Source organism: Gopherus evgoodei, chromosome 8 (genome assembly GCF_007399415.2).
Source record: "Gopherus evgoodei ecotype Sinaloan lineage chromosome 8, rGopEvg1_v1.p, whole genome shotgun sequence".
NCBI lineage: Eukaryota > Metazoa > Chordata > Testudines > Testudinidae > Gopherus > Gopherus evgoodei.
Genome location: NC_044329.1, coordinates 97250566 through 97322654, shown reverse-complemented (window position 1 = coordinate 97322654; position 72089 = coordinate 97250566). Strand labels below are relative to the sequence as shown.

General features: G+C 41.8%; 1 protein-coding gene and 1 long non-coding RNA gene across 6 annotated transcripts; both read right to left on the bottom strand.

Moving 5' to 3' along the window:
• Positions 1 to 1896: 1896 nt before the first annotated feature.
• On the bottom strand, positions 1897 to 30477 carry C8H1orf87 (chromosome 8 C1orf87 homolog). 3 transcript variants are annotated; one of them, XM_030572617.1, is made up of 11 exons: positions 30402 to 30477; positions 29145 to 29302; positions 26701 to 26920; positions 22583 to 22711; positions 21713 to 21976; positions 20088 to 20209; positions 17952 to 18090; positions 16287 to 16384; positions 14585 to 14655; positions 5723 to 5815; positions 1897 to 4258 (listed from the first exon to the last, which is right to left on the bottom strand). In XM_030572617.1, exons 2-11 carry the CDS (start codon positions 29258 to 29260, stop codon positions 4098 to 4100), a joined length of 1413 nt encoding a protein of 470 aa, XP_030428477.1. In that variant the 5' UTR covers positions 29261 to 29302; positions 30402 to 30477; the 3' UTR covers positions 1897 to 4097. The 3 variants fall into 3 exon arrangements, with proteins under 3 accessions (XP_030428477.1, XP_030428478.1, XP_030428479.1); XM_030572618.1 differs by having other exon boundaries at positions 21713 to 21973; XM_030572619.1 differs by lacking the exon at positions 1897 to 4258 and having other exon boundaries at positions 5760 to 5917.
• A 20429-nt stretch (positions 30478 to 50906) lies between these two features.
• LOC115656690 lies at positions 50907 to 71535 on the bottom strand. Of its 3 annotated transcripts, XR_004001730.1 has the most exons (4): positions 71471 to 71535; positions 63893 to 64072; positions 58165 to 58237; positions 50908 to 50981 (listed from the first exon to the last, which is right to left on the bottom strand). It is a non-coding gene; the product is annotated as an uncharacterized LOC115656690 (long non-coding RNA). The 3 variants fall into 3 exon arrangements; XR_004001729.1 differs by lacking the exon at positions 58165 to 58237 and having other exon boundaries at positions 50907 to 50981; XR_004001731.1 differs by lacking the exons at positions 50908 to 50981; positions 58165 to 58237 and adding an exon at positions 60590 to 60698.
• Positions 71536 to 72089: the final 554 nt, after the last annotated feature.

Below are 72089 nucleotides of genomic sequence, written 5' to 3'. Positions count from 1 at the left end.
CCAGGGCTTTTAAGGACTGTGTCCCATATCTGGGTTTTAGCAGATTGGCCTGCATCTTTAGCACATATGTTCCACATCAAAGGGGAGGGATGCCAAAGACTCATCTGCTAATGACAGAGAAAGAGAAAGAATTTGCTTTAGAGCCACATTTTTACATTTGGGCATCATACTTCAGCTGCCGAGGTCAGGGCCAGACCCGACACTGACTGCCTCAATAGTGCAAGATTTTTAGCACAGAGGTTTTTGTTCAAATCCCCAAATTAGGCTCGTAAATGAAAAAACTGAAACCTCCCCTTATGCACCCACATTTGAAATATGGGCTCAGACTGCCAGTGAAATCTTGCCATAGCTTTCCAAATAGTCCTGCGCAACATGCAGATTTCTGCCCATTGAACTTCTCCCTGCAGTTTCAGCTGGATACGGGATTCTTCATTCCCCATATAGAAAAAAAAAATTCCAGAATGAATCAGACCAGCAGTCCATCTCCTGCCTCTGACAGTGGCCAAGACCAGCTGCTTCAGAAGAAGGCACAAAAAATTGGAGAAGGAAGTGATGGAATGACCTGCCCGCAAGGGAAGTCTCGTCCTAACTGTAAACGCTTGGCTTATGTCCTGAACCACAGGAGTATATGCTTATAAGATGTTCTGATGGGCTGCTAATCAGCTACTATCTTTCACCCCAGCAATGGCTGCATTTCAGTGGTGGCATAAAGTAACTTGTGTGAAGTGCTTTGGAGGGTAAGGACTGCCCTAAAAATACTGGAGATGGCAGGGAAAGAGAGTGTGCAGCAAAATGAAAGGAATAGAAAATATTAAAAAGGCCATTTGGTCTGTCAAGATGTTTGTGGTGTCTGCAGTCAAATCCTTCCTGAATAATGTTTGTGATTTTAATTTGTAAACCCAATTTAAAAACATTTATTTCCTAAAATGTGATCTAAATACCATCTATGGAGCAAGACACCAGTGTAAAGAGAGGCCTCGTGCAAAGTTACATGTGCTGCAGCTGATGACTTCAATGGGAGCTGGATCGGGCTCAGTGATGACGGGTGAAAAGGAAAGAAATTTAGCAAAGAAATTCTTGTTTTCATGGCCACATGATTCACACAAAAGTCAAGAGTCGTGGGGCCAAATGCCTGTGCAACTCTTCAAGGAACAGGAGTAAATGTGCAAACTGAAGCAGGAACCGGCTGCATGCAGCATGGATCATATACTTCAACAGGGCCTGATCCTGCACACCAGGTAGAGAGGAAGAAGGGGAAATGGGGGAAAGGAAGTGCACCTGGGAAAAGGAATGAGGACAAGTGAGGAGGAGGCACTGCTGGAGCCAGGAGGTGGAGAGATGAACAGGGCCACCCAGAGGATTCAGGGGGCCTGGGGTCTTCGACGACAGGGGGCCCCTGCCACAAAATTGCTGCCGAAGACCCAGCACTTCGGCACTTTCCAGGGTGGAAGGACCCCCTGCCACAGGTTTTTGGGGCACTTCGGCGGCGGGTCCCAGAGTGAAAGGACCCCCCGCAACCGAATTACCGCCGAAGACCTGGAGTGGAAGAAGCTCCGGGGCCTAGGCCCCGCAAGAGTTTTCTGGGCCCCCCAGAGCAAGTGAAGGACCCCGCTGCAGGGGCCCTGAAAAATTCTCATTGGGGCCCCTGTGGGGCTCAGGGCCTGGGGCAAATTGCCCCTCTTGCCCCTCCCTCTGGGTGGCCCTGCCTTTCCCCCCGACTTGGAGAGGACCGGCTTGGGCTCTGACACTCTCTCAACCAGGGGTCATGCAGTAACTTTATTGTCAGAAGGGGGGTCGCAGAGCAATGAAGTTTGAGATCCCCTGAGCCACAGCAATAATTTTCCAGCACTTGAGACCCATCATCTGATCCATTTAAAACAAAACTGAGACAAAGAATAGAGAACAAGGTGTATGGGACAAATGAGGCTGACATGACAATGGACTTTACAGGGTGGTTCCAATCTCACATCTGGCTTACACAGTGTAATTTTGTTACCTTCTGTGGAGCTACTCCTGCTTTACACCAGTGCAATAAAGACCAGAATTAGGCTCTGGGGCCCAGATTTGTAAAGGTATTTAGGCATTGCTCCACTCAGCATTACAAGGCCCAGGTAACTCAAATGGCTACATGCCTAAGTCACTTCTGAAAATGGGAATCTGCCATTTAAGTCACATAGACCTTGCAACACAGAACAGAACAATGCCTAAATGCCTTTGAAAGAATCTGGGCCTAGGTCTCTTCCACCTCTAATTTTGTACCCCTTCCTTACAGGAGAGCAGTATCCACATGAGTCATCACAGAGGCTAAGATTGAGCAACAGGCTCACAGACTAGCCTGATTCCAAGCTTTTCCAAGGCTACACTGAGTGTCTAGCACCTGGATTGGCACTCTATAAAGCAAAACTATGAACCCTGTTTTTCAAAGGACACAGCACAGAAACACAGATAGACAATTGCTCAAGCGTAAGGTTTAAAAAAACCAATTTCTTAGATAAGAACATCACATGGCTTCACAACAGAACATGCACGTTTTCATACAAACTCCCCGTGGGACAAGAACATCTGCGTTTTAAAAGAAAAGCAGCAGGGAGGGTATAATTACAATTGTAAATTCAGGGTTTAACATGGCTTTAAAACACTGGATCTCAGACTCTACAATATATTGTGCATCCCAAGTAAGTTCAGTATTAGTAACTTCATTTCGTTCAGTTCTAACACACAAGCTTTTAGACTAAGATGTTCAAAATCCTACTGGAATTGAATGAGAGTTGGGCACCTAACTCCCTTGTTTTTGAAAATCCCACTCTTTAATCTTAAATGTAAATCTCACACTCTACTAATGACACACATTAAACTTTATGCAGATAAATAATGTTACTGTTAGATCCTGCCCTAGGAAACTTTACACACTTCACCACCATGTTATGAATTAAGCAGAACAGCAGCTATGCAACGTATTATTACTACTATCTATATAGCACCATAGATGTGTAAGATGCTTTGCAGATTCCCCACCCCGAAGAGTTTACAGTCTATGGACATGATGCACTACCAAGAATGATGCATACTCCCAAAAGTACAGTATCCCACTCACTTCACTGACTACTTGTGGAAGATGCGCTGACTTGACCCTGTAAAACATTCCTCTTTGGGATGGGCACTTACATGCTTAACTTTCAGCATGTGTGTAAGTCCCATTGAAGTGAATGGGACTTAAGCATGAGCTTAAAGTTTACACCATGTACTTAAAGGTTTTCCTGACTGGAGGCCCATGCTAAGTAAGGGTTTCAGAATTTGTTCCTAGAATAAAGACAACAACAAGACCAGGAGACATCATTAGGGAGAGGGGTTGGAATTGCAGAAGAGGAAGCTATGGACAATTAAACCATGGAGGCACTTGGGTGAGTCTTCAGGGTTACAATTTTGGGCTATTTTCCGCAATGTTAGTATATGAAGTCTATCGTTTATAGCCCTGCTTGAATGACCTACAGTGGATGTGCTTAAAAAGTCTCACTGGTTTGAGTCCACCGGTTCTAGAGAGCAGCCCTGTTATTAAGATGGGGAATTCCTTCAGAATCAGTAGAATCTTTCAAACAGGTGAATGTTCTTAAGAGTGACCACTTTCCCATTTTCTTGATTTAAAATCTCACTGAAATCATCTATCAATTTTACCACCATAATCAACAGAGATGGGGCCCAAATTTGAACATCTACTGAACACCTGGACAGTGTTCAAAATCCAGATGTAGCCCTTCATCCAAATATTGCTATCTTTACAATGAGTGCAGCCAGAATTCCAATCCAGATATTCTCAGGCTTTGGGTTTAGAAATCCAGAACTACATCAGTCTGAGTTCTGAAGCTTGAGCTCATCTCTAAGCATCAGAGCCAAAGCCCTGACTCTACTTGGCCATTTAGCTTTATTAACATTTCACTCAGGTATAAGATGCAGCTGTTTCTGGTTTTGCTTCCTCTTTTTTAGCGCCTGGAGAGTTATTAACATGCTGTAGTAATTAGGACATCACCAACATTCAGTCTGTGAGAAATCTGACATTGGGTGAAAAACGGAACTCGTGAGAATGGTATAGTAAGTATTTGTTACAACTCCTTTAAATACTGCAGCACCGGCTGCAATGGCATGTTTTCTCCAGAACGGAAGTTTCGGAAAGCTTGATCAATTTTCAGAGGACTCAGGGACAGATCATAGATGAGGTTGTAGTTGTGGATTAGACGCTTTGCTTTTTCCTTTTCCAGCATGCCTACATTTAAAAAAAAAAAAAAAGGCCAAAAAAAAACCTGGTTCATTTTTCTACAGATTATCAACTCATTTTCTTCGGCAAAATCAAACCCTTTGATGACTCTTGCTCCTTATTAGAATATGGTTCCCAAATACCATAAAGGTTATATATATTCCGCATTTATAAGAGGGTCAAAGAGGCATGAAAGAAGCCATCATAGTAAATTGTTATTTAGCATGTTCTCAAAGCATGTACCTCATTTTGCCAAAAAGGCAAAGTCCAGCAAACCAAACAGGACGTTGGTGAGGGGAGCCAGGTGAGTATCCTATACAGGGAAGGAGCCTAAACGTTAGCACATTTGATTCAAGCTCATCTTTGAGCACTGTGGAGTGTGATTCATATGAAGGGCGGAAAGTTACAGAAAGGTCTCATAGTGGACCAAGATTATATGTTTAGCAAAAGATTAGGTGAAACAGAGAGATCTATGAAGAGTCACAATACACTCCCTGGATAGGAAATTATTGAACATTCAGAGCCAGGGAATAACCAACAAACCAAACATTGCAGACTGGTCACCAAAAGGGAACAGCTGAGTCCTCTCCTTTCCCTGCCCTGCCTAACTGTGCCAGTGAAATTCTTTCTTGGCTGGGTGTGCGTTTGTGTGACAAAAGGCAAAAGAGAGGTATGTTGTTTTGCACAGTTGTTGCCTGGCAAATATCTGTGCATTAATCCTGAGGACCCTGGCTAAGCATCAGGTATTTACCAGCTTGGAGACTGGCCAGTCCTTAAACATTAAGGCTCAGCCAGGAGCAGAGGTTGTGTGAGGAGGAAGCAGGCCATCTAGGTGATAGGCAGTCTGGATGGGATGGGATCTTTTAGTGGTGCAAAACCCCTCTTGTCTGCTGGCAACAACCTTTGTCCTCAGCCTGCCCAATTCATCCTGTTAGTTCTTCAGCCCTCCCTCAGGCTGGGAATGAGCCAAGGAGCTCAGGGGATCTATCAGGATGTCTGGCTGGTGGAAGGAAGGAACCACAATGGATATGACAGCAGGTAGCTTGTAAAGCCAAAGGAGCTTATTTCCTTTCACATGTGCACCCAAGAGCAGAATATGACCCACCCGACTTTCAGACCCTTCCTTCTGGCTTCAATAGTAATTAATATTTTTTCTTTTGAGATGGATTTCTTCATAGGCATTCCTATGGCACTCCTTGGCAGAATATTCAAGAGCACCCCACACCCCTCTGACATTGGGCAGTATTATTAGCTCTATTGTACGTATAAGGAAAATAAGTCACAGAGATTTTAAGTGACTTGTCCAGTGTCATCCAAGTAGTTCATAGTGGAGCTGGGACTAGAACCCAAACTGACATCCATCTGACCTTGAGTGTTTTAGAAAGCAAATTACTTTCAGATAATAGCTCTGATCCCTTACTCGGGTGGGTGGTCCATTGAGTAAAGCCTACAGGCTGTCTTTTAAAACATTACCTGTGTTTTTTATATCGCACAAATAAAGAGCTTTCTCTAGTTTTCTGAACCGGTCTATCCAGGCCTCCTGCTCTTCAGAGTCACTGGAGTCAGCTGAAATGAAGAAAGATTGGATCACTGGTCTTTCTTTTCTTTCAGTGGATAGTTTCGAACCCAAGTCTTGGAAGCAAGAATTTCATGCTCTTTGGTGTTTTCCTGCAAAGGGAAGGACTGAATGGTGTGAATCAAAGACTAACCACTAACAGTTTTCTACAGAGGGAAGACAGGGTTGATCCTAGGAAGAGGCGAATGGAGGTACAACAAATCTCCCTAGGCTGGTGTGATTCCACCACAAGGCATTGCCCAGCACAGCACACCCCTCCTTCTCAGTCTGACCATCCTTACTTGGAAGGAAAAACGTAACAAGGCCCACGTTGCCCAGAACTCACTTAATGGGTTTTCTGATAACCAGCTTCCTCACTTCACTGGTACAGTTGGCAGGCTAGGTTTACAGTGTATTGCATTTCAGTGACTGGCTAAAGCACAAAGTTGGCACAACAGGTTATTTTCAGGCCTACTCACCATAGTTTAGAGCTGTGATCTGAAGACAGCCAGTATACATTTGCTAACTCTGATCCCTTCCCTTATTTCCTGCCTCTTCCCTGGCTACTGAACAAATTAGTCACATTCAGTTTTTTTCTTTGACCACACCCTCTCCATTTTAACAGTTCATACAATGGCTATTTTAAAAGTTATCTGTGAAGTTCCTCTCTTTTCCTTCAGCAAGTATTCCTCTGAATGGCGGAGTCTCATGATGAAGGGCTAATTAGCATCCTGTTTCCACTAGGGGTGCCATAAAAGCAATTTGTTCTGCCAGGGAGGTCCCCACTCACAATAATCTATGGTATGGTGTCATGCGAAAGAATGAGGCCTACTGAGAAACTGGTAGCACTGTATGGGGTCTAAAGCAGTGGTTTCCTCCACATGACAATTCTTTTCAGTCAATGGTGAGTGCAAAGAAAATTCAGTCCCTGCTGTTCAATCACAAGTTGCTACCAAGAAATTTAAATGGAAATGTAAGATTAAAACTGTTAACCACAGTGTAATGCTGGGTAAATGGCAACCACAGAATATTTTTGTGTTTAAGGCAGCTATGAACACCACAGTCGTGGGCTTGGTCTAGAGTGTTGTCCACTTCCGGAAATAGCCCAAACTCAGCCATTGCTGAAGCTGCACTTGTGCTGACCCCCCACATATAGACTAGGGCAAGCTTTGGATTCACTAACTGAGGTCGATTTCTGCCCAGTCAGTACCCACTGTCTATGCTTCCAGGGTATGCACTGGTGCACTGAACTGACTGCTGACCACCAAAGGCCAAGTCAGGGCAATTTCCAAGTCTGGATAGCCTTAAGACAACCTCGCTAGCTGGTGGAGGCTTCAGCAGAAACACAGCCCAGCAAGTGTTTACCCTCAAGGAATAATGGGCCAAAACTTTCAAACCTGGGAGTGTAAAGTTAGGCTTCTAAATCCACAGTGAAGTTCTTAAATATGGATTATGGAGCCCAGATCCTTAAAGTTATTAAGGTGCCTAAATGCCATTGAAATCACATTGATGACCAAATATTAAATCACAAGGAAATTAAAAACAAATCAACAAAAAAATCCCCCAGCCTGGGATGAAACCCAGTGATCCTGGAGCTCTCCCTTCCCACAGACATTCTCCTTTCTGTCAATTGATAGTCACGATGGGATGGGTTGAGGAAGCTGAGCTGCGGTTACCTCATTGCTTACCAAGGAGCAGGTATTTTTTCATAGATTCATCAATTCCAAGGCCAGTAGGGACCATTGTGATAATCTAGTCTGATCTGCTGTATAACACAGGCCATGGAACTTCCCCAAAATAATTCCTAGAGCAGATCTTTTAGTAAAACATCCAATCTTGATTTAACAATTGTCAGTGATGAAGAATCCACCATGACCCTTGGTAAATTGTTCCAATGGTTAACTACCCGCACTGTTAACAATGTATGCTTTCTTTCCACTCTGAATTTGTCTAGTTTTGGCTACCAGCCGTTATACCATGTAGCGTCACTGCACTTTTCCACAACCTCATTTGCAATAGTAGTCAGAAGACAGCTCTCAAGCCAAGACTGAGGGGATTTTGTCATTATTTCCTTTCACATGGGCTGCCAATATTGATAGTATTTTCTGAAGTGTTTTACAGCAGGAAGCAAGTGTAGCGAGAGGCTGGGTCACTTTTAATAATAATAATAATAAATACAGACACTCCCCGACTTATGCAAGTGTTCCAAACACAAAGGAAAGACTGGGCATGTCCTTTCTCATTAAGTCATAGGACCCCAGTTCACTAACTTGTGCAACTTTAAGCATGAAGGTCATTCCACTGAAGCCAATGGGAGTACTCATATGCTAAAGTTACGCATGCACTTTGGTGCTTTGCTGGGCTGAGTTTTGGGGCATTGAGGCCAGGAAAAACCACTAGTGACTTCAGCAGGCTCAGGGTCTGGCCCATGCTGTTGACTGGATATTAATATTTGGTTTATTAATTAAGAAAAAACAAGTTACAGACTTGCCTTCTCCATTGTAGAGACAGTTCTAAAAAAGATCATCTGTAACATACCAACCAAAGATACTTATCAGCTATTTGTCTATATCCATTCTATTGAGCATACCAGATGGGCAGCCACATCATCGCTGATTTCCTCTTTGATTCCCCTAAAATGGAAATGTTCATAAGAATTTCTTGCATCTAGATGCTCCATAAAAATAGTCGCAACAATGGGTTTTGGAAACAACGAGCCCGATGCAATGCTCATTGAAGCCAATGGAAATAACTTCACTCGAGCACTGGATCGGGCCCTGAATAAACATGAAGGACTATGTCACCAATGCTTAGTGCAACACACATTTTCAAATACATTTTTAAAATATGAGCAAATGCTTGGGTTCAAATGCCCAACTGGCCTGGCTGTTATTGATGATCTCGATACTCAAATTGCCCACCACTGTGCAGGGAACAAAGGTGCTACTTTTAGTTTTTCAATCACTCTAGTAAAGTTTAAATTCTCTTATAAGCAAAAGCTGCCCCCACCATTGAGAACCAGTTCTTTTCTGCTGTGCAAGTGAGGTGATTGTGTACCACCTTCGTAAATTCAATGAGTATCTCTGGAGGGGGTCCCTGTGTGGGCAAGGACTTTGAAGGATTCTCCAGCAAGGGGAATGGAGCAGTCTCCAGAGAGCAGCTCTGCTACTGCTCTGCACCCTCAGTGTATGGTGAGAAATCCCTCCTTCTGTTCAAGTAGGTCACACAGGAATCCAGCCCAGCTGCAGCCAATCACAGCAGAAATGCAACTTGTCAATTGTATGGTATCTTTCATGCAAAGCAACCACAAAATGCTTTGCAGGCAGTTACATTCCAATCAATGGAATGTAGGTAGGTTACAGCTCAAGCCAAGTGAATTTCAGCAAGGAAAGAGTCAGAATTGTGTTGATGTTTTGGAATAAGTGCAGCTGGTCAAAATTGTTCATGCAAAAATATTCCTATCTGGAAACCTGGCTGCATCAACATTTTGGGTGAGAACACAGCAATGTGGACAACATTTTTTTGCCATTTTCCAATCATGAGAATTAAAACAAAATATGTTGCCATGTTTAAAGGCCCACCAGTTTTCATTTCAAGATTTCTGATATGGAATATTTTGCCACATTTCACCTAGTGAAGTTTTCCAGTATTTCCACTTTCTGGGCCTATTCAGAATGGAACCTAACTTTGGAATGTCAAAGTTTCCTGTTGGAAAAACATTCCATTTCTTAGCCAGCCCTAACAGAATGATGGTTAGCAGATCCATTTGAAGAAAATTATGACAGAACTAGGAGTTTATGCAAGGTTGCTCTGGGCAGAAATGGAGAGGAGAGCACAAAGATATGGGCCAAAACAGATCTGGATTGCCTGGATTCTGTAGAAACAGTGTGTTAATAAAGCACTCACAGAAGTTGCCATTAATGAAATAGCAGCATTTGCCAAAAATTATTACCCAGTGATATCTAAGAGACAGCCACCATTTCCTGTTCTAAATACAGGGAATTAACTGAGGCATGTCAGTTACCATTTTGTCATCGCTGTTGGCTAAAAATGACCTTTTAATGGAAACACCTGTACACAATTTTCTACAGTTCTGCATCTGTTTCCATGGAAATTGAACCAGGCACAGCAGCTGAGTCTGAAGATTTTGATTATGCAGATTTCAGCTGTGGCTACCAGCTGGGCTCTGCGAGTACCATTTTCCAAACAGCACCTGCCACACTTTAGGGTCCCATATGCTCCTAAAGTCTCCAGAGCCAGATTCTGCTACCAGTTACACATATATAAATTCATACTGACTCAACCTAACACCATGGAATCACTCTGGATTTACACTGGTGTAACTGAGTGCTAGATCAGATGTTCAGGTGTTGAGGGGTGTGTGTGTGGAGAAGGATAGAGTTTTAATGTTAATTTTTTTAAAAATCATAATCATAAAAAAATCTTTCCCCTACTTTTACCAAATAAGTGCCCTTCTCTGTGGGGTGAACTGGCTCAAATCCTCATCTCGTTACACAGTTTTCCCAGGTGCACCGCATACAAGGGCAGTCGACTGTCTCATAACCCTCATCTATCTCAGTACTTTGCATTGGTGAATTCTGTGCCTCGATTCATTGCCTTTGCTATAGTTTTATGGGAACTTTTTTAAAATTCAAGATTTTAGACAGACATACACTGCAGCCAAGAGTGGTGTCAAAACTCCTCTTTCTCTCCCTCTCTTTAAGGGAAAATCTGGCCTTTGTAGGTAGCCTTTCCGCTCCCACTGGGTCAAAGTCTGTGATGACCCCATGCATTTCAGTGATAGACACACACCTCAGGGCAGAATTTGGCTCAGCTTCTCGAATCCCACACATTACCATGGCATCTGGGTACTTACCACTAGATTGTTACCAGTGATGTTTATTCCCAGTTTCTAATCTCTGTTACTATCTTTTATTTTACTGCTGTATGTGTCCTATCTAGGGTGACCAGACGTCCCAATTTTATAGGGACAGTCTCGATATTTGAGGCTTTTTCTTATATAGAAGCCTATTACTCCCCACCCTCTGTCTCCATTTTTTCCACTTGCTGCCTGGTCACCCTAGTCCTATCCAGCATGTGTAAAATGTGCAAGGTTTTGAGAGGCCAGTTTTTCCCCCAGTTTTAGTTCACGTGTGTTCACTTTCCAGAACTGGCCAGCTACAAAGGATTACACATACTGCACCCCATCAAGGGGTTATATGGCAGGCATGGTCTCTCCTCTCTGTCCCCCACACCTACCCACTTCAAGAGGCTTTCCTCCATGCAAGAAGATCAATGCCTAGCTGGCCCAACCCGTCCCTGTGTTTTCACAGTTACTCTGTTGCAGCTTAAAATTCAAGCCCTTGTATACGATTCTCTAGTTAAGTACTGTAAATCAATTCTCTTCCAATACCTGCTTAATATCCATCTATTTGGAGATTACACTGATTTATGCACAGCAAGATGGATTGCAGCATAAAATTTCAATGGGAGGAAAGATGAATTATCACCATGAATGAAGGGTGTTTATAGTTCAACAGACAGCTGGTTTGTCTCCAACCAGATGGTTATAGGTTCATGTCCAAACTTAAAATCCTGAATATGCTCCTATGCTATGATTATGATAGACTGAACACAGGGTTTGGCCATCATATGAATATTAAAAACTCCATAACACTTTCTAAGGATTATTAGATTAGTGTAGCGTCCCTGTCAATAGCTCACAATCCAGCCTTCATTTCAGCTTTGAAAAACCAGAAGCAGGAAGAAGTAGCCCTCAAAACCCAGCTGCCTCTCTATAAGCAAACACATTAACTATTAAAGCTGGGCCCGAATCCAAATGATGGATCCTACCTCACACATCAGGGTCCTTGAGGACATTCAAAATGTGGAGCTGGATCCAAATTTTGCAAATAGCCATTAGCTGAACCAAACTTCTCCTTACAAACATCCCAGACATTTTGGGGTTTTAAAATCTGGATTGAGATATAAATGTTGTGGTTTGAGAGAATCTTCACTAATTATTCAACTAGACTTTATATTATTTGTTTATATTATATTATTAATAATTATAAATTATATAATATTCAAGTCTTTTAAAATGAATAATTTTTGTTTCACACTACAGTTTGGAAATAGTTTTTCCAAAAAGAATAAACTATAAAGAGGTATTAACATATCCTGGAAAATTTTGAAAACTAGGCATTCCACCTTTTTTTCTTTTTTTTCTTTTTTTTTTTTAATTTCTGTCTTCATCCCAGTTTTTCTCTTTGAAAGCATCTGAAATTTCAAAGCAAAACTTAACTGAAACAATCACGTTTTTCACACAAAATCATTGTCCTGAAATAGAGCTCAGGTTCATCTGATACATTGGTTCTTCAAAAAGATTTGTGACTACAGCCAGTCAAAAATTCAGTAGAACCAAAATAAATCAATGAGTTTAGAGAAAATCTACCTATTTTTTTTTGTTTTGGTTTGTCTTTTTTTCCAATCAAGTTAGACAGGGAAGTAGGAGACCATATTAGGACAAATGAAAGAGAAAAAGCAAACTAGAGTAATTATCAGGGCCAAGTGAATTTTTATAAACTATTGTGACTATCTATGCACATAAATGCTCTGGTGATTATGTGTGCATAAAACATGTGCCTCTCAGGAATGCACAGTCCAGCCACTGACAGTCAAGAATGTGCTAATTAACTCTCTGAAATAAGCTCTGGACAGGAAGATCAAAATTCAGAAGTGAGTCAGTGCATGTAGAAGAATCTAAAGGAGTTTAAGCTGCTGTGATTTACAGTTGCTTCAAGCCCCTTCAGTGTGCAAGTTACTCTGACTTGCACTCGCAGATTCCCTCCGAATAAGGCCATTACCCAGGTGTAACTTACACCTATTTACATAACTCCTTAGAATTTGTCCCTGGAATCTTAGCGAGTCTAAACTAGTTTGACTCACCTACCAAGAGCCTAGAAGGGAGGATTGGTAGGAGCAAAAGCAACTAACAGGAAAGTGTAAGTAGCTACAAATGGAAAAGGTTGGGCTATTGTAATTTATGCCATTTGCACTGCTCTCTGCTATCTCTTAGCGTGTAGATTATGCCTAATTAGACTCCCATGCACTCATCTCCTAATCTGGCTCACTTAGGCCAAATTCTGGATTTACATGCCTGTGAGTCACTACTATGAATTTCACTGAGAGCCCCATCAATGAATCCAAGTCTAGAATTTGGCCTATAGCAGGGGTAGGCAACCTAAGACACGCATGTGGCACACGAGCTGATTTTCAGTGGCACTCACCCTGTCCGGGTCCTCACCATCAGTCCGAGGGGGGTCTGCATTTTAATTTAATTTTAAATGAAGCTTCTTAAACATTTTAAAAACCTGATTTGCTTTACAATAGTTTAGTTATATATTATAGACTTATAGAAAGAGACCTTCCAAAAACATTAAAATGTATTACTGGCCCGTGAAACCTTAAATTAGAGTGAATAAATGAAGACTCGGCACACCACTTCTGAAAGGTTGCCGACCCCTGGCCTACGACATATAGGTGGAGCTTGGAAGGGAAATCTGCAATATGGCTGCGCTTTGCTAGCATTTTGTAGGCTATTAAGTGAGCAATAGACACAGGCAGAATACACATGTTCTGAGTGAGGCTGATTGCACTGCGGGATCAAGGAGAGTGTTAAAAAAGTACCACTCATCAGTAAACACAGGAAAAGATTATTGAAAATGGATCCCTGACGGTACCCAGACAGTGTAGGTAACTGGAACAAGAGAAACACATTGAAGATTTCCAAACATGGGCTAGAATATACGGTCAGCAGACTCCTTGTACAGATGCGCCAGCCAAATGGAATCTACCTGAACAACAGATCCTTAATTAGTGGCTAGATTTCCCCTGAAACACTGCATTTATTTTGCCATTGTAAACAGGGTCTTGTTTTCAGAGGGGCCAAGCACCAAAAGCTCCCAGTGACGTTGATGTGCTTGCTCACCACTTCTGCATGGAAAGGGCCTGATTCTGCATTGACCTGCACTATGTGTTCTTGTTTGCACCAATGCAAAGTGAATATAAAATATTCTCATGATTTGGTAGCAGGTGACACCCACTTGGCACTGGTGAAAATGCCTACATAAGGTGTCAGGCAGTGGAGCAACAGGCCCAATGTCTTCTTTGAAGCCAGGATAATTACTTTCTGAGCATAATGTAGCCAAATCCTCAGCTGGTTTAAATTAGGAAAGCTCCCTTACGGATACTCGAGTGACATCGATTTATCCCAGCTTCAGATCTGGCCTATACACTGCACTATTTCTTCATTTTCTCTAAGTTGAAAATTCTGCAACAGCAACTGGAAAACCTGCAAAAAAGAGAGGTTACATGCAACCAAACAGGTGCATGCTACCTGCTAGAGAGAGAGAGAGAAGAATAGCTTTTGAATATCAAACTAGTGAAATTCCTGTATTGACAGCATGGATCCAGGAGTGCACAATTATTATGCACAGTTTTCCTTTGGAGAATACACACTGTACTGCTCTTTAAAGTGAAGAGAAACATTTACTGAACTTGCTTTGGTGGTGGTGAGTTGTGGAATTTTTGTTGTTGTTGTTCCACTCAGCATGGCACTTTGACAGGTGGCATTATCAACAGTAGGGCACTTGTTGGAAAAAAGCTCACTATGTAGGATGAAGATGTTTCAGGGATCTTTGGTCTTGGAAAAGGTAGTGTTTTCAGGGTGCCTGTTATATCTCCTGGGTGTGATTTAAAGTGACAGCCACTTCACTTACCCACAGGAACAGGCAAATTAGGAATCGCATCAGAATGAGCTTTCTTGAGCAACTCCATAAATGTCTTCCACCTGCGTGCGCAAACATTTTAAAATGAAATATAATATTTGAAAACAAACCCCAAACAGTCTGACTCCCGAGAGCTAGGTAAATGGAGGTCAGAGACATCATTAAAAATAAACAATACATTTACAAAAAGGTTTTTTGAAATAAAGAAAGAAATGACATTATAAATATGCAGCAGAGCATACCACAATCACCAGCACAAAGCTTAGCTTGTGCACATAAATGCAATACATCACATGATGCACTGTCTATACATTTGGGACAACATTTTCCAAAGGGCAGACTCTCTATTTGCCAGTGTACTTTGCAGCTCTGGGATTTTTTAAAATACTATCTATCTACAACTGAAGCAAAGGATGGATACAAACTTGACTTTATGAGCCACATCCTCAGTGTGGAGAGTTGAAGTGAACAGAGCTATGCCAATTTCCACCAGCTGAGTTAATCTGTGGCGGTTTTTTGGTGGTGCTACAAAAGCTTTATCTCCCTAATCCTGTAACTTCCAGAAACTGAACTGATCCCCTCAATTCTCCAGGAGAAATAAATTAAAGAAGAGAGGTAGAAAAATCTGCATAGAAATATCAGGCATTTCTCTTCCTAGCCCTCATTTTTCTTGTTGACAAGTTACAGAGAGGACATAACTTGTTTCGCTTTGTTTGACAAGGCTAATCTCACGTGACTGTAATCACTCATCATGTTTTATTGATTTTAAGCACATTTAATCAGAAAGTGGCTCAGAGCTAGATTCCTGCTAATTACTTGAGAAACAGCCTCCCGAATGGCTTCACAATTGGACTGCAGATTAGAATGGACAGTATATACTAAAACAATGATTCATGCATTCAGCTTCCTAGATTTATTTTGTTTATATTGGATTTTTTAATCTCTAAAGGGACGTAATTCAGTCTATGGGCAAGTGGCCCTTAACAAAATGGCTTTAATTTAACAAGCAAGGCCTTGGCCAAAGATGGCATGTGCGTGGAAGAGTTTATCCTTTACAAATGTAATTCCTCACTGCAGGTCATAGGAGTGAAGCTGCCCTTCATCACACCATGCAGCGACATGTACAGCACTGGCAGGTGAGCCTTGAGAAGTCTGTGGTTTGCTGAGAGCCAAGAGAGTCCTGCTAAATCAAGACATGAGAATCCACACAAAGACTCCACTACAGTTCGGTGAAGGTCTGTGCTGCAGGCTAAGGGCAAATTAGCCTCGTACGGGCTAAGGTACTTTGATTTCGTTGTAAGGTTCTCCTAAGTTCTGCTTATGTGAAAATGGCTTTGGGTTGGTTTCTTCCTTCCAGTCATGCTATGAGGAACTCTACCCTGTATCCGTGACCAAAGTCAGCCCGATTTTAATCTTATAACTGGCAGGGTCCCAACTAAAAGTGGGATCTCAAGCTCCCAGGAAGGGGATATGGAAAATCAGTGAGTGATCTCCCATTTCAGTGTCACTGGCAGAGCGAAGATTGGGCCAGCCTGTGAATTGAAAGTCTCCATGATACACCTAAAAACAGTGGGATGGGAGAAGCCCATGCACAGAGCAACTGGCTTTGTCGCTTGTGTGTGAGGCTGACCCTGTACAATCAAATGCCTATTTTAGAAGGAATTATCAAGTCTGAATGGTATTAAAAACTTACTGTATTTTGCCTTGTTTGCACAAGTCATGGTTGTTGAGCAAAGCTTCCAGCAATAAAGGAGTTAGAGTTAGTCTATGCTTCTGGCAAATGGTCTCAATCTGGAAACAAGATAAGATTTCCCACTGAAATTTGGGGTATCATTATCTACGGCAAAGCACATCACAGCCATCAGCTGCAATATAAAAGATACGTGGCAAAGTGTTTTCAAACAGTCTAGTAAAACAGCATATGCACATATGCAGTTGTGACCAGGACTGAGCCATTTCTTCTTGTGAGCCTGATTCTGCAGTCATTTAACACGCTAAACTCCATGTGCAAATTCTGCAAACGGAATCAAGTGTCTGTGCAGAAAAATTACCAGCAGATCTTATTAAGAATAAGGTCTGGCTGAAAAATTTCCTTCAAAACCATTTCTAGGATAGAAAATAGGTTTTCAACTAAATTAAAGTTTTCACAGAAAGCATCCAATTTCCTTGAACATTTTTGTTTTGTCATTGGAAAGCTGAAAACCCCAAAGTTTGGGCAGATCTGGCAGTTTTCTGCCATACATGTTCAGTTTTTTTTTTGTTTTTTGACAAAATGAAATTTTCTACAGAATTTTTCCCCTCATTTTCCAATCAGCTTTACAATAATTCTTAAGCATAACTCATAAATCTTTCTTTTAAAAAAAAACAATAGATGAGCTCAGAATTCTGTGCTGAATACCCCCAAACTGAACAACATTCAACACAGTTCATCTAATTCGTCCCTTCCTCCTTTTTTCAGATCTCTGACACCATGGCCCTCTGCTCGTTCCTGCCTCCTGAATGGTATGAAGCCTCAAGCATTCACTCTGCTTAGAAATTCTTCTCAGATTCAACACTGAATTTCCAAGGAGCCAACCTGTAGGCATGAGGCACATCATTTATCATTGAAGATGATGTACTGTTTTCTAAAGCCTTTCTATTATTTTAAATCCCATGGGAGTCATATAGGAACTTGACAAAAGCCACAACTTGACAAAAGCCACAAAGTATAACAAATCCAGGATTTAGCTTTTAGCCTCTTCACTCATCCCTCTCTTCAGCTCTTCCCACTCCACAGACTTTCAATTTTTTACCTTAACAAAGACATGGGATCACTGCTGTTGGGATACTGCAGAGCAGTAACCAAAAGCAATATAAGCCCAGCACATTCTGCGAAGTATCAAGTGTTCTCAACTCCCATTGACTTCATTGGTTTTTGAGGGTCTCCTCACTTCTTAAAGTCTGTGTCTCTAGATATGTCTGCTTTGCACTAAGAGATCTGGCTCTGAGATCCCACAAGGGGCGAGGGTCCCAAAGCTTGGGATCCAGACCAAGCCTGGATGTCTACACTGCTGCTGTTGTATAGCCCTCCAGCCCATGCCCTGTGACACATGTCAGCTGACACGGGCCAGCCACCAGTGTTTAATTGCAGTGTAGACATATATATTTTAGAGCAGTTCTGCAGGATTCACATTCTTTTCTTATTTTTAAGCATAAAAATAAAGCTTTGAAATGCATTCTGCAATAGTAACAGGATCTATGCGTATAACTGACACAAATGGTCCATCTGTGGCTGTAAGTGTGTTACACTGCTATTAAATGAGAGTGGTCTGCCTGTGATTACATGACTAGACCGAAACCTGTGTTGGGGCCTATTTACCTCATTTAGAGAGAGAAGGCCGGAGAAAGACTTATCTTCTTTTTGAAAACTCAGGCTCAGTTTCTCCATGTCTAGTTCCCCCTTATATTCCTTCAACATTTGCTTCAAGATCTGTAATGGGTCTTCGGGAGCCAGTGAGCTGGAAGATCAAAATATACAGATTACCATAAAAATAATACATAATATTTTCCAGTTCACCTTGCCCCAAAGGGGATCCCAAAGTGTTCTACAAGTATACTGCCCTCCCAGGCCATAGAGAACCCCTGAGGTGTTCTGGGGCAGCTGTTTAACAGATCGCAGCGACACAACAAAACAGGGTTGGGTAGAAAGCAAAGAAAAACAGCAAATCCAGCTAAAATGCCATGGTAAGGAAAACATAATTACATTTTGGCTATATTATCAGGCTTAACACTGTGATTCATCTGAAAAATGCCTTAAGATTTTTTTAATGGTATATACACCTTGGATTTTTGGTTTCACCTAAAAGATGGTACTTCTAAATGCCTCCTATCTCCATGCTGGGGCCTGGTTCAATACTGACTCAGAAAGAAGGAAAGCCATCTACTGAACCACCAGTAATGTCTCCTGGGGTTTCTTTGGAGGTTTCCCATTCAGTAATCAACCGGGCCAACTGTTTTTAGGATCTGATCCAAGAATAGGTGAGCTGATATGACTGCTGGCTGTACATCATAAATACCTGCCTGATCTTTGCTTCAGGATTTTTCTGGTACAGCATAGCTCAATACATGTGTAAATATAATGACATACTTGTGTATGGCTCCTAACTTTATTACATTGTTGGTACTGCGTAATGCTGCTGTGCCACACAGTGACTGGAATGTACAGGACAAGGGGTGGCTCCGTGGACTGATAATGGAGCAAAAGATAATCAATAACTGAGTTTTTTGATTGTCTGTCAGTTGCAACAAAAAAAAAGGTAAAAAAAAAAATTATTTCAGGTCCACCCACAATGAAAAGTTTCTGAAATTTTCAGCAAAGTGAAAAGTAAAAAAAAAAAAAATTGGGTTGAATGAAACATTTTGTTTGTCCCATAAGGTAATGTTTTGTTTTGATTTTGAGCTTTTTAAAAACATTTTAAAATATTAAATAAAATTGAAGGAAATTCAAACCAAAAAGTCATTTTGAATCAAAAATCAAAACAATTCATTAAAAAATGAACAATCAAGTCCTTTTCATTTTGTTTATTCGATTAAAATAAATTGGTGAGTTTGACGCAATCTGGATCTGCATTTTTTCCTGAAAAAGAGTTTTGATAAAAACTTCTCCCAGCTCTACAAAAGATGTCACCACTGGGCCTCAGGTTCTAAACTCCAGCCTTGGCTAGCGGTAACAGAAGTCTGTTGCCCTCTGTTGGCTGCTCAGTGGACTACAAGAAATGAGATAGTGGTTTCAAATCCAATTTCTAGTGTACTGATATTCACATCACATAAGGTCACAGTCACTGTCAACACCCTTGTTGTCAGTTTCAGCAGTGTGATCATTGCTCTAACAGTGGGAGCCTTTCTCATCCAGTTGAGTTACGTTGATGGGGGAGTATGTACTGTACTTATTCTGTACATAAAATACTTCAGTCTCCAGTGATTTCAAAACAGCATTTCTCATATATATATATACACACACACACAATTACACACACAAAGATAAAAAGGTAATTATTAAAATTGTCTCTAATTGAAACTAGCAAAGAATCCTGTGGCACCTTATAGACTAACAGACGTTTTGGAGCATGAGCTTTCGTGGGTGAATACCCACTTCTTCAGATGCATCTTGACTCTAATTGAAACTGTTTCCCTTGCCAAGGTTAAGTAAAGGGGAGTCTGCATAATCTCAGATGATTCTTCTAGCAGTATGTAGCGTAGGTGATCAGTGACCCAAAACACGTAGTGGTTTGAATGGATGCAAGAGAAAATCTGTGCGCTTCTACGCTATGTAAAATGCATTTTAATTTCATAATTGAAGAATCAGTTTTGCTTTCAGAATCCTCAGTGAAAAGAGTAGGCTTGAAAATATTCTGAAAATACAACACTCAAATGAAAACCAGGACAAGGAGGATTTCTTAGACACTTTTCTCATTTGTTTAGAGTAATAAATACATTTTAAAAATAGAACTAGAACCTTTTGCTTTGATCCTTTAAAGTTACACTCTTCGCTTGAAGACTCAGATCAGGTGTCTTGATATTCTGCATTTCAGCTGCTGCAGCTAGTCTTAGAAACTGAATCAGCTCTTCAGAATTTACCTTAAAAAACAGGTAGGTACAAACACAAGCAAAGAGCATAGGTAAATGTCAGTCTGTTATAACCTCTCCCGTAAATTGCATCTTCCTGAGAAAATTAAAGTGAAAGTAAAGTGCTTTAGGGGAGAAAATCACATTTAATTTTACTTACAAAGTTAAAAGGTGTCTCACACATGAAAAATACTGGATTTGCGCCTTTTTATGTTTGTACATGATGTATAATGAATCCCCTGAAATGAACAGTTAAGCCCACTGAAGTCCATTGAAATCAATGGGAGTCTTTTCTCTTGACTTCACTGGACTTTGCGCCAGGCTCTTACAGGCCAGTGGAGGGCAAAAGGAGAAGAGGGAGACAGGTCTCGGATTAGTGGACTAGCAGCAGAACGTTTTGGGGGATAAGAAAGAGTTGGGCAGCTGGAGGTCTTGTGTGTGTATGGGGAGATCTGGCAGGAAGAGCTGGGTGAGGGTGTGCGTCAGAGGACTGATATACAGGCCTACGTCAGTATTATAGAAATGACTCCATGAGACAAGGGCTCCCCTGTGCCTCGTTCCGCATACCCCTAACAGGACTCAATACCCACTGCACTGCTAAGCTGACTGAGCCCTCACAGCACACAGCCTGCCTTCCTGCTAATTGTTATTTAGAAAGTGCTAATGTTAAAACTGAGGAGCAAATCCTACCCCTGCGTCCCCTGCACAAGAGAAGGCATCATTCGGGGGGTCCAGGAAAGGGGTGCAAAGTAGGTCACAAATGTAACTGTAAATGTACCGGTATGAGAGAGAGTGGAATATGCTGACAGTGGCCAAAGGTGCTGGAACAAGGAGTGCTGGGGGTGTTGCCATCCCCTGGCTTGAAGTACTAATAACAACCCAAATACATGGTTTCCACCTTCAGCACACCTACTAAAAAAAATTGGTCCAGCACCACTGAATGTAGTAGCATGATACTTAGCACACAAGGCACAAGGCATGATACTTAGCACAATAATACACATCTCTACTACCTGAGCTGAAGAAGAATCTACATTAGCGGTTGTGTTGGAGCCAATGGGTGGGATTTGCAAAAAATCAATGTTGGACGAACTCGATTCCCTTTCAAATCGAGGGTAAAACTTCCAGAATTAGGATGACGCTGAATGATTCTGAAAATCCCATCTGATTACATCTGTAGTTCAATCACTATGGGCAGTGATACATAAGCAAAATTGCCAGTATATTGCGACTTCCCTTCTGCTGTCAGTTACTGTAATCAATTACAATAGCAACACTGGAGGCATGTTAGAAGACAGAAAATGTCTAAAACACAAAGGTTGTTTTGGCCACATTTGCTGATTAATCCCGAATAACAAATAAAGCCTAACATACGAGCATGTCTAAGCTAAGGACGTTACTGCTCATTAACCTCTCTCTTCTATTTACTTGACTTGCCTGGATAAGAAAAAAAAATTTTTTTTGAAAAAGATTAATTGATTTTTTCCCCCAGTTAAGACATTCAGATGAACATACCAATTCAGAGTCATTTGCCTCAGAAAACCTCTCAAAGAGGAGCTTGACGGTTGGTAATTGTAGAGGGACTTCATGCTTCAGAAGGAGGGAGTTCAGCTGGGACTGAGGAAGAAATCTGGAGATGGGATGCAGCATCTTAAATTCTCTCTGCAGTTTTTCTAACTCGGCTAACCTAACAGGACCCAGCCTGAGTTCATTTCTGACGAGAGCCAGGAGAGAATCCTCTTCCTCAGGTGACTCTGTTGGCCCTTGGCATATGATCTGCTGGAAATCATTTAGAAAAGAAACATCTGGTTATATAATATACAATAACTCAACTGAAGAATGGTAAAGCAGATGGTTGAATGGAGATTGCTTTACAACGTCGTTACAATGGCTGGGCTGAGCAAAACAGCGGTTCAGTCAGCCCCCTGGCTGCATGCTAAAGCTGAGGAACAGAAGAAAAGCTGCCCCTACATGGACAGCTGAGGATTCCATTTGCCACAGAGGAATCCTGGGGCTGCACAAAGCTGGCAAAGCTGCAGTTCCCCTCTTTGGTCTAGGGGACATGCTAGGGTCAAATGTTGGAAGATGGGAGCTTGTGGTGGTTTCCAGATTCTCAGTTGCTGGTGATATAATTTAGAGCAGCCCTGCAGCTGCTCTCAGTTACAGCAAAGGCTGTTTTGTCAGGCTCAGGATCAGGGAGATAAAAAGGTGGCTTAGAGTCCCCCTCCCCCGACTCCTTTCCCCCTCTTTCCCCTCACCTGTTCAGATTGTAAACTTGGTCTAGCTGAGGACTGAGCCCATCATTAGCAGGCCAACACTTGAACCAAATTGTCATTGAAAATATTTAATAGATGACAAGTTATGGCAATATTTCACAACATTTACCTGGTGATGTCCTACATGTTGTCTTAAAGACCGAGCTCTAAGGGATGGCTTTTGGAGGGCATGAATGTAGGACAAAGACTGATCTCCCGATGGGACAGACACACAATGAATATTTGGTGGTTTCAAAACCTTGAAGAACAAACGTGGAATTAGACATAAGGCAATCAAAGAAAAAGAAATAGTTGTGTTCTAACCAAAATATACTCTGAGTACAAATATTGACATACACAAATATTTTGTCATACAAAATATATGCTGGTGATTCCTTTTCAGAAAGCAAACATGTTTAAACTCCAACAATAATACATCCTGAAGACATACTTAACTGGAACAGCTATTAAATTAGTTCTCATTTTATTAGTATAATTAGCTCCTCCAGCTCGGAAAACATTCCCCTACCCCTAAGATGAAGGAAACTCTCCAGCAGCTGCTGGCATTATAGTGGCTATGACTCATAGATATGCCATTCTAATTCCATCTAGTAGAAGGCAGTGGTGCTCCCAAACACTAGCCATTTTGTTACAATTATGGAATGCATCCAACTTTCCAGTAGCAGGGGTAGAAAGTCTCATTGTTTAGTGTTTCATACTGAGCATTAGAAATGCTCTCCTGCATTAGAGATTAGGGTTAACAGTCCACATTATTTTCAGCAAAAGATTAATTAAAGCCCAACATTTCTAAAAGCAACCTGGCATAAATGAATCAGTTTATTGCACAAATATCTGAACTGGTAACGTCTTTCCTTTATTCCTTTGCTGAAGTCTAAACCTGCCCTGATGTGTGAAGAAACGAATGCCAGGAGCTGCCTTTTGCAATAGGTTTAAAACATAACCAAATGATTAGCTACTTTCAGTTCTGACAGTCCCCAAATATTACCCTTTCTTATAACTACTGCATATACAACCATCCTCCCCACGCACTGCATTCCTAATCTCCTACCACCTGAAGTGGTTTGCTTTGCATTAAAAATACAGTAGGTCCCAAATACGGAAACGATGACCCAAATATCAGCCTTTCAAAACAAGGGCTGAAGTGGTTTATTTATAAAATTCCTAGGGATGGAGGGGAAGCTGCACAAAGACCGCAGAGTTGGGCATGGAACAATGTAGAGCATTGTTAGGTATTTAGCAAAGGACACTGCAAACCAGAGGAGAGAGGAAGAGAAGGAAGAAATATGTTTCCTGACTGGGAAGTTATTGAACATACTGAACAAGAAACAGATACGTTCTCTCCCTGAGGCAGGAGAAATCTCTGTAGCTTCTCCTGTGGAAATTTGTCTCTGGTCTTAAAACCAAAGGGCAGGACTGTGACCCTGTGCAGTGGAATAAAGGCAAATAAGATCCCTTCCACCTATATGGCCACATGAACGCTCCCTTCATTTTTGCTCTTGGCGCAGGGGATCGAACATGGGGGATAGAACACGAACTGTGAGTCTGGTACTTCTCCAAGCAGGGGGCAGAGAGAGGGTCAAAGGGGCAGGGAATAGGCAGAGTTAACATGCTGAGCTGGCACAAATGGGGAAGTCAGCTGTACCTAGTAAAGGGCTCCAGTGAGTTAATTCCCCCAAGCAAGGGAGCAGCAGTCAAAAAGGCACAATTCCCCCCCAGGACAATGCTGTTATGCACTGTCCCATGAGTGAGGCTGAGTCTAAATTTTTAAAGTCATACCTCCCCTAAGCACAACCTCGAGGACTCAGTTTGACTCAGGGGTGTACAGCGCCTCTCAAAGTCAGGCTGGGCATTCCAAGCTGTGCACCCACAAAGGGAGGTACCCAAAACACTTCTAAAAATCTAGGGTCCAGGTACAGCTGGGCAAATAATGGATTTTTCTGGTTTGCTAGCTATTCTGAAGAAAGAAAGAAAAAATAAATATTTCTTTTGACCCAAAACAAAATGTTCCATTTCAATTTCAAGCATTTTTAATGTTTCTGAATTTTTAAAAAAAAAATGGAAGAAAATTTCAAAAAGAAAAGAAAAATAATTTAGAAGTGAAAAATTGAAGAGGTTTGATTTTTTCTAACATTGGGGAGCGTGGGTAGGGGTTCCAACACAAACAATATGGGAAAACCAACATGAATTGGCAAAACATTACAGTTAGAACTACATCTAATTTTTTTTGCTGAAAAAAGTTTTGTCCAGAAAATAAGGCTGTCAAACAATTAAAAAAATTAATTGTGATTAATCACACTGCTAAACAATAACAGAATACCATTTATTTAAATATTTTGGATGTTTTCTACATTTTCAAATATCTTGATTTCAATTACAACAGAGAATACAAACTATACAGTACTCACTTTATATTTATTTTGATTACAAATATCTGTGCTGTAAAAAACAAAAGAAATTGTATTTTTCAATTCACCTCATACAAATACTGTAGTGCAATCTCTTTATCATGAAAGTTGAACTTACAAATGTCGAATTATGTACAAAAAAATCTACATTCAAAAATTAAACAATTTAAAACTTTAGAGCCTACAAGTCCACTCAGTCCTACTTCTTTTTCAGCCAGTCCCTCAGACAAACAAGTTTGTTTACTTTTGCAGGAGATAATGCTGCCCACTTCTTGTTTACAATGTCATCTGAAAGTGAGAACACGCGTTCTCATGGCACTGCTGTAGCCAGTGTTGCAAGATAATTACATGCCAGATGCTATAATGATTCATATGTCCCTTCATCTTCAGCCATTATTCCAGAGGACATGCATCCATGCTAATGATGGGTTCTGCTCAATAATGATCCAAAGCACTGCAGATCGATGCATGTTCACTTTCATCATTTGAGTCAGATGCCACCAGCAGTTGATTTTCTTTTGGGGAGGGGGTTTGGCTTCTGTAGTTTCCGCATTGGAGTGTTGCTCTTTTCAGACTTCTGAAAGCATGCTCCACACCTCGTCCTTCTCAGATTTTGGAAGGCTCTTCAGATTCTTAAACCTTGGGTCGAATGCTGTAGCTATCTTTAGAAATCTCACATTGGCATCTTCTTTGTGTTTTTTCAAATCTGCAGTGAAAGTGTTCGAACAACATGTGCTGGGTCATCATCCGAGATGGCTATAATATGAAATAATGGCAGAATGCAGGTAAAACAGAGCAGGAGACATACTATTATTTTTTTAATGAACATCATCAGCATGGAAGAATGTCCTCTGGAATGGTGGCCGAAGCATGAATGGGCACACGAATGTTTAGCATATCTGGCACATAAATACCTTGCAATGCCGGCTACAAAAGTGCCATGCAAATGGCTGTTCTCACTTTTGGGTGACATTGTAAATAAGAAGCAGCCAGCATTATCTCCTGTAAATGTAAATAAACTTGTTTGTCTCAGCAATTGGCTGAATAAGAAGTAGGACTGAGTGGACTTGTAGGCTCTAAAGTTTCATATTGTTTTGTTTTTGAGTGCAGTTATGTAACAAAAAAATCTACATTTTTAAGTTGCACTTTCTCACATAGAGATTGCACTACAGTATTTGTATGAGGTGGACTGAAAAATACTAATTCTTTTGTTTATCGTTTTTACAGTGCAAATATTTGTAATATAAAATAAGGACTGTGCACTTTGTATTCTGTGTTTTAACTGAAATCAATATATTTGAAAATGTAGAAAAACATCCAAAATATTTAATACATTTCAATTGATATTGTATTATTTAACAGTGCGATTAAAACAGCTATTAATCAAGATTAATTTTTTAATTGTGATTAATTTTTTGAGTCAATTGCATGAGTTAACCATGATTAATTGATAGCCCTATCAGAAAATTATGTTTAGCTCTTGTTCGAACTTTTGTGAACCAGTTTATCCATCTGTGAGATGAGTATAATCCTTCTTATTTATCTCATGGGACACAGTGCAGCTGAATTAACATCAGCAATGCCTTTTGAGAACCTCAAGGTACTAAGGACAAAATACTTATACAACTTGACTTCAGCAGGACTATTTGCATGAGTAAGTGCTCACAAACCTAAGGATTGCGTTGCTAGGTTCCTCGTGCACATAATATTCCTATTGCTGCAAAGAGACCTGGTTATTTCAACATTAAGTATTATCCATGGATCTTCCCTGTAACTGATTATGCAATTCAAAATGTTGTGGCTACAGTTTATAGCAACTCACTTTGCCATCCAGAAATCTGCTGTTGCTTGTTTGCCGTTGTTTAGACTCGTGTTCTTCCTGTTTGTCTCTGCTTCGTCTTTCATAATCTAGGTCATAACTGATTTGTTGACAAAGAGGGTTATTGAAACCGGGAGGATTTCCATGTGTCTGTCTTGTATTACAAGCGGGCAATTTCCGGAGTGCAGACTGAGTTTCCACTTTCGTGCCTTCCTTTGCCTTGCTGCGAAAAACAGGAGCAGAGACATAGCCTTATGCAAATATATATTCCATATGCATTTAGATTAGACAGTAAAGTACAAAATTCTGTTCTTAGAAAGTTAGTTGCTTGGATTGAAGCCCTCAGATATTATCAGTGGAATCTAGATTCATATCTTTTAAAGCCAGACAAGACCATTAGATCATCTAGTCTGACCTCCTATGTAACAGGCTAGAGAATTTCATCCAGTTACTCCTGTACTGAGTCCCGTTACTTGTAGACAGGGGTGAAAGTAACTTAAAGGACTTACCGGTACGCAGGAGTCCTGGGCAAGGTGGTGCTGTGGGGGGGTGGGGACAGCTCTGGGCCCATGGAAGGAGCGGGGCCTCGGGTGGAAGGGGCAGGGCTGGGGTCAGACTTTCCCAGCCAGCCCTTCAACGCTGCCTGGCCCACGCTGTCCAGGGCTCCGGCAGCAATTTAAAGGGCCTGGGACTCCAGCGACTGCTGCAGTAGTGGCCGGAACCCCAGGCCCTTTTAAATCACCGGGCCCCAGTAGCTTCCCCTTTTGCTCCCCGGCCCAATTGAACATTTACCGCACCATGGGAAAAGTTCACCTCCTCTGTCAACTTGGCTCAGGTCTAGTGAGCGTCACTGAACCACTGACCTAACTGGAGTGGTATTATCCTGTCGCAGCAATGATTTCGATCTCACACAGATGGCACAGAGAGATTAGCCAAAGACACTTGTCTGTGGATGTTCTAGAATGTAAAATGGATCTTTGCTTAAAGGTTCCACTGGGTTTATACACAGTTTCCCTCACTCTTTCACTGATGTTAGATTGGACTTTCAACAACTGGACTCATATTCTGTTAGTAATCATCAAGCTCGGTTTCCTGTGTAAGGCAGGTCATTTCTTATAGCCCACTGTAATGTCCTAGAAGAAGGGACTATTCTTCCCTGCTGACCGGGTGAGATCATCAAATGTACTTTAATTAAGACTGCAGGTCATACTGAATTGGAAGACAGACCACTCAAATTCTTCTGAATTTTCTTTTTGATGACCGGCCCTTATGGCAAAAGGAAGAAAGGCAACGCCCATGGAAAATTCTTACCGTTGATAATCTATTATTAATACCCTTCTTTTTTATGCATGATAAACAAGTTAACTAAACACCACCATCAAATTACTACATGTGATATGTTATCAACTAGATGAGAAGAACCAGTGGTAAGTCATTAATTTTTATAAGTCATGGTGTCCAAATTTTCCAGTCTAGTTCACGAAGAGAAATATAGGATTGTGTTTTTAAAAGAGAGTCGGTGGAGGTTTTTTTGAAAGCACAACTGCAAGAAAACTATCTCATTTCCTGTGACTGCTGCTATTTTGCCTATAATGCTACCTAACTAATGCTTGATTTATTTAGTTTTACTTGCACATACGATAAAATGTTTTCTATTGCTAGATTTAGAAGTTAGATATTAACATCTCTTGTTTCATTTTCTTTTTAAGTAGCCAATTCCTATTTGTCATCCAGCTATCTTTTTTTTAGGCCAAGGTTTTCAAAACGGGGGCCTAAAGTTAGAAGTGGGATCTTCAAAATCACTAAGGGATTCAGACAACTAATTCCCATTAGAAATAAATGGGGGTTACAATTTTCAAAAGTGCTTAACGCCTACTGACTTTCAATGGAATGTAGGCTCCTAAATCACTTAGGTGCTTTTGAAAATGTTGCCCTGGGTTTTCACAGCTCCTGGGCAGCTTTGCAAACCCAACTCCTAAAGGCCAGATTTTCAGAGCAGATTACATCCTATTTAGGTCACTAAATTAAGTGGCCAGCTCCTTAAGCATCCTCAGCTTTTGACAACTCCCAGTGGAAGCTGGTGGGTGCTGAATACCTCATTTTTTGCTGAGCTCTTTAGATAACCTGGACCATATTTTGGCATGTGAGGTGCCTGATTTTCAAAAGTGCTGAATACCCAGGACGCCACTGGAATTTAATAATATCTGCACAATCTGAAAATCAGGCTGCATAATTAGATGCTTACATATAGATTTATGAGCCTAACATTAAGCACCCACTTTAAAAAAAAATCTTGGCCCTAAGTACTTATAGGCTACAATTTGCAATCTTGTTTTTATTTTTATTGTAGTCTTAAACCTATCCAGCATTTCAAATTCCTTCAGTGATGCTTCCTGAAACAAACAATTATATTCATATGCTATAGAGTTCTTCAGCATTATACTTACATTTTTGGTTTTTCCACAATGCACCTGACATACTTGCTCCCAATGATTTTTACAATAGTCTCAGTATGTGCATCAGCCCCATAGGGAACATTCCTGACTGAAGACATGATTGGCATCAAGTACAAATAGCCGTCTATATATTGTCCATTCCCACTCTCCTGTAACATTAAACAGGATGTCATCACCAACTGTATTTGACTGGTAAGAGGGCAGTGGGATAGAGAAAGTTGCCTCTCTCCATTTATGAATGGAACCGCAAAACGGGTGGGGACAGAGCCTCGGCTGGTGTATAGTATATCGGTGTAGCTGCATTGACTTAGATGGATCTATGTGGATTTACTTCAACTGCCCAGTGCGCCTGTACAAACTCACTCCTTCCTGGACTGCAGGTTCAAATCCAAAATTTCTTGGTAGGAAAAAAAATAAAACCCAGGTTCTGATAAACGATCATGTTGGCAGCATTGGAAGGAATCAGCTGAGCAAAGATCATATCAGGATGTTTCATGGGCTAGGAAGAGGAAGGAATGGTTTTCCCTCTGAAGAAAACTACAGGGCATAAAGGTACCTGGTATACAGATAAGGCTCAGCTTCTCAGGGGACACTGACATGGCCCTTCCTGATGCCCCTCTCCCATAGGTGGTGAGTTATATGGGTCCATGGGGCCCGTGCTCCACCAATATTTAGGAACTTGGGCTGGCTCCACCAATGTTTAGGCTTACCGTGCTTTGGGGGGCCCTGTGCTTCAGGGGGACTCGGGGTCCAGGGCAGCCTGGGGGGTTAGCAGGGGGCCTGATGCTGGCAGCAGCTAGTGACCAGGCCCCAGTCTGTCCCACTCTGCTGGCTCCCAGCATTGCTTGGGGGATGGAAGCCAGAAAGAGGCGAGGCTGGCGTTTGGGGGAAGGGGAGGAATAGGGGACAGGGAGGGGTGAGCTGGGGCTGAGTCATTTGCTAACCCCCACAGGCCGCCCTGGACCCTGCATCCCGCTGAAGCGCAGGGCCAGGGGCAGTTGCCCTGGTCCGTCCTATGGACGGGATGGCTCTGCTTGGACCTGTTCTGGGCACCACCCAAAATGATACAAACCTGGGGCCCCTGCTCCCTCCCTCCCTCCCACGAGCTGCTGATCTACCCAAACCGGAGAGGAAAGCACAGGGGCCCCACTGTGTTCCTGTGACCCGCCGGGCAGAGCACAGGGGCAGGGAGGAGCCAAGCAGACCCAGGTGCATCATCCCCAGGCAGACGCCTCCGTCCCCGCTCACCGCTTCTGCAGCCCCTGCCTGGGCGCGTCTGTCCGGAGCGGCGAGCCGGCCGCGGAGAGCCCCGGGGAGCCCCGCTGCAGCCGGGGGCGGTCTGGCAGCAGGCGGCGGCTGTTGCTAGGGACGCGGAGCGCTGTTGCCAGGGGCGGCTCCAGGCCCCAGCAAGCCAAGGAGCCGTTGCCAGGGGCGGCTCCGGTTGTTCCGGGAGGCAGCGGGGAGATGAGCTGAGCCGGGGCTGGCTCCACTGCAGGCGCCCCGGGCCCGTGCAGCGCTCGCGCCGTCTGGCCAGCTGAGCGGCGCAGCTGCAGCCCGGCCGAAGCAAAAACCCACGCTCCCCCCAGGCACATACCGGCTCATATAGCTCTGACCCAGAGCCCAGTGAAAGTAAAGCGAGTCTTACGTCGGCTGAATCGGGGCTTCAGGTCATTAGTGGCACTAAATTCAAATGGGAATTGGGGGGTACACAAGAATGCAGGATCGGGCCCAGGGATAGACCCTCTTGCTTGTCACTGAATCCCTGACCTGGAGCAGCATCGCTAAAAGTCACTGGGAGACAGCGTTCACTGAGCACGCTCAATTTAGCACGTGATGTGAAAAGGAAAAGCGGTAACAAGTGAATTAAAAATTAGCTCTTTTTAAAACTCCCCTTTCGTGTTGAAATGGACTAGGTATAAAAAGAAATCCAACTCCTATGGAGAGGTTCCAAAGTCAAAATACAAAACATTTCTTTACTGGCAGTTATGAAAACTGTTTTGCCAGAAAGTTTAATTACGGATCTATTTCAAAGGATGGATATTTTACATTGGGATGAAGTCTGCGCTGAGTGTGAACAAAGACGGATGTTAAAGCCACGGTGCTGAGACCACAGCACATTCCAGTTTTTCACAAGCATATATATGTAAGGAATGCACAGAGGGGAAAAAGGTGTAAGGTATGTTTGCAATGGTTTCTTGACAAGCGCATTTTTTTTTCTTAAGCAGAAACACTAACTAGAAGGCAAGTTGACATCCTCAAGATAAGCAGCTAATACCATTGCCATAATAGTAGCCTAACAGACATAACAGATCCCTGGTGTTGGAACTAAGGGAGCTGGGGACTGGAGTGCGGCAGCTTACTTGAAGTAGTGGTAACAATCGTCAAATACGTGATGCCACAGTTTCTGTCATCAGCACCCTCACTATAAAAGTGTTCCAGCACCTCTGAACATAAATTGTTAAAAGCCAGTTCTTTCTTTTACTACTAGAACTCTCAGTGCAGCCCAGTTATCAAAGTAGTCAAATAAAAATGTTGTGAACACTTACATTTACTATGTCAATAGGCCACATTCCCTGTTGGTTTAAGTAGATTCATATGATTTATTTTCACACTATATACAGTTGGAAATGGGCCACAACTTGGACCATTTATGCAATGCACCAACTTCCAGACTTGGTGGTTAGGATAAAATGGGATTAAGTTTTGATTTTGCAAAATCAAACCATAACTGATGAAGTTTTTCAAAACTATATCCATTCCCAGTTGATGACATGAGCAACCAAGTATCTGAAGAAAGTTCGTTAGCAATCACAGTTCAGCCCTTTTCCAGAGTGTTGGACAGCAAGTCCTGTTTTTTACAGAGACAACAGATTCATGAGTGACTCTAACTCCTAGTCTCTGTCCTTCAGGGACTGATTCAGTGGTTGTCAACCTGCGGCCCGGAGCTGCGGCCCATGTGATATCCTCACAGCCATACGGGTAGTATTGGATGCGCCCTACGTAACACTTTGTAGGCCGCATATGTGGCCCACAATGGAAAATAGGTTGAGAACCATTGGTGATTGAATAAGGAAAATGTTACTCTTATTACACGTCCTGTGTCTGCTAAGCCATAGAAAAGCTATGATAACACTATAGAAAGACATGAGGGGGAAAGGGGGAGATCATGTAGGCCACTTCTGCTATAAAAATGAGGCAACATTCCCTCCCCAGAAAAAAATCCGGATCAATTTTATATTGCAAATATCATAGCATATATTAAGATTTTCCCAGAACACTTATAAAACAGCTTGATAACTTACATTTCCTTTTCCACAAATGCAGCCATTTTTACTGTCAAGATCCAATCCATGCAATATTAATTGAAAATGCCTTTGTATCTCATGTCTAGTACACATTACATTTGAATGAGTGGCAAGTATGCAATAAAGCAGGGGTAGGCAACCTATGGCACGCGTGCTGAAGGTGGCACGTGAGCTGATTTTCAGTGGCACTCACACTGCCCAGGTCCTGGCCATCAGTTCAGGGCACTCTTTCAATTTTAAATGAAGCTTCATAAACATTTTGAAACCTTATTTACTTTACATACAACAATAGTTTAGTTACATATTTTAGACTTATATAAAGAGACCTTCTAAAAAGGTTAAAGTGTATTACTGGCACACAAGACCTTAAATTAGAGTGAATAAATGAAGACTCGGCGCACCACTTCTGAAAGGTTGCCAACATCTGCAATAAAGGGTTTGTAACCATGAAACTGGAAACTGCAATTCTAGTTCTGATCACTAGATGGCATTACAATAGAAATTTCGACCAAAAAAGAAAATCAGATTAGAATTTGATGAAGGCATATGCAATGTGAAATATTGTAATATAGCATTTGATACGTTAGCTGAGCTAAACGTGATAAACATAATGGTTACATGAATAATGGACAATTTAAATCATTTTCTTTTCTGGATTCTTTGTGCACGTGTATTACTACTGCATAAAAAATACCTTGTCATAAAATAATTGGTCCAAAACATATGCTTTTTTATTGTTTTTATGTGATCACCAGCACATACATTTTTCTTAATTGAAACCACTATATATAAACAATACAATCTACTGTTAGCTCATTAATCCCATTTCAAAAGAATATATCTATAAGGAGCCATTTAGCTTTTTCTATGCAATGCTCATTTTAAATGTAGATTTTCTTTTACTACAAAAGCACAGCAGTTACTCAAAAGGGTTGCCAAGCATTTATATTCCTGGAAAATTAAAATAAAGTCTATAGCAAAATGATAGTTGAATTCAGATAGTATTTTAAATACATAAAAGTCTGGAAATTCAGAGGTGGCTGAAACGTGTATTCAGTTATAACCTTTTATAAACCATGAAATCGCAGCCTTTTCAGCTTTACCTTGGCACATGTACAGGAGTGTAAAGTTGAATGGCAGTATTGATTTGCATATTATTGCTTTTGAAAGCCCAGTTTACCGTGCTGTTCATGATCATTTTCCATATATATATATGCTAGAATATTTGGTGGGAATGTTTTGAAAATAAGCATTGAACTTTCAGTTGACAAAATAAAACAATCTTACATTTTATGTAGTACTTTTCTCCCCCAAAGGATTTTAAATTTCATGTGTTTGTGTGTGTGTGTGTGTGTTATATCATAGGTGGGATTGGAAGCATGGCCCCTTATGAAGGCCGTGAGTGTGTCATGGAGGTCACGGAAGTCATGAATTCTGACTTCTGCAGCGGCCAGTGGGGCTGGCCCAGGGGCTGCCAGAGATGCTTGGCAGCCCTGGAGCCAGCTGCACCAGCTGCTGCTGGGGCAGTCTCGGGCCACTGCAGGCCCCTCCAGTAGCAGCAGGTCTCAGGCCTCTGCACCCTCCCATCCCCCAGCAGCAGCATGGGGGATCTCAGGCTGACGTGCCCCCTGACCCCCAGCAGAGCAGTGGAAGTCTCGGGCCATCCCCCTCCCTGCCCCCAGCAGCAGCAGCGGGGGTCCTGGGCTGCATGTGGTGGCCCGCCCATTCCCTCCGCCCCCCTGAATACCCAACATTTAGTCAGGGTTATATAGTACAAGTCATGGACAGGTCCCAGGCCATGAATTTTTGTTTACTGCCTGGGACCTGTCCATGACTTCTACTAAAAATACCTATGACTTAAACCTTACCCATCATTAAGGTTGCCTGGTACTTGCCATCATAAGACCCCATTTTCAGTTGCTTATAACTTTGCCAAACTTTAACCATTTGGCTGAAGGGTTCCATTCCAGGCTTCTCCCTCAGACTGATTTAAAAAAAAACAAAAAATATTTTTATTATTATTTTGGAAAATTTCACCCAAAACAGTCCCACCATTTCCAAGAATGAGGCTAGGGAAAAATATGTTGCGTTGACCATATTACAAAATTATTGAGACCTATATTTTGAACTGCTGTAGCAACCCCATGCTTTGAAATTTTGGTGGTGGGGGAAGGGAGTATTACGCCTTTTGCCATCTATGAAAATCTGCCCAGATTTGTCCGAGTTACAAGCCTTTGAAAGATCACACTTCACACATGCTCAGGAGAAACTTTTCATTTTAGCAGCTAAAATCTCTGAAGATTCCATCCTTACTGAGCATGCTCCAGCTACTTACAGCTCCTAATGCCGATGACCTGGCTCACGTGCCATCTGACTGAGCATGGTCTAGCCCAGGGCTAAATCAGACTTTCCCGGTTTGCTTCTCCCAGCTGGCTCTGGGCTGGACACTGATACTGAAAGCAAAGAGCCTGTTTCCTCTGTGCTTTCAGTGACCTCTCTGCTGGCGCTCAGGCAACATGGAGAAGGAAGCCATTTGATTCCAAGGAAGAGGGGCAAATAGCAGAACTGGGGAGAGGGAAAGGAGTCGATTGGGCCAAGGAATCAGGTGAGACTGGGACTAGGAGCTTTGGGGGATGGGAGACTGGGACTGGCTGGGCCAGGAGATTAGGACGGGAGCTTTGCGGGAGGGGAGGCTGGGCTGGCTGGGCAAGGAGACTGGGAGCTGGACATGGGGAGAGGCTGGGACTTGGAGTTGGTGAAAGAAATGGGGAGGGGATTGGAAGTCAGTTGGCTGGGAACAGGAACAATGAGACTGACAGAGGAACTGGGAGAGGAGGGAGACTGGGATTAGGAACCGATGCGAGTAATGGGGATAGATCTGACAAGGTATGTGTGGAAAAACTGGGAATGGCTGGAAATTGAGACTGGACAAAGAGCTTGGGTATAGGGGGACACTGAGCCAAGGAGCCAGGGAAGTGACTGGAGCAAAGACTGAGACTGAATGAGAATTCCAGGGAGGCAGAGGAGAAAGACAGATCACAAGAGGAGTCAAGAAGGGAGACCTGGGATTGGCTCAGCCAGGAGGCTAGACTAAGTATAGGGAGGACAGACTGGGAGTAATGAGGGAGACCTGAGCCTCAGACCACACTGCGCCTACACCATCACCACAAGGCATGCGCTGTCCCTCCGCAGCTCTTGCCCATGACCAGACTGCACGTGTCCTGTTGAAAAATCATTATATAATATCACATAGCTAAAGACTAAATCATAACGCACATGCACAAAGAGACTGAAATAAGGTTTTGCAGCCCCAGCTTCACAAGCATAATTCTGAACTGCAGTTGTACAGTCACAGTTGAATTTGGTATTTACAATCTGCCTGATTGTTGGTATAGAGCAGGTAGAGGTGACTACAACGTTCAAATAACCAGTGAATAGCTTCAGACCTCGGTTGGTGTAAGTGTGAGATGTCACCAACAAATGGTCAAAGCAGGTCCTGATTGACATGCCTACAATTCAGATTGTGGGTAGAAATGTACCCTGCAGAATGCGGAGAGCTGACCTCAAGAATTTTGCCAAAAGTACCCTGAAGTATTTTTTATAATGTTAATTTCCTGAAGACGCACAACTTGCGATGTGTTTTCTGGTTTGTTCGTGAACCAGCTAACATCAGAAGTTCACAGCTGCTCAAATGATTTGCAGTTTTCTACATCTGCCAAATGAACTTGATTCTTAAGGCAAACAGGGCAAATTGAAAGGACTGACTCATTAAATTTTCATGTCTGTGTTAGCTGTGTCAGGAAGCACTTGCCACGAGCTATCACCTTTGTGGCATATCCTTACACCACTTAAAATGAGTTCTTTTTCCAGTGACATTAGATCCAAACAAAAAAAATACAGTGAAACATACAAGAGGCCAGGGCTGCCTAGCAGCATTGTGAAACCCTCATTTTCCCCCCAAGAAGAAAATCAACCCAGTGGGTTGCCCTTTTTTCTTTTAACTTTCATCACTTTTAACTGTGAATCGTATTTTTATTCTCTTCCTCTCATAAAACGTAAGTTTTTGTGTTGCGTTAAGCTGTTAAACAGCTGTCACATTTCACCCCAGAAAGGGTTGCACTTCAGCAGTGGGTAAACTGATTTGTGTAGGTGCATATTATATACATATACATAATATATTAAAAGAACATTTTTAAGGTTACGAAGTCAAGCTTTCAAGGTAGGAAATGCTACAATGAAGCTTGCCTGTGCAAGCAACGCTCCCCTTCGAAAACCTGGCCTTTATGGTGCTGCTTATAAAAAGAATGTGGACAATTTGTAGAAATCCCTCTTTTCCCCCTCGAGCTTATTTATAACTTGCTAAGAGTTTTTTTATTTCTTTTAAAGAGAGTTCATCGTGTCCAATTTAAGTCAAAATGTAATTATCCAACAGTAATTCATTTAAGAATACAGCTTCAAGAAACACTGTAGCATAAGCCCTTGTCCTTGGCTGTGGTACAATGATTTATCAACTTTACTGAAAAATAGGATTGGGGGAGTCGATTTGCATAAAATAAGAGTAGACACAAACCTTTCCTTAGATTAAAATGAATCTGAACTGATCGACTCAGTAGATTGGGGCTGAGTGTTCTGGCTGTCCTCATTTCTCTACTGGGCTAAGTTAAACCCTAGATCCAAACACTATGGGGAAGTTTGACTCCAGATCTTTATGTTGTAGGTTGGACTCATGTAAACCTTAGAAGTTACTGCAGCTGTGACATCACCCAGAGCCACAAGAAGACTCTTGATCAAGGACAACATTCTTCTCAGTAGATAGGCAGGTCACAATGGCCCGTAGCAGAGTCAGCAGTGGGTCAAGACTTTCAGCAGGGCACTATAATGTGTCATGACTGTATGGGTGCTCATTAACAGGGCACTTTTCAAAGAATCCCTCAGTGCAGTGTATTAGCTCACAGGCTGTTCAATGAATTCCTTGTTCTGAAGATACTTACTGGATCATGCACTCTACAGAGGCATTGTCCCTGTATGTTCCAGAGTCATTTGGCTGAGTTATTTACTGTGGATGACAAACAGAACTGCAAGGATGGTAAACCTATTATCCTTCGCACATACTCTTTCTGGGTTAGGCATTGCTCTACGTGTCCCAATGGCAGACCCTCCCAGTGAACCCCAGGTACTAAATAAACTCTCTGCAAAATGGCATGGCCTGCAAACGTCAGCCCCATTTGCCAGAGAGTTAAAAACAAAGCACCTCAAGCTGTTCTGGGAAGCCCCAAACCCATGGATATGCAGAAAAGGAGCCCTCTGGCAGCCAAAAGTCTATTGATAAGTGCAACTGTATCTATCTGCACTTCTTTCACACACTCCTGCCAAGGATAGTAACTGCTATGAAAAACCCCATGGACCTAGCATTGCCAGCATGTCGCCACTGACTGGTCATGAGGGACCAGTTAGATCTGTGAACCCAATTAATAGCAGCTGTGATTTGTGTGCATACCTTCCCTGCATATGATTATGCCGAACTTTTACTCCTCTTCATATGTCCTCATATAGTGTAGGCAGAATGACCTGCACAAATGTTTGTCACTTTTTGAAGGACCTTTATCATGATGGATGATCAACCTTTTACATCACTCACTAACTTACCAACACATTAGCAATTTTCATTGTACTCCCTGTACAGTAGAAATTGCAAGAGATGAAAGAAACCCTGTGCTGTCACAGGAGGAGTAACTGGTGGGTTGGAGTGGGGCAATAGGACAGGGCTGCACAGTTTGTCTGAAAATAGGATATTGAATTGGAATTGCAGACTGAAGTGTCCAGGTGTTAACTAGTACAGACTTGCTATCACTTGCATTGAAGCCATCAATGGAGACAGCTGTCTAATATCCATGAATATTAGTGGAAATTGAGCATCCAAATCTGAGAGAGCTTTGAAAATCTCAGCCCTGATTTCTCTGTGCCTCAGTGTCTCTTTAAAAAGGGGTAAGGGCACAAAACTGCTTTTGTAGAGTGTGTTGAGATCCTTGGATGAAAGGGGAACTTCAGGTGCCAAGTATTAGCCATTGTTATCTCACAGTAAAAGGAGATTAAAGAGCAAAAATAAAACTAAAGGGCCAGTCTTTGTTAATGCAAATGGATGAAATGCCATAGAAGTCAATGGAGCTGTGCCCATTTACACCAGCAGGGAATTTGGCCCAGGCATAGAAGATTTCTTAAGCTGCCACCTACAAGAAGTTCTGCAATCCTGATGAAGCAGACCAAGGCTGCTGCAGCACTGAAGGATACAGTAGATTAGGGTAGGATTTATTGGTATTGATCCTAGCGAGGACAGTAAAGCTGCAAGTATCAACTTTACTGGAGAACAGGTTTTTGGTAATGGATTAAAAGATAAACGGATTAGATGGCTGGGTTGATGGAGCAGCACACCGGATACAAAGCAGAAGTAGGAGGTACAGAAGTATTCTAAAAGGCATTTAAAAATCTGCACCTGGAAATGTTCTGGTTAAAACTGGGGAGAAAGAACACTTAAAAAACATGCCTTGACTGTAGCTGTACTGGGTATACACACTAGAAATAAGGCCCTGTTCCTCTTTATTTCATGGAAAACATTTTGGCAGCCGCAGCTGTGTTGTTGGAGACATTAAGGAATGTGCTCTTCAACTCAGTCCAGTGTTACTGCATTCCAGGGTGCATTCAGACCAGCAGGATAGCTATAGTGAAGTTCTCAGGCATTCAAGACAGCAGCAAGACAAGGCAACCTGCAGGGAATGCGAGCGAAAAGTTACCTTTCCCAGACTTGAGCCCTCTGATGCACAGAGCACACCATAAGAGTTCCTTCCCACACAAGAAAGGTGCAGAGAGGATGATGGGAAGAAGCCACATGTCAGCCACAGTAACAAGCTCTTTGTCTTACTGTGTGCTGAATCCGCAAATTCTTTCTGAAAGAAAGGAGAGAGAGAATATTAATTCTGTTACTGGATCTTTAAGGAAGAGCTGGATGAGGACTAATGTGGAAGTTTCAAATTTTGTGCTATTAACTTGATTTTTGAAGGCAGATACGTATTTCTGAAGATCCAGGTAAAATGTTGAAATTACCATACCTGATCCACACAAAGGAATCATTAGCGCTTTTGACTGAGTTGAGAAATCCAGGTTTAATTCCCAGCCTACCTCAGACTCTCTGTGTGATCTTGTACAAATCATTTAATCTCGCTCTGCATCAGCGCACCCTGTAAAACAGCATGAATAGTTTGTCCTTTTAAATAGATACCCCTGCCCTGAAGAGTTTACAAACCAGGGTAAGCTTACAGCATCTCAAACTGTAGCAGCAAGTCTTGTGAGCAATTCACCTTAATACTCATAGCAACATTTTATGTTCCTTTATGGAGAAAACCAGATTATTTGCTTAAAAGAAACAAATATTGTATCCACTGTCTATTCTCCTTTGTGGGTCGAGACAAAACCAAATTTAAAACAAAACAGCATAGTACAAAAACGGTTTAATTAGGTTAGGAGACAGTCAGCATGAGTACAAAATACCCTTGTGCCAGATCCTCTATAACCAAATACAGTCCTTTAGGAAACTTGGCATTCCTTCCAGACTGTGTGTCAAGGAGATTCAGAAACTTTACATCAACACAACATGGATTTTCCTCCTACCAAACTACTATGCAATCTGTAGGTTTTAACCTCACAAGTTTGAGATTGTACCTTCACATTTGCAGGAAGCAGATGGCTTCGGCAAACTGCCAACTTGTTGTTACAAAAGCGTCTTCCAAGAATTGTTTTCTACCCACAGTCGCTAACCATAATTAACCTTTCATATGATTTAATAAACAGAAAAAACATTTGCCATATTACATTAATAAAGAGAGCTCTTTAGGACACAGGGGTTTTTTTTCTCCTTCAGAGCATAGAAGCTGTTGCTATAATTCTTTTGTGCTTATTTTGATGGCTTTTAAACTATTTAAAGACATAGATCAGTTATAAGAATTAAAAAGTTGCACATAGGTGAAGTACTAATAAGCATGCACAGAGCACCCTCTAGAATGAAACAGAGTGGTCCTCTACTAAGGCACAAGCATTTAACAGTGAGACTAATTATCCAGTGGAACAACTCACCAAAGATTGTGCTTGATTCTCCATCACTGGCAATTGTTAAATCAAGGTTGGATGTTTCTCTAAAAGACGTGCTCTAGTTCCAACAGGCATTAAAGTGAGGAAAATCCTATGGCCTGTTTGATGCAAGAGGTCAGAGTAGATGTTCACAGTGGTCCCTTCTGGCCTTATAATCTACGGAAAAAACAAGAGCTTTAAGACCATGGTGGAGATTACAACTGCCATCCAAAGGGAGTGCACAATGACACCCCTAAGACACTGCTTACATTTTACACCTTTCCCACAATTACACTTTTTATCCCTCATATATATCTAAGTGATAGTCCTGTAGTGTTCTGAACTTTTCAATGTTCTGAAACTTTGCTGACTGATCATTTGTGGATGGAAGGCACTATCTACACACAATGTGGTGATAGGCACCTAACATAGAGATAAGTGCAAAGTATTATTATTATTTTATTATTTTACTAACAAAGGAAAGAAAGGGGGGATATCAGATAAGACCTTAGCTCATATTGTGGTGGGAAATTAAATAACAGGAGCAAATAAAACCTAGGAATGGGGGATTAAAGTACAACCACCAGATTCCTACGGGTAGATGTTTTGCTTTGGATTATGACGGCGAGGGCTTTCTGAGGAGCTGAAAACCAAGGAAATCTTCATTTGTCTTAACCGATTGCCATACTGAGGATTAGGAAAAACTCTTCCTCCTAAGATACATTGGCTAGGATTTCTTTTTTTAATTAAGGTTTCTTGTGAGCATTGAGTGGGCATCATCCATGAATATGATTATGCTTACTGAAAATTACCAGTACAAATTCTCATGCTGACTGCTTGCCCTTTCCAAGATACACTAGTGGCCTCTTTACCAGGCCACAGAATCATAGAGATAGGGTGACCAGATGTCCGGATTTTATAGGGACAGTCCCAATTTTGGGGTCTTTTTCTGATATAGGCTCCTATTCCACCCTATCCCTTGTCACAGTTTTTCACACTTGACTTCTAGATTTACACCAATGTAACTGAGAGATGAATGTGGCAGGAAGTGTCTCTTTAAGCATAGTAGGTGAACCACTGTTGACTGAACATGGTTATTTTGTTCTCACTCACTGTCAGCGTGCTGCCAAAATTAACATGGAACAACTGGGATTGTAAACACTTGGACGGCAGTCTTTTGGTTCTATGTTTGTACAAAGCCTAACACAATGCAGCCCTGATCCATCACTAGAGTTCCCAAGTGCAAAGATACCACAAATAATAAATAATAGTATGAGTTAAAAATGGTTAGACAGAGAACCCAGGGAAAGTCATGCAAATGGATTTTATTACTAAAAGAAAAACAAACAAAACTTCTAAACTAGGTGCTCACTACAGATTTGCTTTTAGGATGTACCACAAATTAAACAAATACTTTACAGACTTTGGGACCCTCTTATCTGTAGTCCTTTTTGCTATCCTGGCAGCAGTTTCAAGTCAAGAGGCTGTGTTTAATTGATTGATTGGGTTTAGAGAGAATGCAGTTTTGTCCCAGAGATGTTAAAAAACATTGTTATAATCGAGTATAGTTCTATGGTGGCTTCCCTACAATGATAGCTAAATGCCTTCAGAACATTATAGAATTTTGCCTCAAACTCCCCTATAGAAGTAAATAAATATTTCATTCCCATATTTACAGATGGAGGAACTAAGAGATTAAAGCCCACGTTTTCATCAGTGGTCTATTTGGGATGCCTGCATTTTTGGATGGTTGATGTGAGACACCTGGGGCCTGCAGGGTGAAAGGACTACTACGGTGTAGCATGTCAGACACCCAAAAATCAATGGCTGTTATTGAAAATTTGGTCCTAAGCAACTGGCTGAAGATTATACAGGAAGCACTGGGCAGAACGCAGACCTCCCTACCCAACATTTTGCCTTAACCACAACATCATGCTTCCTCTCATCCTTTCTTCTCAAAATGGAGATTTGATAGATCTTTGAAGGTATGCTTGCAGAGAAAGAAGTAGGATATTTTTAAGTGCTACCAGTTTTGGGGAAAACTTCTGCATTCTTCTTGAGCCACCGATCTTTCAAAGGTACTTATATATCCACCTTTTATTGTGGTATCTGAGCCCCCCCCCAGATTTTAATGTGTTTATCTCCACTACACCTCAGTGAAGTAGGGAAGTGCTTTTATTCCCATTTTACAGTTGGGAAATTGAGGCACAGAGAGGCTAAGTGAATTGCCCAAGATCACACAAAAAGTCTGTGGTAGAGCAGGGACGGCTTCAAAACTCATGCCTTAACCACTGGACTATACTTCCCCTGCTCTTCTACCCCATCTTCAGTCACCGGTCTGTCAAAATTGGAAGTGGTGAGTGTTGTCACCTCCGGCAATTTTATTGTGATGCTCACCACATTTGGTGCTTTTCTTAAAGCCCCATGTCCTCGAAGTCCCGTGATTATGGCAGAGTCTCAGCTTTCATTAACAGGAGAAGTACCGCACTTCAAGTATGTTTCTAGCACTTCCGATTGTACAGAAAAAGCTTTGAAAATATGACTCCAAAAGGCTCAAACCCCAGAAGGTTTTCAGAAGAATCCAACACTGACTATTTTAAAATCTAATGCTTTTTAAGTAAATCCCATGATTTCCGGGGGCCTGAGTCAGGGTTTTTTGCAGTTGGCACCCACTGTACAAATTGCTGCCAGTGTGCTAAAAATAACTAAAAATGTTCAGGTCTTAAAAAGCATAGTGGCAATTAAATTTTTACCTCGCATTAGCTAAATTAAATCACAATAAATATCAGTGGAAGTATCACACAGAACATAAAAACTATCCATATGTGCTCTACCCATATGCTGCTTTATGAGCAGTTATTGCATTTTACTTATGTTCAAGCTGTATACCAGAAGTCTCCACGACATGTGGTCATAGTAAGGAGTAGAGTCATCTGTGTGCTGGAGGCATTCGTGCTTCAATACCACACTCCAGGGTCTGCCTATGTTTCACTGTAACTGCACATTGTAGCAAGGTTATTACTTATGCACAGCATCCATGTTCATCCAGCTGGGGTCCCAGCACTGCAGACATCTTTGGGTTACCCAGAGCATCGTGCTGTGCTTGCCTGCTAGTGCAGTTGTCCCTACTGAGTGGGTGGAAGGGACTACTCATAGACAACACTCCTGTTGGTGGAAACCATCTGTGGGGACTGGCTCTTCATGAACTTTAAAACGCATTTCTTCAAGGAAAAGTAAAAGGAAACTAGATTAAAAGAAATTTAAACAAATCAACTGTATCTGGAGTTTGTGCTCAAACCTAGAACACTTTGTCACGTATGTTAATTTGTTTCTTGGGGATTCCAAATGTTGGTGCATTATCAAGATCAGGAGTTCTCCAAACAGGGGGTTGGGACCCTTCAGGGGCTCGCGAGGTTATTACATGGGGGAGGGAGGGGTTGTGAGCTGTCAGCCTCCACCCCAAACCCCGCTTTGCCTCCAGCATTTATGATAGTGTTAAAAATATAAACAAGTGTTTTTATTTTATAAGGGGAGGTCACACTCAGAGGCTTCCTGTGCGAAAGGGGTCACCAATACAAAAGTGAGAGAACCACTGATCAAGATAAACTAAAGGAATGGTACCACTACGCTAGACAGCTCAACAGGCCCCCCCCCCATAGGTTTAATGCTCTACATGGAACACTGGGTAGATATAGGATAGAAAATGGTGCAATGGAAATTTCTCAGGGATCATTTTGACTCAAATTTGTTTTAGAAAGCAAATAATTTGTGCTGGTTCAGAAACATCAACAGTGATTTCTGTGTTAGAAGCCAATGTATTTAAAGATAACTTGATTGGGACTAAAAATTACACATCTCCTTATTGTTTAGCTGCTTCATCTCAAATGCATAGGTTTTGTGGGGAGAGGGGTTGGAAATTACACACACAGCCAAATTTCTGATTTCCCCTTCACCAGGGCATTGCCGAGAGTTATTACTCTTTTCGAGATGCATTGCACTCTCCTTGATTTTTGTTTCAAGCAGTGGAATGGCATGTCGTCAAATCCTGCTAATTGGTTTAGCATTAAAATGCAAGGTCATGTCACTCTCTTGATTAATCAGCAGCGAAACGGCTTCTAACGATCGTTTCTGAGGGAAGAGAAAAATAAAGCATATAAGGGAAGCTCTAGGCTTCTTCAATAAAATGCACAGGGGAACTGCTTTTAGAAAAAAGTACCATAGTTTTGTCTTTCATCATTTAAAAGGAAGCACTACAAAGAATAGAGATATTAGGAAGCAGAGAATGTCTTTTTATTTTGTATGTGTATGGTGCTTGGCACAACTGGGCCCTGATCAGGACTTGCAGGGTCTACCTCAATACAAATATTTAATAAATAATAATAATAGAGGTAAGAACATTTCTGTCCAAGTTCTGCCCTCACTGGTACACCTCTGAAATTAATGAGGCAGTATTGGGGAAATGGGGATAGAGCCATTCACACCTACCTTGGGTGCAGAGCCAATGAGTAACCAGTGGCTCTGAAGCAAAATTTTTCACTAATACAAAAAGAGGATGTGAATCAGGGTCCAGAAGGTGAGTATGAAATATAGTTTAAGGTCAGAAAGAGAACATCTTTCTTCTGGCTGCTCTCAGGCACAGAAAAGTTTCCAGCAATGAGGTCCAAGAGCAAGATGAAGAGGAAGGGAATTTATACCTCATAGGGCTCCCTACCCACACTAACTCTCGTTTAATTATGCAGTTCCCATGGCGGATTGTTACCACTTCAAGACACTGAAAGAGTCCGGATACTTTTCCTAATCTCCTAATTCTGAGCAGTATACAGCAAAAATCATTTTAAAGAACGAATTAAGTCTATGATTCAAATAGTAAACTCAATAGCTGGATAGTGGATGGACTGGGAAATTTCCTATCTGAAAAGGCAGCATGTTTTTAAAAAGATTTTTCCTGTTCCAATATTTAATCTCTTTTGGTTCCTATTTTCCCCTGAACAGATGAAGATTTAATTTCCAGGGAATTAAACGCACAATTTGCATCATTGTTAATGGTAACTGTGCAAATGATTTGCCATGCCTAGTCCTGAAAAACATTCTGAGAGCTCCCAAAACACTTCCTAGATTTTCTTGGCATGGTGGCAGCATTACTGTTGAAGTATTGCTGCATTTGATATATCTTTGAACCTGGCTTCCAGAAAAGAGGAGAATGGGATCAGCCATAGAAGGAAAAAAAATAAAAATAAAGGATCCTTCCTGCCTGCCAGGTTACATTCAATAGACAACTATTCAGAAGTTTTAATGGGCCTTTGTGTCCCCCTATGGAGATTTGTTCTGGTTAGCTTCTAGAGCTCTCAGTGGGTATGGGCTTGATCTGCCCCCTCTCTTTCTTACTAACGCACCATATTCCAGCCAGATGCTGAAAAGAAATGATGGACTTAGCATGATTACTCTGCTCCAAACAAATATGCCTTGTATAATACCCTGGAAAGATATCCTTTGTGTACCTGCACCATTGAAGTGTATGAGTTTTGCTATTGACTTCAAAGGGAGCAAGATCTCACCTTTTGTTCCTGATCATGTCCTTGGAACAACCAAATAAGAAACAGCCCTCAGAGGAGCCATCCCAGGTTTGATCAGAGAACACTTCAGACACTATGGCATTGGGGAACATATTAGTACTTAGATAGATAGAAGACAAGCTCACAGGACAACACTGAAAGTTTTCTTTGCATGTAGACCACCAGCAATTCTGCATGTATCCAGAAAATCTGTTTGTTCTTTATATAAGAACATAAAACATACGAACAGCCATACTGGGTCAGACCAAAGGTCCATCTAGCCCAGTATCCGGTCTTTCAACAGTGGCCAATGCCAGGGTCTTCAGAGGATATGAACAGAACAGGTAATCATTAAGTGATCCATCCCCTGTCGCCCATTCCCAGCTTCTGGCAAACAGATTGCATCATGGCAAACCATGATGTCGAAGTGTTTATTAAAAGCAACCTGAGACATGACATCTTGTTGAAATCTTTCATGGGATTTTTCTGGGCATCATTAATTTAGAAGGGTTATATATACTGCATTAAGTCCTTGGGAAACACCCTGATATCTAGTATAGGACAGGACTGAAATTTCCCTGGAGATCCTTGACCATCCTAAGAATATTTCCACATCACAAACTATTACAAATATTTCCTCTAACAGCACAAGGGAAAAGTAGTTCAGCACATCTGACATTTAGAAATGCACTGGGCTTACTTTTACTTGCTTGTAAGATACATTCCAAGAAGACCAAAACATTCTGCATACAAGCTAAACAGTCATCCCTTAAAACAAATGTCACATTTTGGACATCAACTGCTCAAGTACTACAAAATTCCAACCAGTTAATTAATAAGCACATATATTTAAATATCAATGAAATATACTGAGACTTGTTATTTATAGTAAACTGAGACACCTAAAAATGTTTGTAATGAATTTGCTCTCATCCTACCAACATTTTATTTATTTTGCATATACAGTACATATATATATCAGAGCTAACGTTCACAATATTGTAATGAGAGACATAGTTGTAGACACAAAATGCATGTATAACATTTAATACATGTATAACATTTAAGGCAGTGACTTTAAACAATAAGCTTTGAAACCAGAATCTAATTTTGTGACGTAGTAAACACATGTAGAAGGGTCTTAAGCAAGGGGGAAAGGATGTCTGGTTTAACATTAACTAATAAATGCCCAAGCTCAACCCCAAAGGTAGATGGAAGAAATCCACATCAGGGCGACGCAAAAGGAGTGAAATTATTGTCTCAGACTAAGCAGAAAACATAACATTTGAGGCTCTTACATTCTTATGTTTTCAATTTTCATCTTCTCTCCACCCCACATTTCAGGCAGTTTCTTTCTATGCTTTCCTTTGTTCAGACACCAGATTCCTGACAAGATCTAAAGAATGAATATAATCTGAAAAGTTACCCTGTAAAAATAACATTGCATGGCTCCATCTCTTTTGCCTTTACGCGATTCAGTTTCAAAATAACCCAATATACAAGTAGAAAACAAATTAGTTTTGTTTAACTGCCATTCACCCTGCAAACTCTCCCTGGGATTTGAAAGTCAAAGTGTGTTTGTCCTGGCTCTCACATCCTCAGTAATAAATGTTCTGCAGTTGAAACCTAGTTAACAATTCTGTGGATGTGTGAGCCTGTAAAGAATCTGGCTCACTCTCCCAGTTGCCTGGCATTTGCAGTACTAAGAGGAGTGAAAAGCAGTAAAATCTTATTTCAGTCAATAAAATCAGGAGAGATATTTGCAGCATGCAGAGAGAGCAGATCTCTTGAGTAAAAGGGAGCAATTATTAAAATAGTCATTTTTCTAACCAGAACCACAATTTAAATTCTATGGTTTTGGTTTGCTAAGAGTTACTGCGTAGCTGTGGTTTGTACTCTAGTGATAATCACTGAACTCCAAGACTTGTTTTGAGAGTTAGAAGTGGCAGAGCCATGTGTTTTGAATTTAAAGTCTTAAAATTAGAGGATCAATGTTATTCCAGCAAAGATACTGCCAAGGTCTCTATGGATCATAGTTTTAAATCATCTGGAACCTGAATACTACTCATTAATGATTAAAGGGAACAGTAATGAAAGTGTGGTGAGGGGGGAATAAATATGCAACTATATAAGCAATGGTGTGTATTTTAATGTAGAAAAAGAATGTTGTTATCAGTCTGACAGAGGACAATAAACATATCAAGCTAACTCTAATCCTTCATTTAAGGATGCAATCTTATTAAAGTAACAAAAATTCTAGACAGCAGCAGGGTAACTTTACAGAACTTTCAGTCTAGGAATGGAGCATTCCCATACACATGGTATTGCTATGCTATCCTAGCAGAGTTAACTGGGTTTTTACGTTCCACTTTTTTAAGAGTGAAATTATCATGAGCAGGAAAGATTCGGTGGATTGGTGTTAAGATTTTTAGTCAAAGATCAAATCCTTGTCTAGTCCATGCAATAAGCCTATGGTGAACAATCTGCGGCCCACATGTGGCCCATCAGGGCAAGCCACTGGCGGCTTGCACAGCTGCCCGCAGCTCCCAGTGGCTGCACTTTGCTATTCCTGGCTAATGGGAGCTGCGGGAAGTGGCACAGGCCTGGCCCAAACAGTCTGGCAGTCCGCCAGCGACTTGCCCTAACTGGCCACATGTGGCCCATGGGCCGCAGGCTGCTCACCCTAACTGGCCACGAGTGGCCTGTGGGCTGCAATAAGCTGTTGTGCTGTATTTTCCTGATCAGGAGTTTCCTGTCTTTCATATGAGGAAGCAAATATGGATGAATAATAACTGTTTCCACTGAGCATTTAATTGTAGGCCTAAGAGGAGCACAGAAACCTAAGTGAAGGCATATTGCTTAGGGCCTGCATGAGCTTAGGGCCTACTCTGCTGCACCAGATTTTCTAAATCTTTATTGACTCCTGTCCTGATAATGGGATATGGTTCCATTTGATGCTATGCATGAGACCCCAGACTCTTTACACTGGGGCCTAATGCCCTTGTTGACTTCAATGGTAAAACTCTCATTAACTTCAATTGTGCAGGATCAGGACCTTGAAGAGTAAAATTCTAGAGCCCTGTGCCACGTCTGAGTAACTGGATCTTGCACAGGTGATGGTTACAAGAGCAGAGGGCGACGGAATCCTTTCTTTCCCAAGGCAGCAGGCACCAGCACAACTGGGTACTAGGTTCTCAACACCCACCCCTTATTATGGGGACTTAGACCAGTGGATCTGGGTAACTGCAGACACTAGTGAAGTCGAGGGCAAATTAAGTTTACCCACTTCTCCTCTGGGGACTGTGGAGTTTAGTTTAGGTGTTCACTCATTTCTTTTTCTTTTTTTTTTACCACTACAGCACTGGTTGCTGAGCCAATGCCCATATTACTGACCTGTGCCAGCTGCCTCTAATAATGTGGTAAGGCTAATTACTTCCAAATGGTAAAGGTAAATGTTTAAAGAGAGACCACTGTGAGCTGTCAAGCAAATTTATGGGGAAATGCATGAAATCTCCCAGTGAATTAAAAACCTGGGCACTTCTCAGCTTGTCCATTGTTTTTTATCAGCTCTGGCAAGGTTTACATGGATTTAGCTCTCTAGAAGGAAAATAGAGATGGATTTAGAATACTTGCTAGAATACTTTCCTCTATTAATATGATATTTAATATAATTTGGCTAACAGCTTTTCTTTCTAGATTGCAATGACTTTTCTGACCATGTGCCACTTCCATCACATCCCCCTTTTTCCAAAGCAGATACTGGGATATTTGAAAACTTTGGGTTCTGAGAGGCAAAGTCAGTTAGCAAAGGAATAGAACAAACATATGTCTCTTTGTAATCCTGACTGCACTGTCTTGTCACCCATTTTTCCTTTTTTATTTTTATTTTATTTTATTTTTGTACAAGAACACATCTCAGTTGAGCTGTCTGGTTTGGTGATGGTTTTCCTTCCTAAAAGTTATGAAAGGTCACTGGCCATCCATTACTCCAGACCCACCTGTCCTTCTCAACTTTTCCCAGAAGTCCCTCAAAAGAGAAACTGCAGTTAGGAAACTCACAACCAATAAAATGCACAGTATGTTCTATTTACAAAATTAGATGGTTTGCTTTTTCAAAGGCTTTCAATGACTGTATGTGAGTGGGGAAAAAAATCAAAGAAAAGGAAAATCTGTCATATAAAAATGGAGCCAAAATACTTACCAAAACTTTAAATACATCTATTTCCAGATAATGTATTGATAAAAAAAAATTAAGGCATTTTTTTTTTATAAAGTAGGGGAGGTCTGCTCACAGAGAAACAAAACACTCCCACACACATTGGCTGATGATCCTGCAGCACTTTTGTTTTGACTTAGAAGGCTCAGTACAAAGTTTGAAGATAGGATTAGAGATGATGTACCAGATCCTCAGCTGATGTATGTTTGCACAGCTCCACTGACTTCAGTGACACTACACCTGTTTACATCAGCTGCCGATGTGGCCCAGCGTTCATACCCTTTATTATTTACAGCGTTGGTACCCTTTGGGATGCTCAGAACATCTTTAAAACAGCCACTACAGATAAAAGTTCTTCAGTTTACAATCTGTCCCATCATACAATATAAATAACGACTTGATGAAAAGTCCTTCCATTGTATTAATTTTTCCAACAGTAAAAAATGATCAGTGGTGAAAATATAAACAACTGTACTCTTAGCAATCAATGTATTAGGTATGAAACTTCTTTGAAAAATACAGGACAGAAAGAAATAAAAAGCCAGATCCACATGCTTCTGTACCTTAAATATTGTCCAAGCACTGAAAACATACGACATCCATCTTTATATTCCTTTGTAAATGAGTAACGTGCAATCTGAGAAGACAACCGAAGTAAAGTTACTTACCAACCCAAAATGGCTGTTTACTGGCAAACTTCCAGAGCCATGACATTTCTTTGGGGGAATGCACACTGGCTAAGTGACCGTGGGACCCACACCTCAGACAACAAAGGCCAAAGAGAGAATGTCTTCCAACCTTTTAGAGTCAATGTAATAACCACTATTTACATTCAAAATGTAAATATTGCAGCTCTAGTTCTGCAGTTCTGACCAAGATTCAGGTTCTTTATCAGGAATATTTACAAAAGAGATACTAGCATTGAGCAAGCTCTGCGTACATGTCATTGACATGATTTTAATGTATTATTTGTACTGCAGTAATTCCTAAAAGATTCCACTGCAATCATTGTGCTAGTAAGAGACAGTTTCTGCCTTGAAGATCTTTACAATATAAGCAAACAAAAGATGGGAGGGGAAACAAAACCATGGAGAGGTAAAACACATCAGTGACAGAGCTGTGAATAGAAGTTAGGTCTCCAGATGCTAGTCCAGCGTCCTATCCACTAGCCCACACTGAACTTGTCGCGTTCCATCAGTAGGAATCAGCAACTAAGAAAGCTGAACGAAATCCAGAAAACTCTTGAGACCTGACTGGCTGTTTAGGAAACATTTTATGTTCATTGCCAGAGGATTCATCAGAGAACAAATCATGGCTGATCCCTCTGTTGTGGGCCAATCTAACACTTCCAATCTGAACACCCACTCCCCTTTAAACTTGGTGCACTCCAACTCCACGGGGCTTGGACTCTTCTCTACTTGTAACGAAATTCCACCTTAATCTCTACATTAAAATATATGCTTAATAAATAGTGAAAGTGGCTTTGTACATTCATTGAGCCAGTTGATCTCTAAACACGACTACTTGACTCATCTCTTGAAAATTCAACATCCAACTATCCTCACTGCTCAATCTAAACTTCTATTCTGTTTTATTGCATGCACACAGAGTAATGGTACTTTGCAAGTTAAATAACCCTCGGTGCTTTATAAGCTACACAGTCATAGTAAGATGGATGTTTATGAGATACTGTAAACATGTTTGGCATGCAGACACATGCTTTCAGTTTGATTATTTGTATTACCAAGGAGCAATATGAAGGCAGCATATTTTGAATGGCTGATTAGACCAATATAGCTCATATACCCAAAACATAACATTTCTAATCCCATTGTCATTTCATTTTGAAGAAAAGAAATGAATTTTGGATCTTGGCCTCTGTATCATTTTGAAACGAAGCCATTTCTCTATACGACTTTTTCACAATGACTCTCACTGGGTAGTATTTATAGAACTCTTGCATCCATACATCGAAAGAAAAACAAATGCAAGAGACTTGTTCTTATGTTATCCTCTATCAATGGATGTTGTGTTCCGTAACTCTATTGCTTGAAAGCTCAAAAAAATCACGAGGTCCTTGCCATGACAAATAGTTTATTCCTCCAATGAGCATGACTTATCATATCTTTTTAAAGAGATCAAAATGGGTCTGTTTGTCCTTTCTTTGTCAGTTTGAAGAAACCTCAGCTCCCCCGCCTTTGAGTTCTATGAAAATTGACATGATAAACCTAACTGACTTCTTTAGAACTGCTATGGTTTTCTGTAAACACATACTGTACCTCCGGCCAACCAGCTTTGAAAGTGTGTGCTGTGTACAGCAGATGGCCTGCCTTGCTGAAACATACAGTATTTATACAAATTTTTATACGTGAGTTTACTGTACTAATGAAGCTACTGTGATCTCTAGACCCATATTTAGTAGCTTTTTAAATAAGAGAGTTTTGACTTGACAGCGTGTGAAGGCTCCTAAGATGTGACTATGATATCTAATGTGAGTAGACATTTTGGAGCTGCATGTGCAATAAACAAGCCTAATAGTCCTTGTTATTTCTATTGTGCTGACATCTTGGGATACTGAACAAGGATCACAGCACCATTATGCTAGGCACTGTACAAAAAAATAACACAAAGGCAGGCCCTGCCACAGACATCTCAGTCCTGGCGTTAGACATTGTGATAAGTTGGACTGGAAGGATCAGGTAGCAGCAGGGAAACACAGTCCTTTCAATAGTCACAGGGTACCACCAATCTAACCAGCATCATATGACAGTGATTTTCAGAGATGATGGCCAAGATAGATTTTAAGAAGGGAATTAGATGATATGGCATTTAACCACTAACAGCTTCCTGAAGCCTTATCTTCACTAGCCCCTCCCACCATTGCTACCCCTGGTGGAGCTGAACAGGTGGTAATGATGGTGGGAAATGTTCAGGAACAAAGCCTAGCACAGGCACAGCCTTAGAGAAATCTTTCCTCCCCATCCTGCTAATCCTTTTGGGTTGCACAATTATCATCTACTGGATCAAGATAAAATGATACAGTCCAAGAGGATTATCACCTTCTCCTCTGGTTGGACTGAGCAGGACATGAGAAGGAAGTTTCTGCTATCCCATGAGAAAGGAAGGTAAGGAGGAATCTGTTATTCCCAGTCTTTCTACAGCAGGCCAAAAACAATTCCCAAACAGCAATGTTCTTGGTGAAAACAGAGATTTCCTACCCACTGGCCTGAGGAAAATTAAAAATCTCTTAACTTAGTATTTTTCCCCACAGTGGTAGTAATGGTGTGAATACTAGTGTAGACCAGGCACTGGCATTTTAACCACCATATCATCTACACCTGCTCTAAGCAGGGGTAAACGAGATGGTGATTAAAATGCCCACAAGCCCGTCAATGCTGGTGCAACCACTGGTGAACCTGCACGGGTGGAAGCAACAATGGCACATCTGCAGAAAAACAGACTAGTGTAGCTCCCCCAGTCCCTTTATTGTTTCACTTTAACTTTCAGCTGCATTAACCAGGAACACCACTCAAAATGCTCTTTATTTGGAGAGACATCGCTCATTTTAATCCTCAAATTACCCATGTTCCATGCAAATCTGGGGCCCTCACTTTTATTTTTGAAGTATATTTACATCAGATATAAAGCATAATGAAATGAGGGTTATGGAAACATATATATGCCAAGAGACAAATCCCACAGAATTGTATAGTTTTCCTCCATAAATGTCTTGTGTTTCTCTCTTGTTAGGTCTTTGTGAACAGTCATGGGCCACATTTGAGCCTTGGCAGGTTGAGAAGGACAAATAAAACCAGTCCGTCAAAGACCAGCGTATTCAGAGTCAAACTCAAACATCAGAGGGAGGGTCCAAGTGCCTTGGCAAACTTCCCAGTTCAATAATAATTAGGAGCTGAGCCTCAATTCTTAATTTCATTAAAACACTCTCCATGACTCTAGGAGACATCTGAATTCATATTTACTTTCTCATTTGATTTTAATTTACTCACTTTCTGTGAAAAAGTCTAAACAGAGAACTTTATAAACCCACAGGTTTATTGGAAAGTAAACTTGCAGGGGGAAGGGCGAGGGTGGGGAAGGCTGGTAGAGAAGAAAATAGAACTGAAATAAACTCTTGTGACTGGTTCCTAAAGCCACTATCAGCACAGCAGCAGCCATGGTTTTATATACCAATTTGCCTGATTCTACCCTTACCCTTACTAAATATCTATACATGTACAATTTTATTAAATGGAAAATCTAGACTAGAGGTTCTCAAACTGTGGTCCGTGGACCATCAGTGGTCTGCGAGCTCCATTCAGGTGGTCTGCGGATAGTTCCCTCTAAGGTGCACACCTGGGTGGCCTCACACAAGAGAAAGAAGGCCCACCCACCTAATTAATGGAGCCGCACAGGCATGGCTCTTCTAATTAGGTGCCTGGACCCTGGAGAGGATGCACATGTAAGGTGAGGTGGTGACCTTGGGGGGCATAGAAAGATAAGACTATTGATATTAAAATATGAGTTGTGTGTTTTTATTTGTAGAACAAAAAAAAGTTAATAATTATTAAGTTTTTTTATATAGCGCTTTTATCCAAAGTGTGTTACAATAGTTAGCTAACGGTACAAACAACATTTGAAAAGATCATTAAGTGGTCCACTGAGACCCTCAGCAATTTTCAAGTGGTCTGTGGAAAAAAAAGTTTTAGAACCACTGAACTAGAGGAATTTAGATTCCCTCTATGTTATTCAATGATAGAAAAATAAACATTTAAATAGGTGCAGGAGCTGATAAATATATTTGAACTACAACTACCATGTCACCCAGGGAGAGAATATACCAACAAAAAAAACTTACAATACAGATTTACTGCTTATCTCCAAATTTAAATATAGCAGAAGGCAATTAAGAAATTTTCTTCAATAAATATATATAAAGGTATTATATAAATATACAATAAATGGCCAGTGCCAGATGCTTCAGAGGGAATGAAAAGAACAAGGCAATTTATCAAGTGATAAATCCAGTCCTAGCTTCTGGCAGAGGGTTAGGGACACCCGGAGCATGGGGTTGTCCATCTTAACATGGACAAAACATACCCATCTTATCCTTACTCCCAAGCACTATACTTCTTCCCATTCTTCATCATTGTTGACAGCTACACCATAATCCCCGTCATCCAGGCCTGTAACCTGGGGGTCCGTTTTTTATACCACCCTTTCCCTTACCCCACCTATCCAAGTCATATTCAAATCCTGTCACTTTTTCCTCAAAAACATCTCCAAGATCTGACTATTTCTGTCTATTCCTACAACTACAGTGCTCGTTTGCACACATTGTGTTACTCAGATTTTATATTGCTATGACCTATTACCACCTTGGCCAAATTGTTCATTTGTCTTTTAGGCCCCCAATCACGTGTTCAACTTTATGCAATGAATTTAACGGAACCACACACATATGTAAAGTTACAAGCATGTGCATATGGGTTTGCAGGATCAGGCATTAGTTTGTAAGCTCATTAGGGCAAGGACTATTTCTTTTATGTCTGGAGAGTGCCTAGTGCATTGCAACTATCAGAGGGGTAGCCATGTTAGTCTGGATTTGTAAAAAGCAACAAGAATCCTGTGGCACCTTATAGACTAACAAATGTATTGGAGCATAAGCTTTCATGGGTGAATACCCACGACGAAGTGGGTATTCACCCACGAAATCTTATGCTCCAATACATCTGTTAGTCTATAAGGTGCCACAGGATTATTTAGTGCATTGCAGGTGCTACCAAAAGTAAATAAGTAATAATGATGAGACTAATTATTCAGGTCTACATGTTTAATTTATCAAAGATGAAATGCAAAGCAAAATGACAACTAGGCTAAGCACTAATTTCTTTGTTAATATCCCCATTACCCAAAAGGGGAGGGACAGTCAGCAAAAAGAAAAGTCATTTTTTTAAAATGCTTTTTTCCGTCTGTAAAACCCTTCTAGAACTTCCTGGTTCACTGAACATGCCCCAGAAGAATCACAAATACACCTCTACCTCGATATAACGCTGTCCTTGGGAGCCAAAAAATCTTACCGCGTTATAGGTGAAACTGTGTTATATCGAACTTGCTTTGATCCACCAGAGTGCACAGTCCCCCCCGCCCCCCAAGCGCTGCTTTACTACGTTATATCTGAATTCGCGTTATATCGGGTGGCATTATATCGAGGTAAAGGTGTATCAGAATGCTCAGTGCAATCTACATAACCCATGGTATTTCTCATGTTCATTCTGGGAAAGCTTCAGGGAACCAAGGAGGGAAAAACTGACAAACAATAAAACTGGTTACTTAACATTTGTTTAATGATGCTTTCCCACAACCCAGATTGTCATCTGAATTTAACATAATTTTCTCATTCACTTTGCAGCTCTCACTTTTAAGAAGGAAGAAGGCAGAGGAGTGGAAATGCTTTTATTATTACTTATGGACCTCAGCCCTTCCTATCAGTGTTCCTGTTTCTAAGTAGAAAAGCTTTGAAAATAAGGCAGGTTTTTCCTTCTCTTCATATATTGAGCATACATCCCAGGCAATATGCCTTGCCGGTATTTTTTTTCTTTAAATTTAGCCCACATTGTCTTAATTTACCCACAAAGCAATTATGAGTAATCACTTCCTCTTCTTTAATTTACCTGACTTTTTTTAAAAGAACTTCAAAGGAGTTTTTAAAAAAACTATGCAAAAAAGGCAGAAAGTGAACAGCATTTTTAAAAACCACATCCTCTCTCTTTCCTGTTTGAATCTAATAAAATTTTAAAACTGCATGGATATTTTCCCTTATGAAAAACATATGAACAAGACAAAAACCCTAGTATTCTGCGGAGATACTGTAAACAGAACAAAATGTTCACTGCAGAAATACAAAGTTTAAGACCTATGTTTGTTTCTAGGTCTTTCCAGGAAACATGCAACCTTCGCTTGCAGATTTTGTTTCAGCTTAGTGGAACCGTTTCACAAGTATTATTCAAAGCCAGCATTTCAAGGTCAGTCCTACATTGTGCTGGAAGGGAGAAATATTAACAAGTGTGACTATCCCATTCCCTGCTCCCTTCTTAAATTGCCCAGAGGTGGTCAGCAAGCATGGAAACAATAGATCAAAAGCTCGGGGTTTTATTGTTGGAACTGGATGTCAAGGTGGATATTGGGCAGGCAAAAAACCAAAGACCTCAAAGAAGCTAGACTATAAAGTCTATTAAAAGGGGGACTACTGGCCTGCAACAATATTATCTCAAGATCCTGTAAAAATACACACTCCCCTTCCAGTAATATTTTTCTCCCATTCCTGACATGTACCCTCCTGCCCCTATCACTATGATGCGCCTTGCCCCACAACCTGTGAAGAGACCAGCAGTGGATTGATTATGCCAGTCGTAGGCTTCCCTCGAAATTCCTCCCAATCCCCTTGTGGCATCTTTACAGCTCACTATAATTGATGAGTCTGTCCGATCTCCTTTAAGATTAGTCTTTTAGATGCAAAATCTCCTGAGTGTGAAATGGGGAAACAAAAATCACTCTGTGCTGGTACAGTGCGCGATCATGGGACCAAAAAAAAACCTGGTCACTGTAGTTTTAGCAGATCTTTTTCAAGCACTTAGTGGTCAGAGAACACCATAAAGGAGATCAACAGATGTTGGGTTCAATTCTCATCTTATCCAAAACTGCTCATTCCTAATACATACAGTCAACCCGTCAAGTTGCCCCTCAGGAAGTGTTTAATTCCCACATTTTAAAAATATCCATTAAAAACATGCCCCATTTTTTAGAATATGCTTTGCACCTACCTAGCTGATCCAACAAGAAGTCATCCAGTTGTTTTTTTTTTACAGCTGGCTTTTCTTTTTACATGATGCCAAGCTGCAGAGCAGAGCATATTGAGATATGTAAATAAATTCTCCTCCTTCCATGGACTGAAGTACCTTCATTCTCATGCAAGGGGAATTAAGTGATTTTTATCCCAGTAAGGGAGGTTAACTCCAACTCAAGATACATACCGCAGTCTTGAGTTGCAGTGACTAGGAGGTAGACCATAGCATCCACAGTAAACCAGTGGAAGCCTGCTGAAAGGTGACCTGTAAAAGGCTCTTCAAAGCCTGCAAATTGGTATGTTCTGATCAATTAAAAGGCCCACAAAACAAAATGCGTAGATATTCTGGTCCCACTCTGCGAAAGCTCCATTCCGCAACCCTTGATCTCCTCTGCCAATTGACATCCATAGGAATAGCATATTAATTACATGGGGGGACAACTGGAATGCCTTCAGAGCCCTGCCTCGGAAGAAATCACTTACAGCTTTAATGGAGGGTCTGATAGTATGGTGGGACGAGGAAGGAAAGGAAATGGACCAGAAGGAAGGGACTGAATTCATTCACCTCTTACCAGCTTACTGTCTGACACTTCTCCCATGACCTGCTTTTCAGATGCCACAAGTTAGGGCCTATGGAAAAACTATTTCAAAACACCAATACCTAAACCTTCCCAGGACCCTGCCTCTCCTTGCTCAAGAGAACTATAGTAGATCTGGCCTCTTTTATGGGCTGAATTTCTAAAAATGGGCCCCACACTGGAATCCCAGATCCAAACATCTCCCAGCCTGGAAAACATCTGGATCTGGACTACACAGTTCAAGCCTATGCCCAGCTTCCTAGAACTGCCCATCAGTAAAATGAGGATATCAGGTACCCATCTTTATAAAGCTCTGAGAACTTGGAAAGGAAAGCACTCAATGAACGCAAAATATTATTATTAAATGCTCCATGGAGTCCCCCTAAAGCCATTCTCCATTGCATCACTGCAATATACATATGACAACTGGGGCAAAAGAACAATACAGGAGCAGACAGAACCAAAAGCCCTAAGAATTCCTCAATAACCCTCACGATTTTTGCCACTAAATTTAGGTAGTGGATCTGTAAAACTTCCTTAAGCCAACAGCTGCCAGGCTGAATTATTACTGAGTGGAGTCCTAAGCAATTAAGCTAAGAACTGGGTCTACAAATCTAAGATGATGCATACAAAATATGCTATGAAGACAGAGCAAATTAAGATGGAAAAAATCACACTGTATATTATTCTAATTTATATATTAGATTAGGTCTTAGACTATTCCGGATTTCTGGATTAAATACATACACATATGGCTCCACTTGGATTCACTGGCTTTATAGAAAATTATCCAAAAAGTAACTTATAACATTTTGAAAGGTTTTTGGATGCCTTGTGGCATCATTATGCAATTTATTAATATGTGGGCAGAGTGACTAATAGCTCTCTCAGGAGATATTTTTAGTTTTTAAACAAATAAAGGGGAAAACCAGCTACAAGTTGATGCTGTATGCTAACAGTAGGTAATGGTGTATGTAGTTCTACTCCTCAGTAAGCAGAGAACACAAAGCAAACCAAATGTCCTTTCCGATACAAACTATTAGGCTGGAACTTTCAGAGTTTAAGGGAGATAGTGAACTAAATTCAATGGGATTTGGGCTTCTAACTCCCTTATGGTTCTTTTATCATCTAGAAGGGACCATTAGACCATCTACTCTGACCTCCAGTATAATACAGGCCTGAGAATTTCATTCAGTTACTCTCGAATTGAGCCCAATGACTTGTGTTTGGCTAAGACATATCTTCCAGAAAGGCATCCGGTCTTGATTTGAAGACTTCATAACATGGAGAATCCATCACTTCCCTTGGTAGTTTGTTCCAAATGGTTTATTACTCTCATTGTTAAAAACATTTGCCTTATTTCTAATCTGAATTTGTCTGGCTTTAATTCCAGCCATTGGTCATGTTATGTCTTTCTCTGTTAGACTGAAGAGCCCTTTAGTACCTGATATTTTCTCCCCATGAAGGTATTTGTACATTGTAATCAAGTTACCTCCTGATCTGCTTTTTGATAGTCTAAATAGATCAAGCACCTTAAACCTTTCACGTTAAGGCAATTTTTCCAGACCTGAAATCATTTTCATAAAATCTCAGCCTTAGGGGTTCAGTTTTACAAACTCTGTCTCATGAATTCAAGCACACAAATATCAAGTTAATAAAGTGTGTTTCTTAGTAGGTCTTCCCTTAAGCAAATAGCCAGAAACAGGGTGACAGTGTGTTATTCTCACTTGCCCATGTCCACAGAGGCAGTTGAGCTGGAGTAACAGATTAAGCGGGAAGGACAAATGAAGAACAATGGGAAGACCCCTTCCTCCTTACCATTTTCTGCAGGATCTTTCAGTGCTCTTTCAGGTTGCATTTCTAACTAGAGTCAGAAGGCAGCAATGTTTATCCCAGGGACTCCACCCAGAAGGACATTTCCTGGATGTCACCCCTTAGGGAAAAATGCAATATTTAGGAGACTGCAAATATATACTATATGTACAAGCCAACTCCTGTAAAAACTGCCCCTTTCTAATATGAGTGAAGTTTTATATATACATGTAGTGGGGTGATTACCCTGCTCTAGCCCTGAAAGGGTTAAAAGCAACCCTAGAGGGGGCTATGGCTGGGAAAGGCTGATTGGGGAAGCCACAGCTGAGACCACGCCCCAGTCAAGCTACAGCTGGCCCTATAAAAAGGTTGTGAACCAGGAGCTCAGGAGGAGACACTCTCTCTAGCTCCTTAGGGAGAGAAGGGCCTGGCTGCCTGAGAAGCTGAGGAGGGTACCTGAGGTGGAACAGTGCTGGGGAAAGGCAGAGGAAGTTGGGGAGCTCCAGCCTAGTAAAACCCCAGGCTGCAGGCCTTGTTAAAGGCCTACAACAGGTACAGGGGCTGCTGAGACAGGCAGAGGCAGCTGGTCCAACCCCCCGTGCTGATGATGAGTGGTTTATAGACTGCAGTCTGCCCCAGAAAGCAAGGGCTAGGTGGAAACTGTCAGCAGCCACTGAGGCAAGGTAGGGATAGGGGGTTGGAGGTTCCCCAGGGAGGGGAGACCCAGAGAGAGGGGGTGCTGTGGTGGGCAGCCCTGGGCAAAGGGCACCGGGGTCCAGAAGGGACTTGGGGAGCCAGGGGCACACGAGACAATGGCCTGCAGAGGGCACTCCATGCTGGAAGAGCTAATTTCCTGGACAACCAGCAGGAGGCGCTGTGCCAGTAAGTCATCTCCCTGCCACAATACACAATAATACACAGCAGTACCACTGGGCCAGTAAGCAACAGCAAGTCCAGCAGAGGGAGAAACACCAAGTGAGCCAACCTCCAATTAGGCCAAAAAAGAGGTCTATGAATCCAGTCTGTTATCAGCAGAATCGCCAACCCCAAGAATTCAAAAAATCATGAGTCAGACATGCCCTCCCTCCCCCTCCCGCAAATTCATGAAAGTCTAAAACTAATATACACCAGAGTTCGGTTCGTTTGCATTCTGGCTTTTGAGCCTTGAGGGTTTTCTCTGCAGTCATGAAGGCTAGACACTGCCTTTTAAAAAAAAAAAAAAAAAAAAGGAGATTCTTGTGTATGTGTCACTCCAGGCTCTAGGGACTTTAAGGAAAACACCAAATATCATGAGAGTTGGAAGCACTCCCCACGTGCCATTATTATGGCCTAAGTTTCCTTGGACTCCTGGATAAGCCAGTCTCCTGTCATGTTGTCTTGAGCATGTGTGAGTATACAGTAGCCTAGTAACCAAGTGCTAATTATTTGACAGAAGTGACAACACTGATGTTTAAAAATTCCATTTGGTCTGGGCTTACACTGAACATTCTGGCAGGGAAAAGCTGCTCCGGACTCTAACCAACCCTAATCATTTACAAGCAGGCCAGGATCGCCAGGTTGCTTGGTGACTGCCTGCCCCTTTTCTCCTCACCTTTCATTTCCCAGCCCCCTGCCGGCCCCACCCATTGTCTGGTTCTCTGCCATGAAACTTTTCTCCGTATAGGCCTGACCCAAAGCCCACTGATGTTCCATTGAAATAGCCTATTGACTTCAGTGAGTTTTGGATCAGGCCACATATTATCAAACATTTCCTCCTCCTCCTCCTCCTCCTCCTCCTCCTCTGTGTGACAAGAGTTCCTTGGGGAACAAGAGATGAATCTAAGTTTCCCACTCTCCTTAAAGAGAAGCTAGGGGGAAGGACTATAAATCATCTGCTTGGGCTAGAGCCTATGGGAAGGCAAAATGCCGTTGTGCTATATTTTTCCTCTTATGTTAATTTCCTTTGTTTCCTGGTTATAAACATTGTGCTTGAGAAATCAAACATTAAAATGACTATAGACAAAAAAACAACCCTGAGTTGTCTAATCTATTTTCACCATCACATCTGACTGAAGTGCAAAGTGTTAATGTTAATGGTGACCTGAAAAAGGTTTTTGTCTGTAGTCATTTTAATGTTTTAATTCTTATTTACTAGAACAATTCTTTAATGTTGGAGTTGCAATAGCTACATTTTGGGTCTAAACTGACCTGGAGGTCTCTGTGCAACTCTCTCTCTCTTTCATGTGACTGAGCCCATTCTAATGCAGTCATCTTACATCTACTTCTGAGTGAAATGGAAGACACAAAATTAGACGCCTGAATCTTCACCCACATTTAGAACCAAACACGAACAAAAAAATTTCCAAAACTTTTTGATAAATGTTTTCTCACATCTGGTATCCTGTCAAAATGACAAACAGAAGTGCCAGGAATCTCACAAGAAATCCTGAATTCCTGTGATTTCCAGTCCAATTCTGCAGCCTTGGCAGGTCTGAATAGTTCAGAAAAAGATCAGAACCAGAAACCAAACCTGTTAGAAGACAATGACAGAGGATATTGAATGTGCTGGCATCACCTGGGAAGAAGAACATGGAGGAACTGGACTGCCCGATGTGTCAGAGACACAGGAGGAACTAAGATCAAGGTAAGGTAAGGCAACACATCACTGCCTAGTAAGCCATGGTTAAAGTCCCAAACAAGGTGATGTCTATTGATTATAACACTTCAATCCTCTTTAATATCTTTTATCCACATAGGGCATTTGGGACCTGATCTAAAATCTATTGAAGTCCTTGGGAGTCTTTCCATTGTCTTCATTTGACTTTGGATCATGCCCTTGATGGACAGTTTCTCCCCCAGCTTAGTCTATAGCAGGGGTTCTCAGACTTTTGTACTGGTGACCCCTTTCACACAGCAAGTCTCTGAGTGCAACCCCCCCTTATACATTAAAAACACTTTTTTATGTATTTAACACCATTATAAATGCTAGAGACAAAGCGGGGTTTGGGGTGGAGGCTGACAGCTCGCGACCCCACATGTAATAACCTCGTGACCCCCTGAGGGGTTCCGACCCCCAGTTTGAGACCCCCTGGGCTATAGAATATGGGTTTCTGCCAGCAGATTGTCCACAGAACATGTTGTTGCAGATTTAGTCTTCATAAAATTTGAAATGCTACCCAATAGTTAAGGTCATATGGTATATTGTAACTTAGAATGCGCTCTGGGAGCTCAGGGTGGGTTGGCTTGTTTTGTTTGGAATTATTATTATTATTATTATTTGGATTCCAGGGAACATACATTTTTCCACAGGAATTTTTCTTTGAAAGCTAATTTTACCTGCTTTGTGCTGTTTTGCAAAATGTTGTGTTCATTCCTCATCCCCAAGTCTCTCTGAGGAAGGTCTTGTCTGCTATTGAGTTGGAAAGATAAGACAGGCAGGGGCCAGCTGTCAGCTGCCTTGATGTTAGATGATGAGAGATATTGCTTTCTGGTCCTTGATGGGAGTCTTCCTTGGTACTATAATAAAAAATAATAATAAAAAAAGGAAAAAGGAAAAGTAGATCAAATATTAAAGACTTTTTCTTTAATAAGCAGCCATTTTAAGCTTGGTATTCACAGATTCCAAGGCCATTCCATCAGAGGGACCATTGTATCATCTAGACCGACCGACCTGCATAGCACAAGCCATAGAACTTCCCCAAAATCATTCCTAGAGCATATCATGGTGGCTAGGGCAAGGGGCTGAGATTCAAGAGAAACCCAGCTCTGTCACTGACATGCTGTATGACTCTACCACAAGTCACTTCCCTTCCCTGTGCTTCAGCTTCCCTCCCCCACACACTTTGTCTTATCTATTTAGATTGTAAGCACTTTGGGGCAGGAATTGTCTTTTATTCTGTATTTGTACAGCACTTAGCACAATCGATCATCAGTTTTAATTGGGGCCTCTAGTGGTTTACTCTAATACACATAATAAATTGGGTAACTCTGTAGTCAGGTAGTGGGAGAGAGGGTCTGGGAATTAAGAGACCTACTACTTTCTAGTCCTGACTTTTCTACCAATCTTGTGTGCGACCTTTGGCACGTAACTTAACCAGCCCCAACTCACCCATCTGCAAAGTGGGGATAATAATACTTAACTTCTTTTTGAAAAGTGCCTTGGGAGCATGAACTATGTATGCATGGAGTATCATCATAATTCAATATGAAAAGAAACCTTGTTTCATTTCCTTGGCTATGTCATAAAATACTGGAGGTAACAATCCTATGTGGCAGGCAATTAACTGGATGGGACCCAATAGATTTCTTCCATCTCTAACTTACATTTTCACTGTACTGTTTCAACAACATAATTTCCATTTATTTCTTTTTCCTATTACAACTTTTCTGTATAGTTAACTCACCTGTGAAGGGAACGATCTTCATAATTTTACACCTACCCTTTTGCAGCATCAGCAGGAATCTGAACTGTCCTTAATAGGTTCACACTGTTTCCTCTTTACTTTTTTCCCCTCATTTAGTGTAAGAAGCTGAAGAAAATCTATTATTTAATAACATTTGTTCCTGTTGAAGGACCATGACGCTGGACACCTGATTTCTGTAAAAATGCAATGACAGCACTTCTACAAATACTAGGTCAAATCTTCCACTGGTGTAAATGCACATAGTTCCATTCAAGTCAACAGAGCTATCTTAATTTTCTTCAGCTGGGAATCTACTCCATTGTTTTTGCAGCTCCTAAATCAGGTCCCCCAGATTTTCTGTATTTTTGTGAGGTTGGTCATGAAATCCATTCAAGGCCATAGTGAAAAGCAGAAGTCAGATAGGGCAGTTCTCTACCCATTTCATTAATTACTTTGCAGCCCTTTTTTAACAAAGGATGCTGATTCTGCTCAGACCATCTGAACGGAGAGGTTGTCTGAGAATTGGCAAGGGGAAAGTAGGAAACCAAACATTTTAAAAAGTCAATTTAATGCTCAGAAAAGGTGTCCTGGTATAAAAATCTATAGATTATTTTCAAAGTAGTGCAGGGGATTTAGCCACATACCATCAATTACAGATGCGTGGTCAAGTTAAACCAGGCTCAGCTTCACCTATGGTTAATCTCTATTTTACAGTTGTGCAAACTCTGGCTCAGAGAGGTTGAGAATTTGCCCAAGGTCACAAAGCAAGCCAGCAGCAGAGCCAGGAAGAGAGACCATTAGTCTTTCTCCTTTGGGAAAAGTCTCTCTCTCTCTTATAGGACTGCAACAAGACTATCACAATACCTTGGAAGAGGATGAAACTTTATAGTGGTTTTATTATTAACAGAGTACAGACACGATCTCCATAATGGGCCACAATTTAGCTGAATGTGACTGTTGAATGTAAGGCAATGAAACATATCCAAATATATTAAGTGTAGCCACTCAGAGTTCTACACCAAAATATATGGACAAATAGTGGAGCGACACAAGTCAGAACATGCAGAGTTCACTTGAGCACCTGGAAACTACATCCAAAACCTCTTTCTTTAAACCACCCTTTCATCAACTAGGAGACAATGTAGGCAGAAGCCCCGCAGCAGAGTGGGGGCTATCCAGGTTATTGTGCTGAGTGTAGCATGTATGATTACCTGCCCTGTGGGTGGGTGGCATATGTGTGCAGTCGGTGCAAGGAGCTCCTGGCCCTCAGAGACCATGTACGGACTTTGGAGGCCAGGGTGGTGGAACTGGAGGAGCTAAGAGATGCAGAGAGGTATGTTGATGAGGCTTTCCAGGATACTGTAGAATTGTCCCACCTCCGGTCAGAAAGCCCCTGCGCTGTTGAGGAGGAAGAAAGGCCCAGGGAAGCAGAGCAGTCAATGGGAGCAAAGGGAAACCTTCCCATAGTTGGGACCCTCCTTCCAGATGGTGCTGGGGTTGCCTCTCGCACTGAGGTTACCTCCCCGGGGGAAGGAACTCCAGTTTCTAGGAAAAGGCAGGTGTTAGTAATGGGAGATTCGATTATTAGAAATGTAGATAGCTGGGTTTGTGATAACCGGGAGAACTGTATGGTGACTTGCCTGCCTGGTGCGAAGTTTGCGGATCTCTCAAGGCATCTAGACAGACTTATGTGTAGTGCTGGGGAGGAGCCGGTGGTCGTGGTACATGTAGGTACCAATGACATAGGGAAGGGTAGGAGAGATGTCCTGGAAGCCAAATTTAGGCTGCTAAGGAAGAGACTGAAATCCAGGACCTCTATGGTACCATTCTCAGAAATGCTCCCAGTTCCATGTGCAGGGCCAGGTAGGCAGGCAGAGTTTCAGAGTCTCAATGCGTGGATGAGACAATGGTGTAGAGAGGAGGGGTTTACGTTCATTAGGAACTGGGGAAACTTTTGGGATGGGGGGAGCCTATACAGGAGAGATAGGCTCCACCTAAACCAAGGTGGAACCAGGCTGCTGGCACTAAACATTAAAAAGGTTGTAGAGCAGTTTTTAAACTAGAAGATGAGAGAAAGTCGACTGCTGCAGAGGAGCATGTGGACACAGACTTCTCTTAGGGGAGAGTCTGATGATAGAGAATCTCCAGGTTATAGTGAGGAGCAGAGGACGGAAGAGGATAATGTAAGGGCCAGATCTGATGATAAACAGTCACATAAAAAAGAATCTGGCACATCAGAAAAGGGCAGACAAATAAACAGGGACAAGTTTTTAAAGTGCTTGTACAAAAATGCTAGAAGTCTAAATAATAAGATGGGTAAACTAGAGTGCCTTGTGATAAAGGAGGATATTGATATAATAAGCATCACAGAAACCTGGTGGACTGAGAGCAATCAATGGGACACAATCATTCCGGGGTACAAAATATATCGGAAGGACAGAACAGGTCATGCAGGGGGAGGAGTGGCACTATATGTGAAAGAAATTGTAGATTCAAATGAAGTAAAAATCTTAAGCGAATCCACATGTTCCATAGAATCTCTATGGATAGAAATGTCATGCTCTAATAAAAATATAACATTAGGGATCTATTATCGAACACCTGACCAGGACAGTAATAGTGATGATGAAATGCTAAGGGAAATTAGAGAGGCGTTCAAAATTAAGAACCGAATAATAGCGGGGGATTTCAATGATCCACATATTGACTGGGAACATTTCACTTCAGGATGAAATGCAGAGATAAAATTTCTCGATACTTTAAATGACTGCTTCATGGAGCAGCTGGTACGGAAACCCACAAGGGGAGAGGCAACTCTAGATTTAATCCTGAGTGGAGCGCAGGAGCTGGTCCAAGAGGTAACTATAGCAGGACTGCTTGCAAATAGTGACCATAATATAATAACATTTAACATCCCTGTGGTGGGAAGAACATCTCAACAGCCGAACACTATGACATTTAATTTCAAAAGGGGGAACTATACAAAAATGAGGGGGTTAGTTAAACAAAAGTTAAAAGGTACAGTGACTAAAGTGAAATCTCTGCAAGCTGCGTGGGCGCTTTTTAAAGACGCCATAATAGAGGCCCAACTTCAATGTATACCCCAAATTAAGAAACACAGTAAAAGAACTAAAAAAGAGCCACCATGGCTTAACAACCATGTAAAAGAAGCAGTGAGAGATAAAAAGACTTCCTTTAAAGAGGGGAAGTCAAATCCTAGTGAGGCAAATAGAAAGGAACATAAACACTGCCAAATTAAGTGCAAGAGTGTAATAAGAAAAGCCAAAGAGGAGTTTGAAGAATGGCTAGCCAAAAACTCCAAAGGTAATAACAAAATGTTTTTTAAGTACATCAGAAGCAAGAAGCCTACTAAACAACCAGTGGGGCCCCTTGACAATCGAAATACAAAAGGAGCGCTTAAAGACGATAAAGTCATTGCTGAGAAACTAAATGGATTCTTTGCTTCAGTCTTCACAGCTGAGGATGTTAGGGAGATTCCCAAACCTGAGCTGGCTTTTGTAGGTGACAAATCTGAGGAACTGTCACAGATTGAAGTGTTACTAGAGGAAGTTTTGGAATTAATTGATAAACTCAACATTAACAAGTCACCAGGACCCGATGGCATTCACCCAAGAGTTCTGAAAGAACTCAAATGTGAAGTTGCGGAACTATTAACTAAGGTTTGTAACTTGTTCTTTAAATTGGCTTCGGTACACAATGACTGGAAGTTAGCTAATGTAACTCCAATATTTAAAAAGGGTTCTAGAGGTGATCCCGGCAATTACAGACCGGTAAGTCTAACGTCAGTACAGGGCAAATTAGTCGAAAAAATAGTTAAGAATAAAATTGTCACACTCGTAGAAAAACATAAACTATTGAGCAACAGTCAACATGGTTTCTGTAAAGGGAAATCGTATCTTATTAATCTATTAGAGTTCTTTGAAGGGGTCAACAAACACGTGGACTAGGGGGATCCAATGGACATAGTGTACTTAGATTTCCAGAAAGCCTTTGACAAGGTCCCTCACCAAAGGCTCTTACGTAAATTAAGCTGTCATGGGATAAAAGGGAAGGTCCTTTCATGGATTGAGAACTGGTTAAAAGACAGGGAACAAAGGGTAGGAATTAATAGTAAATTCTCAGAATGGAGAGCAGTAACTAGTGGTCTTCCCTAAGGGTCAGTCCTAGAACCAATCCTATTCAATTTATTCATAAATGATCTGGAGAAAGGGGTAAACAGTGAGGTGGCAAAGTCTGCAGATGATACTAAACTACTCAAGATAGTTAAGACCAAAGCAGATTGTGAAGAACTTCAAAAAGATCTCACAAAACTAAGTGACTGAGCAACAAAATGGCAAATGAAATTTAATGTGGATAAATGTAAAGTAATGCACATTGGAAAAAATAGCCCCAACTATACATACAATATGATGGGGGCTAATTTAGCTACAACGAGTCAGGAAAAATATCTTGGAGTCATCATGGATAGTTCTCTGAAGATGTCCACGCAGTGTGCAGAGGCAGTCAAAAAAGCAAACAGAATGTTAGGAATATTAAAAAGAGGATAAATAATAAGACTGAGAATATATTATTGCCCTTATATAAATCCATGGTATGACCACATCTTGAATACTGTGTACAGATGTGGTCTCCTCACCTCAAAAAAGATATTCTAGCACTAGAAAAGGTTCAGAAAAGGGCAACTAAAATGATTAGGGGTTTGGAGAGGGTCCCATATGAAGAAAGATTAAAGAGGCTAGGTCTCTTCAGCTTGGAAGAGAGGAGACTAAGGGGGGATATGATAGAGGTATATAAAATCATGAGTGATGTTGAGAAAGCAGATAAGGAAAAAATATTTACTTATTCCCATAATACAAGAACTAGGGGGTCACCAAATGAAATTAATAGGCAGCAGGTTTAAAACAAATAAAAGGAAGTTCTTCTTCACACAGCACACAGTCAACTTGTGGAACTCCTTACCTGAGGAGGTTCTGAAGGCTAGGACTATAACAGTGTTTAAAAGAGAACTGGATAAATTCATGGTGGTGAAGTCCATAAATGGCTATTAGCCAGGATGGGTAAAGAATGGTGTCCCTAGCCTCTGTTCGTCAGAGGATGGAGATGGATGGCAGGAGAGAGATCACTTGAATATTGCCTGTTAGCTTCATTCCCTCTGGGGCACCTGGCATTGGACACTGCCGGTAGACAGATACTGGCCTAGATGGACCTTTGGTCTGACCTGGTACGGCCATTCTTATGTTCTTATGGAAGAAAAATGTAGAATAATAGGTTTGGAAGGTCATCTAGTCCAACCCCCTGCTCAAAGCAGGACCAATCCGGAGCTAAATCCCCAAATGGCCCTCCTCAAGGATTGAGCTCACAGCCTGGGGTTTAGTGGGCCAATGCTCAAACCACTGAGCTATCCCTCCCCCACAAGGGCTTGCCTAGGGCTGGCTCCAGACACCAGCCGAGCAAGCTCGTGCTTGGGGCAGCAGATTCTACGGGGCTGCATTCCGCCCAACCCTAGGGTGGTACAGCCGCTTTTTTTTTTTTTTTGGTTCACTGCTCTGGCCGGCCTGTAGGGGGTGGCACTGCAGAGGAGGGGAGCAACCTGCAGCAAACTCAGCAGGGCAGCCCAGGTCCTTCCCTCCCTGCCGACCGGAGCAGAGCCCTCCCGGCAGAAGGCACCACACGGTGAGTGCCCCGCTGAAGCCCTAGCCACCACCCTTCTTGCTCCCTCCCCTTCCCCCCTACTAGACCAGGCACACACTCTGCAGCACAGGGAGTCCCCCTGGCTCCGGCCAATCTGTAGGGTTTTTTGTTTTGTTTTTTTCCCTGCTTTGCCACTGCACCGTTGTTCCCCCACCCCTGCTTTGTGAGCTGGGGGCTGGGGAGCTGAGGAGGCGAGCGGGGGGGCGGGCAGTGGCACCTACTCAACCCCCGCCACTGCCCGCCCGCCTCTTGAGCCACTCCTCCCTCAGCCCCCACTTGCCCACTCACCCGCCGTGAGCCGCACAGTGAGCCCATGCAGGGCCACATGTTGTGCAGGCCTGCTCTAAAGAGAATCCTTCCTAGCTAATATTTAAACTCACAAGGACAGGCTTAAGAATAGTCTACACTAGAAAAGTATAGCTATCCCAAGAAACCCTCGTAGTGTAGAGAAAGCTTCTACCTAGCAAATGTGTGCTTTGCCTTCATAGTTCCTGGACAAAATAAGCTATACTGGCAAAAGCACTTTTTTGCTGGCATAGGGCTTTTGCCAGAATAAAAATGTCATAACAAAATCACACTCTTAACCAGGGCCGGTGCAAAGAAGTTTCGTGCCCTAGGCGAAACTTCCACCTTGCACCCCCCACCCAGCTAACCCCGCCCACCCACGGCAGCTAACTCAGCCCCCCACCCGAGGACCCCCCCCCGCAGCAGCTACCCCCTCACCATGACAGCTAATCCCTCTCCACCCCGTCCCCCCACGGCAGCTAACCCTGCCTGGGCTTTCCCCCATCCAGCTCACCTCGGCTCCGCCTCCTCCACTGAGCACGCTGGCGCCACTCTAATTCTCGTCCCCGTCCAAGCGTGCAGCGCCAATTGGAGGAGACTTAGAGCGGGGGCTGTGTGCTCAGTGGAGGAGGCAGAATGGAGGTTAGCTGGGGCGGGGAGTTGTTCTCCTGTGCACCACCCTCCCGTTACTGCGGGCAGCCCTCCCCACATGCCCCCCCACTCAGCTCACTCACCTCCACTCCACCTCCTTGTCTGAGGGGACTTTTAGGCGCCCCCAATCACTAGGCGCCCTAGGCGGCCGCCTAGTTTGCCTAAATGGTTGCACCAGCCTTGCTCCTAACCAACATCATTACAGCAGCAAAAGTTTCTAACGTAGACCTGTCATTAGAAAGAAATCCAGTCTAAGCTAGTGGTTACCATGCTAGGCTTTGAGAACTGGAGAGTGTTAAACTGTTGGGAGGAAAGCAAGGGACCTGTCAACCTTTGTGAGGATCCTAAAGCCCTGTTATCCCCTTGTTTTAGTTTCTTGTGAGTTTGGATCCATATAACCATGGAGCGGAGGGATCCTGCAGCATCAGCTCAGGTGACAGTCTCAGCTCCCAAAAAGTCAAGGAGGGTTGTTGTGGGTCAGG

What these genes read in the sequence shown, in the direction of transcription:
- C8H1orf87 (XM_030572617.1), bottom strand. Translation starts at nt 29,260, where the DNA reads ATGCCAATCATGTCTTCAGTCAGGAATGTTCCCTATGGGGCTGATGCA. An exon ending in GCCTTCTCTCTCTAAATGAG is followed by an intron (nt 16,385 to 17,951) that starts GTAAATAGGCCC and finishes TCTTGTTTCCAG; the next exon opens with ATTGAGACCATTTGCCAGAA. An exon ending in TAATTTGCCTGTTCCTGTGG is followed by an intron (nt 5,816 to 14,584) that starts GTAAGTGAAGTG and finishes TCTTCATTTCAG; the next exon opens with CTGACTCCAGTGACTCTGAA.